Source organism: Cygnus atratus, chromosome Z (genome assembly GCF_013377495.2).
Source record: "Cygnus atratus isolate AKBS03 ecotype Queensland, Australia chromosome Z, CAtr_DNAZoo_HiC_assembly, whole genome shotgun sequence".
Lineage (NCBI taxonomy): Eukaryota > Metazoa > Chordata > Aves > Anseriformes > Anatidae > Cygnus > Cygnus atratus.
The window spans coordinates 16,393,279-16,465,367 of NC_066396.1; the positions used below are offsets into that span (position 1 = coordinate 16,393,279).

General features: G+C 39.6%; 1 protein-coding gene and 1 long non-coding RNA gene across 2 annotated transcripts; one reads left to right on the plus strand and one right to left on the minus strand.

Moving 5' to 3' along the window:
* Window positions 1-13,044: 13,044 nt before the first annotated feature.
* On the plus strand, window positions 13,045-28,312 carry LOC118257785 (uncharacterized). Its single transcript, XR_004781700.2, has 3 exons — window positions 13,045-13,193; window positions 14,907-14,998; window positions 28,173-28,312. It is a non-coding gene; the product is annotated as an uncharacterized LOC118257785 (long non-coding RNA).
* Window positions 27,238-53,598, minus strand: EMB (embigin). Its single transcript, XM_035566141.2, has 11 exons — window positions 53,315-53,598; window positions 48,335-48,418; window positions 46,082-46,174; window positions 44,636-44,725; window positions 41,535-41,709; window positions 40,206-40,294; window positions 36,731-36,858; window positions 35,262-35,544; window positions 34,470-34,503; window positions 32,478-32,551; window positions 27,238-31,220 (listed from the first exon to the last, which is right to left on the minus strand). The coding sequence occupies exons 1-10, from the start codon at window positions 53,400-53,402 to the stop codon at window positions 32,494-32,496; spliced, it is 1,122 nt and encodes a 373-aa protein (XP_035422034.1). The 5' UTR covers window positions 53,403-53,598; the 3' UTR covers window positions 27,238-31,220; window positions 32,478-32,493.
* Window positions 53,599-72,089: the final 18,491 nt, after the last annotated feature.

The following is a 72,089-nucleotide window of genomic DNA, read 5'->3' on the forward strand; positions in this document are numbered from 1 at the left end:
GCTGCAGAGCAGTGAGGCCATGGGAAGTCACAGCCACCCCACAGTGACATCACAAGGGACAACAGGGCCACTGGGTGAGGAAAGCAAATGCCCTGGAGAGGGGGGGCGGAAAGCCTGCTTCATGGGTTATTTTCCATCTCTGTGTGGCCTTGCAGGGGGTGGTTTAACCTCAGACTGATCAGGTCCTGTGACAGGAGGCTGGTGTTCCTGGGCACAAGGGCCTGGCAGTGGGCACTGGACCTATGCAGGCAGGGAAATCCTGGTGACCTCCTCAGTGCCAGCAAAGCGTTCAGTGCCTCAGTGTCTCCTCAGGCTCGGCTCCTCCAAGGTCTGTCAGAGGATGTCTCGCACCTTGCCACCAGTGGGAAAGCCCTAGAGATCGCAGTATGGTTGAAGTTGAAAGGGGCCTCTGAAGACCCTCTTGTCCCCCTTTGCCCTACCACCCCAACTTGAAGCAGGGACAACCTGCCCTAGACAATGCCCAGGACGATGTCCAGGCAGCTTTTAAAGATGTCCAGGGACAGGGGGGACTCTGCAACCTCTTCAGGCAGCCTATGCAGTGCTAAGTCCCCCCTTCTGTAAAGAAGTGTTTCCTGATGTTTGGGAGGAACCTCCTGTTTTTCACTTTATGTGCATTACCTCTTGCCTGGGCACCACTTGAAAGAGCCTGGCTCAGTATTCTCTACAGCCTCCCTTCAGATATTTATATACATTGAGATCCAGCCTGAGCCTTCTTTCCAGTTTGAACCCAGATCCCTTTCATCAGAGCTGAGATGTGTCAGCCACAGAAATGGTTGAAGGCTGAAGGGAGTCCTTGTGGAATGCAAGGATATTTGTGAACATTATGACAGGATGTTGTTCAGGGGCTTGTGGAAGTGTGCAAAGCTCATCCTGAGATGGCTTAGGGAAGGCCCAAAGGCGGGGGGAATGGGCTGCATACAACTAGGTCTGGGAGGAAACAGAATGCAAAGAGAAGGAAAATCATAAGCTCATAGGAAGATTCAGGTTGGAAAGACCATCAAGAGCTTAACTGTGCAACTTACCTGCTTAAAGCAGCATCAGTGAGGTTGGGCTCAAGGCTTTCTCCAGCCTGGTGTCAAAAACCTCCAAGGAAGCTGCATAGTCTCTGTGGACAATATGCTCCACTCTGGACTGTTCCTGTTCTGAAATTTTTTCCTTTTATATCCAGTGTGAACTTGTCTTGTGTCTGTGTATGCCAGCTGTCTTTCATAATGTGGATGCCCCATCCCTGAAAGTGTCCTAGGCCAGGCTGCATGGGGCTTTGAGCAACCTGGTCTGGTGGGAGGTGTCCTTGTCCATAGCAGGGGGACTGGAACTGGGTGGTCTTTAAGGTCCCTTCCAAACCAAACCATTCTGTGATTCTATGATTTCAAGACTTGCTATATACATTACTCAGGGTCTTATTCAGATGAGTTTTTAATACGTCCAGTGGTGTTTCCTTAGTCTTCTTGCTGTCTTTATTTCTAAGTTTCCTATATCTATGATTTCTTGACTTTTTATGTAATCATTACAACTAAAAAAGGCTATAAATTTACATTGGAGAGAAATATTAATTTTCTAATTATTTGTATGTGATTATAGTTTAATTAACAGCAATGCTTTTACTTGGGCTATTACTTGCATTATCTCAAGGTTAACAATATTTTAGAATCATAGAATCATCATAGAATCATAGAAACACAAGGTTGGAAAGGACCTACAAGGTCATCTAGTCCAACCGTCCTCCTGTCACCAATACTATCCACTGAGCTTCTAAATCATATCTCGTAGCACCTTGTCCAGGCGCTTCTTGAACACTGCGAGGGACAGTGAATCCACCACCTCCCTGGGCAGGCTGTTCCAGCACCTGACCATTCTTTGAGAGAAAAAGTTTTTCCTGATATCTAATCTAAATCTCCCCAGAAGCAACTTGTGGTCATTTCCTCAAGTCCTATCATTAGTTATCTGGGAGAAGAGGCCGACTGCCTCCTCGTCACAGCCTCCCTACAGAAAGTTTTAGAGTTCAGTGAGGTCTCCCCTGAGCCTCCTCTTCTCCAGACTAAACAGTCCCAGCTCCCTCAGCCACTCCTCACAGGACTTGTGTTCCAGTCCCTTCACCAGCTTCGTAGCCCTTCTCCGGACACGCTCCAGGGCCTCGATGTCCTTCTTGTACTGAGGGGCCCAAAGCTGAACAGAGTACTCAAGGTGTGGCCTCACCAGAGCAGAGTACAAGGGGATGATCACCGCTCTGCTCCTGCTGGCCACGCTATTTCTAATACAGGCCAGGATGCCATTGGCCTTCTTGGCCACTGCCGGCTCATGTTCAGCCAGGCATCAATCAACACTCCCAGGTCCCTTTCCTCTGCACAGTTTTCCAGCCACTCTGCCCCAGGCCTATAGCACTGCATGGGGTTATTGTGGCCAAAGTGCAGGACCTGGCACTTGGCCTTGTTAAACCTCATCCCATTTGCCTCAGCCCAGCAGTCCAGCTTATCCAGATCCCTCTGATGGGCCACTCTACCCTCCAGCAGATCAACACTACCTCCCAACTTGGTGTTGTCTTCAATCTTACTGAGGGTACACTCAATCCCCTCATCTAGGTCATCAATAAAGATATTAAACAAGATAGGCCCCAGTACCGACTGGGTACTTTAAACAGAGGTTGTATAGATTTGATCAAAATGTCAGAACTATGAGAATCAAAGGTACATAAAATTTGGAAAGGGTATAAGGAGCAGGCTGAAAAAGCAGGTAGGTTGTTTGAGAACTTGGGAATTTATTTGCATCTTTTACTTTAAGTTGTCTGAGCGTAGGTACTTAAAACAGAACCAAAACCAAAACAAAGATGCCTTGGAGATGTCTAGAAAGTCTGTGAGAATCTGTGCTGATGAATGAGTGACTCTTTAATATTAGATCACAGTTAAATGAGATATTCTCTGATGATAGCATGGATTCTCAAGGAGCTTCTGTCACCATTGGCTTCCGTATGTGGATTCAGAAGGTGGTGGAAATGTTTACAGTACAACCAATTCATACTGGTCTAACACAATGGTAATCAACATCAAGTCCAAAAAAACATTTTTTCTTCAGCTTTTCTATTTCCTAAGAAAGCTTTAAGCTTCTATAGCCTGTAACTAAGTGCTTATGACATAGGGATTTCCTCCATTTATACACTCATAACTAATATTGGTTGATGAGAAGCTCGATGTTTGACAACATGAGCTCGCAATGTGTGCTTGCAGCCCAGAAAGCCAACTGTATCCTGGACTGCATCAAAAGCAGCATGACCAGCAGGACCCCCTACCTGGAGTCCTGCACCCAGCTCTGGGGCCCCCCAGAGGGAGGCCCCAGAGAAGGACAAGAAAGATGTGGACCTATTAGAGTGAGTCCAAAGGAGGGCCATGAGGATGGTCAGAGGGCTGGGGCACCTCTCCTGTGAAGAGAGGCTGAGGGAGTTGGGGCTGTTCAGTCTGGAGAAGAGAAGGCTCCAGGGAGACCTTACAGCGGCCTTCCAGTGCCTAAAGGGGGCCTATGGGAAAGCTGGGGAGGGACTCTTTGTCAGGGAGTGCAGTGATAGGAGAAGAAGTAATGGCTTTAAACTGGAAGAGAGTAGTTTTCAATTAGATATAAGGAAGAAATTCTTTATTCTGAGGGTGGTGAGGCACTGGAACAAGTTGCCCAGAGAAGCTGTGGATGCCCCATCCCTGGAAGTGTTCAAGGCCAGGCTGGATGGGGCTTTGGGCAACGTGGTCTGTTGATGTTTAAGGTCCCTTCCAAACCAAACCATTCTGTGCTTCTATATCCTGCCTGAGGACAGATCTCTGGGTGGTATTTTTAAATACTTGTTTAATCATAAACGAAACCTGAAACACACTCAGCAGACATAACAATAAGAACATGCTGTTTTGAACATCCCAAGGATATTCAAAGTTTTAAAGAGCTATTGTAACTAGCTGAGAGGAGAAGGAGGCGGTGAGGAGAAAGGGAGGGTGAAGAAGTGGGGGAAAGTGTCCACCCTGTCTCCCTCCACAGATTGGCTCCCTGAGGAGAAAAGGTAAAAGGTATAATGATTAATAGTTTCTCAGAGATATTTACTGAAGTATAGAGATGATGGCAATGAGTACAAATACCAGATTAATCTCACAACCTGTAATTTTATCATATCATAAACTGATGTTACACAGTACAGCGAATGATAACCTGAAAGCAGCCCACAGAGATGATAAGCAGCATGACAGAGAACACATACAGTAACTAACATGTTATACAATACAACCCTGAGAACAAGCACCACCCAGAGAGAAAAAAAAAAATCAACATTGTGACCAGCAACTATTAAGTCAAATTAGTGCTTATAACAAATTTGTTTTAACATGCCCTGATCAGATCTGTTGTTACCTCAATAGTGTCTGCCCCGTATCTGGGGCCAAAAAAGGCTGTTCTGGTTTAACCCAGCAGGCAGCTGAGCACCACAAAGTCATTCACTCACTCCCCCACTCAACATTGGGATGGGGGAGAGAATCAGGAAAATAATAAAAAAAAAAAGTAAAATCTCACGGGTTGAGATAAAGACAGTTTAATAGGAAAGAAAAGGAAGGTAAAATAATATTCATAATAACTTAATAATTCAATGTATTCATTCATATAGCTATATAAATAACATATTGAATGTTAATATTTGTTAATAATAGACTAAAATATTATTAATATGTCATATGAAAATATGATTCAGTTTGTACAGCTCATAAATAGGTCATTGAAGCAGTTATTTCTGGTTTTGAGCTCAAGTCTCAAAGCAGTTATAAAACAGATACAGACATATATGACTGTCTAAACAACTGCCCTTGTTGCAGAACTATAAGGAAAAAGAATTTTAAAATTAACCTATGTTTTTTAGTTTTTCAACCTATTTACTTTTGTTTTGCCCACCATTCCCACAAATGATCAAGAAATCTATGAAGTGCATTAGGTCACGCACTTTATTACTACTGATGTAGTTGTTGACATTTCTTCTCAGTTCCTGACTTGGTTTAACATATTTCAGTTTAGGAAAGCAAGGGAAAAGTAGTCAAGGTACATCACTGTATATCAAACTCGTATGAGTCATTCATAACAATTTTAGGCCTTGAAGAGTCCAAAATTGTGTAAAGGCTGATTATCAAAAGGTATTTCTTTCTCAAAAGATCATCACAGTTTGAGACAACCAGACAGACAAATAACCAGAGAAAATACAAAATGTATAGCTTTGTGCTTTAAAACCTTCTTCACTCTGAGAAAGTTGTAAATCTGACCAAAGATCCTCACAGATCAAAGGAGAAAAGAAGCAAAAGGACAAAGATTGGGTAGCACTTCCCCAAGACATGCTGCCAATGTTTCATTACTAAAGTTTTGTCTGATTCAGATGTAGTATCCTGATGCATTTTACTTGAACTGTAATTTGTTCAGCTCTTACAGATCCTGCATAAGCTTTTAGCACCTACTGCATCAAGAAGTTTGAAAATTCAACTTCATAGGGTACTTGGTGCCCCTAATTTTGATACTGGAAAAGACAACAAATAATTGTTTTGTGTTTGCTGCCCTCATGCCATTCATAGTTCAGGTCTCACATACAGGTCTCCAGAAGATCCCTCTAACAGTCACTTCTGGGCTGAAGAACCCTAGTGTAAGCACTTCATTTCTGCTGTTAGAAAGCCAGGAATGGACATACCAGGAACAACTAAGTAGATCTAAGACTCTCCAGCCTGCAGAGAGAGTAAGGTGGAAGTTTGTGAAATCAACAGGGAATGATTGTACATTTTCTTTTCCAATGTACAGGCTAGGGAACATTAAATCAAGCTATTGTGGGCAAGCTGAAAACAAACCAAAGCGGGTGGCCTTTTGCATAATGTTCATTTAAACTAGGGAAATTTACTGCCACAAGCTGCTGTGCATACTGAAAGTTGGAGTTGGTTCAAAAAGCTTGTGAACAAGGGAGAAAGCCTTTGCAAGCTCTTAATGTAGAGTTATAGCACTTGGTCAGTAAGCACCAGACCTGCATGTTTTTGAAGATAATGAGAGCATTTGGAAAAAGTAGTGCATGCTCATTCTGTTCTGATTTAGTTCCATAAGCATACATTATGGACAGCTATCAGAGCATGGATAATACATTAGATGGACCTCTGATATATGCAGCCCTTTTGACCAGCACTATCATGATTTTAGTTTGGCAGAATCTTTGTTTCTTCTGGCTTTATTTTCTGTAAGCTTTTGCCAAAACCAGGAAAACATGAAAACTCAGATTAGCATCATAGTCCTTGATCAGGTACATCTAGGACACAGACTTCCTTCTAAGGACTGAGCATAATTGTTTTGGTCAACTGACTTGGAAAGGCATACTTGTCTAGCTTATGTAGAAGCTGGCAGCACAGTTAATTTGAGGTCTTTTAGCTGAAAAAATCCCTTTAGCAATATGTGCTCCTCTCTCTGCTGGGTCATTTGCTTGTGAAGCATGGAAGCTGACAGTAAAATCTTTGAAATGAAACTGCCCTTTGGAATTACTGCAGCAAACATTGTTCTTTCTTATAATGAAAATTTTCCTCACTAGCAAGTTTCATGTGGCAAATACTGACTACTGTTTGTGATTTTTTCTTCCAAGATTTTAAATTAAATAGGGTGCATTTTAACTAATTTGTAAGTCTAGCAAGAACTAAAACTTGTACAAATCCAAATACAGATGCTGATTTCTGGATATACAGAAGAATCCCTTTTCTTTCTACACATGTAATGTATTATTTCTTAGGTTTTCCTAGATAGTATGTGTGTGAGTCTTTTTTCATCTTTTTCTTTGTACATTTTTTTTTTGCCTAAAATTCAATTTCAGCTGTGTTGCTAATATGTAAAATGACATGCACAAAACATTGTGAAGCCATTAAGTGTATTTTCATATTTGTCTTCTTAAACTGCTGTTTGCATGTTGGTTCCTCTAATACAGATATTAAATATAACTCAGGAGGCTAACAAGGTTAACTATTCTTTCATTATCTATTTTAAATTAGACATCTGATCCTGTATCTAACCATGTATCTAACCATGGCATGCTGAATGTAGTTGTCCAGGCTGGAAAGGAAATAATGTTACTCTCCAAACAGACCCTTTCAGTCCAATGTTTGGATGCTTAAACAAATCAAAACACATTATTTTAAAGGTGCATTTAAGAGTGCATTTTAAAACTTTTTTACATAAATATACTACTAAAATCTTTTGTGTACCTCTTCTGGCAATTTATGCTAGAACAGTTTAAAAGACTTCAATTCTCACGTGCCTCTCAAGTTCATCTGATAGAGATTATTGCACTGAGAAGTCTGTTGTTTAAAAAGTCAAGGACACAGATGTTGCTTTATTTTTCATTCTCTCAGTCTCACTCATTAAAAGAGGAAGTGGTGAATGACTATCAGGACTGAGGACTGACTTAACAGTGCAGCTGACTGAACTTCTAGCTAGTTATTGTCAAAAGGGGTGCTTACCCCAACATGGGCTGTTCTCCTGCTATTTGTCAACTCTCTGACTCCATAGGGAAGGGGTTCCCAAACCTTTTTGATCATGCGCTCCATCAGCAAAAAATGTTTCAGAACACCTGCCCAATATAATTTGTTATTGGTTGTTGTTTATATGCATGTACTACTGTACTAATATACTATGTACATTATAAAACCTGCACAAAAATAGAAGCTAAAAAAGGATAAGTTAAAGATGAAGTAAAGACTACGTTTTATTTTAAAATTTTATGTATTTGTGTTACAAGCTGTGGTGCGCTGTGAGCCCAGACTTTTAGGCTGTCTTCCAATTTTCTTATTTACAAGCTGGCTCTGGGTTAACCCTTCTCGTAACAAAACTATTTCCAAAACAATGACACCCTGTGTTACAATATTGTGGGCTTAGTCCTTGGGGCTTAACAGAAGCATGTACTGCAAATATTCAGGCACTCCAAAAACTGATATTCACATCAAGAATGAGACAGTATATCTTTATGTTTGGAGCTCCCTAAGAAGCAAAGCTGTGTATTACTGATGAAGTTTAAAAGCATAATTTTTTTTTCTTTTTTTCTTTTTTTTTTTTTTTTCTCTGAAGGTAAAGGTTAAGAACTTTATTCCTTGTTAGAGGACTAGAATATATGTTGATGAATGTATGGAGACTCCTTAGACTTGTTTCTACCCTCTTTGTCTGCATCTTCCTGTGCAGAGAAGCAGACAGAAATCCTCTTCTCTCTACTTTGTCAAGTCTTCTGTTTAGCCACAGTGGTCAGGGACAGAGACACCACAGGCTAATGAGCTGGATCAGGCTTCTCCAGAGCTGCTTAATTTGCACTTGCATCATGTCTCAAACACGCAATGGTATTTCTAGGTGTCACTGGTTCTGGTGGCTGTGTTACAAGTGTCAGTGGTTTGAGCCTACCTGGAAGCTTAGACCTACAGAAGAGCTTAGTATCTGCAGCACTGAGTGCTGCGATGCTGGCACTGATGTTCTCCAGCAGAACTGGAGCTCCTGGAAAAACACAATGGTTTTCTGTAGAGTTCTGGAAAGGAATTACATGCCTCAAGAAAATTATAGAGAAAAATCATCACACTAAGTAAAGAACCACTGTGCCCTGTAGGGTATACTAACGCTTTCTGCGAGGAAATATTGAAGACAGTGGTACTTGGAAACTTGCTGATGTTTTCAAAATGCAAAACTAAAGGAATGATCAGTGAGATGAACTCTTACATCCATGTAAACTAACGTAATTTGTTGAATTCAGGCAGAAGGAAATTAGGATAGAGGAAATAGGATAGGCTTTGGAAAATTAGAAATTGGAAATTAGGATAGGCTTTGGAAAATGACATTGCCTGCAAACTAATTCTTCTTCCTGACCTGGAAGAAGACAAATAATATTTTACTGCCCTATATACTTTAAAATGATATAAACTTTCTATGTAGACAAAATTCCAGTTTTGACAGACTGGAAAAGATGATAGCAAAACGGAAATACATATATCTTAAAAACAGACAGACATTCTGATTAGTAAACTTAGAAAGTTTCACTCTGAACCCTTTTTTTTTTTTATGAAGTTATTACTTCTCAGCTGATCTTGCTACTTCAGTTCTGCAGTCAAATAGTAATGTCATTTTCCTGATATTTCAGCTCCCAACCTGTTTGTCCTTTCCAAATTCATTTCTGTTTGGATTGAGAGAGCTATCAATCATACAGCTTAATCAATGTATGCTGTTCTTTGCAGATGTCAGTGCTATCCAAAGTAAGTTTCATGCATATTAATATTGTAATTTTATTTAAGCTTTTGAGCAAATAATGTGATACCTTGTGGGACACTGAGGAGGGAACAGAAGTCATCAAGACTAATACGTGAGAGAAATGTATATTACAGAACAATGCTGAAAGTCTTTTAATCATTGTCCAATTTCTGGTTCCACATGAAGAAACAATGGAATTGTGAAAAACAAACAAACAAACAAAAAAAACCTGAAGCCTGTGAGTAATTTCAGCTTCTCTTCCATAAAGTATAATAAATTTGATGCTTCCCACTTTAATTGCTGATGCATCATATAATCATATAAAATATTAGTTACCATTCCTACATGTTAGGATGGGGAGCCCCTCACAAATATCCTGGTGTAAGATTCAAGTCATTTTTGAAAAGGCAGCTCTGGGGAGGTAGAGAAGTTTTTCAGAACTGCTGGTAAATTGGAGAAGACAGTAGAAATAAGAGTGATTTCATTGGTTAAGTCAGCAGAGAGAGGTGGCTTGCAGGCTGCACGCTAATGTCTATGCTGCCTTCAGGTCTGTCAGCTAAAATTAATGACTTGCTGCAAACTAGAATGGACTGTTTTCTGTGAGCTGCTGGGGACAAAACAGCTTGGCAAGGTCACATTCCGTGAGCACTGTGTTCTCATTAACCTCAGCCCAGCCTAATAATCAGTAAAAAATAAAATTCCAGTGTAGATGTGACAAAAAGGCAGTAATGTCTGATTATATTTGGGATACCAACAAGAGTTAAGGAAGCTTATTCTATAAACAACACATTTAGCTAGATAAGACCTTAGAGGAGCAAAACCATATTTACTGAAATTAAAGGAAGCAATATATGAATATATTCCATACCTGAGAATGAAATATGGTCCTATGATATTCACACTAACATTATGCATTTCTTTTATGAAGCACAGATTCTGTAGGCATTTTAACTTCCTTAATTTTCTACTCTCTAACAATATTAATCATGAAGAAGTGTTTTCTTTATATTAAAGAAGGGCCACAATGTTTTTTTTTTTCATTTTGTTTAGATTCCTTAGGAGATTTTATAATGAAAAAAAAAAAGGGGGGAGGGGAGGGAAAAAAAAAAAGCTGAGACTTTGAATTCTTTGCCAGAAAATAGTGTATTTTGACCTATAGCCGGGGTACTCCGCCCAAACCAAGTCAAAAGCTATGTGCAAAACCACACCACGTTGTGTCTTCATTTTTTCTTTCATAAACTTAAACTTGATGTTGTGTTTCTTCATACAGGAAAAGAATTTTGTTTCTCTCGAGGTAGTGCTAAGAAAACTCATAAAGCTAATTTAAAACAACAGAAGAAAACCACAACACATTTTAGAACTAAAGATAAGGCAGACTATAGAAAAACATGAATAAAGTTTAAGATCATCAAAATTTACTTCAAATGCCACAACGTAAAGAATACAGGAGAAAAGTTAATGATTTCACATGATATACATTGGTATAATGATGTTATGCTAGTTGTCAGCAAACTATGCCATTATGCCTTGCACTGTGCACGCAGTAACTCAATCTACATCCCAATAAGCTTGCAGCCTGCAGTGAAGCAGCCAGCCTCCAGCAGCTATTGGAGCTGCTAGCTGTCCTTGAAAGGAAGAAGTTCTTGAGAGTTTCTCAGGGTTATATATCTTTCTTATTTTACAGTCTCCCTGTGTGCTGTAGATTGGATATTAGGAAAAGGTTCTTCAGTGAGAGAGAGGGTGGTCGGATACTGGAACAGGCTCTCTGGGACAGTGTTCACAGCAGCAAGATGCTGTAGTTCAAGAAGAATTTGGACTGCTTTCAGATACATGGTCTGATTTTTGGGTGGTTCTGTGTGGAGTCAGGAGTTGTACTCAATGATCTGCACTTGGGGCACAACAACTCCACGCGATGCTACAGGCTGGGGGAGGAGTGGCAGGAAAGCTGCCTGGCAGAAAGGGACCTGGGGGTATTGTTCAATAGCTGGCTGAATATGAGCCAGCAGTGGGCTCAGGTGGCCAAGAAGGCCAACAGCATCCTGGCTTGGATCAGAAATAGTGTGGCCAGCAGCACTAGGGAAGTGACTGTCCCCCGTACTTGGCTCTGGGGAGGCCGCACCTTGAGTATTGTGTTCAGTTTTGGGTCCCTCAGTACAAGAAAGATATCGAGGCCCTGAAATGTGTCCAGAGAAGGGCAACAAAGCTGGTGAGGGGTCTGGAGAACAAGTCTTATGGGGAGTGGCTGAGGGAGCTGGAGTTTAGAGCCTAGAGAAAAGGAGGCTCGGGAGACCTTATGGCACTGTATAGTCACCTTAAAGGAGGCTTTAGTGAGGTGGGGATCAGGCTCTTCTCACAAGCACCAAGTGATAAAACAAGGAGAAATGACCTCAAGTTGTGCCAGGGAAGGTTTAGTTTGGATATTAGGAGGAATTTCTTTACTGAGAGATTTTTGTGGCATTGGAGCAGGCTGCCCAGGAAAGTGGTTGAATCACAAACCCTGGAAGTTTTCAAGAAACTTGTAGATGTAGAACTTAGTAGCATGGTTTAATGGTGGACTTTAGTACTAGGTTATAGACTGGGCTAGATGATCTTAGAGGTCTTTTCCAACCTGCATGACTCTATGATTCTATGACCCTTGTAGGTCCCTTCCAACTCAGGATATTCTGTTCTGAGTCAAAATTAATTTTGTTTATGCTAACATTTATCATATTTGACATATTGTACCTTTAGAAACAGATAACCTAAACTAAGTTTGAGGAATTACATATTTCTCTGGAAGAATAATAATAATCTTATATTTATTTTGCCACATGGTAAAGGCAATGCTGTTCTCCTTTTTCACATCTTGTATTTTTTCTATGAAGCATTACTGAAGATATTTAAGATATCTCTCATTTTTTCTTTATGAGCTAGCAAATTTGTCCTTTTCCTTGTCACCTTGGAAAAGAGCAAACATACTCAATGAACTTTGTTGTTGTTCCTAATTTGGAAAACAGCTGTGGGAACAAGTGGAGCCTTGCTAGGAAAAGAGAAATCTACACCTGTTATGACTGATATAAGTTGATGATTCAAGCCTTGCATCTTTGGTCTTCCTTGTTTAAAAGGGCCACTGAAGAAGAGGTAGTCCAGGTTCATCCCAGGGCTAACTTCCTGAAGTGTGCATCTTACTATGATGCTTGACTTGAAGAAGTTGTTCAGGTCAGGCTGTTGTGTATACATAAGGCTACTTTAGAATTTAAATCTTTATTTTAAATCACAATTGTCACTGGAAACATCTGTCTCTGTCTTTTCATGAAGTGCAGGGTGAGCAAGATATAAGAAATCTTAGCTAGGACGCTGAGTTAAGTATGCAGCATTAGGAGAGAGAACTCCTGCACTGGGAATACACTCCTACTACTATACTTAACATACTGCATCTCAGTGACACTGCATTCTTCAGTCACACACTTCCCTGTGATCTGTTATCTGTCAAAAGCAATGGTATCTCCTGTAGTTTACAACAGCAAAAAAAAAAAAACAGAAACTTAAGTAACTTAGTGCTTAAGTAACTTAATTATTTTTTCGGAAAGGAGTCCTATCTAATGTGATGTGTGTGAAGTCTCTGATGTATGTATTAGCAGTCTCTGAACGCTTGCAGAAAAACACCAAATATCTAAAAAAGGTATAGTAATTTAGGGATATTACGTAATTCTCATATCACAAAATGGTGACATCCCTTAAATGTATCAGAAATTAAAATGATGGGCTCCTTATAAATGGTCTTCTTATATTAGCAGGCATGACTAGGGAGTAGATCAGTGGTGACCCACATCTGGGGAGAAACAGCAAGGATTGCCAGAGAACCACCTTTTGCTGAAAGAGAAGAAAAGGAATACATGTAATACCTAAGAAATGGAGAAAACAAATGAACTTGTCTCCCTGGGATTTTGGTGAGTGTTTACCAGTATTTAAAGCATGGTGTGGTCTCAAACACCCACTCAACAAACTCACAGAGGAACAGCTCTGTGCTCTGATGAAATTCATTGTATTGCCTTTCATGCTGTAGGCAATTTGTAGTCCAGTGACAGGATGCCAGAAGCAATGTGTTTATTTCTAATAAGTTTCACATCACTTCACGTATGAATGTCATGTGAGCTTTACTGGTCGGAGGCATGACTGTGCACCACATGCAGGTGCCTGCAGTCCTTGTTTAGGGGTAATCCCGGCACGGGCTCTCAGTAATGACAGCTACTGGGTTAAGCGGAACAAAAGCAGCTCGTCCTTAACGCCAAGTGCTGAAAAAGGCAGTAAGAAGGTGACATCTTCTGGCCAGAGAACAGATTTGCACGGCCCGCAGACACCTCTCCCGCTCGCGTGTCTTAGGGAGAGCAAGGAAGTCGTCATCGTCTCTACCGAAATCTCCATTTGCTTTTAAAAATAAATGTTAGTGGTGATACCTAACTATTTTCCATTGATATCATTGAACCTCCTAATTTGGGCAATCTTAATAGTCTACTACTAGTACTTGGTCACTGATGTTTTTGAGTTGGGTTGCACTAGATAGATGAACTCTAAAAAAGTGAAAAAACACTTTTTTCAACCATTTTTGTTTTTAAAACTTTTAATGAATATTCATTACTTAAGGGAATATAAAGAATAATACATCTGTAGTGATATATGGTAATGGCATCTTCATTATCTTGTCCTAATGCTATATGGCATGCAAATAAGTGCTCATTCTAACTCAGAGACTAAATTTATGCAAAGGAGAGTTTCATATATTATAACACAGATGGCAAATTCCAACACCCAATTTCTTTTAGTGTCTGAAAACTGATGGACAGCTTAGGTTGCTGAGTGGGTGAAATGCTCCAGGATAATTTAGTTCAGAAAACTTTTATATTATTCTTTCTGCATACTGAATTTACTAGAAGTCCTTTGAAAGTCACCATAAAATTTCCATGATTGAAATGTTACCTGTCAGTATAGACATTGATGAATAGAATTGGTGGTGAGAGCTGAGGAAATCGTACAAGAGGTTCTAATTTTGTTTTTGTTTTTGTTTTGTTTCCTGTTGGTTGTCTCAGCTGATGTGCCAATTTAAAGTCATCTGAGACTTTATCAAGATTTGTAAACATTCTCTTAAAAGTTGCCTGGGGCTTAGTAACTTGGATAAATCATTGACTTTCTTTAGAGTACTTGACCTTAAGCTGTGACACCAGAAATGGGAAAAATTAAATAGACTAGCATGTCCCTTTTTCAAAGAGATGGTTGGGGATGTCTGTGATAGGGGCAAGAAAAAAACATCCTCCCCATACTCCTTCTCCCCACTCCTTCTCCCAATCCTGGGAAAAAAAAAAAAAAAAAAAAAAAAAAAAAGCTGTTTTGGTAACAAAATACCAGCCCTTGAGCATGCTCCTAGTTAGGTACATCGGTGCTTTGCCATTGCCCTTAATTTCACCAAGATAACTATATACCTTTCTCCTTGTGGATCTTCAATTATTCACCAACCCTTTGTATGGAAATTACACTTCCACATACAGCTTTTTTTTTTTCTTTTTTTTTTTCTTTGTTTTGTTTTCAAATTACATGTTAATACTTTCTTCCAAAAATCTTTTCTGCTTTATTCTTCTCAGCAACAATTTCTATCTACTGTCTTTCAGGAAAACCAGTGCACCATGTCTTGTGTTAGGCTGCATTTTGGTCTTCGGACTGTGTTTCTGTGATTCCTTCCATCCAGTGTTGATGATGATCAGTAAGTCTTTATAATCCTGTGGTATTTGAGGGGTTCAGTCACAAATTGGGACCTTCACTATCTGGGTGATATGCAAAAATAATACTACAAAAATACAAATCTAGGTAGGGTAGGTTTTGGATGTCATTGCTAAATTTGCTGTTGCTCTTTTCTATCTATATTAGGGAACATTTTGTTAAAGTCCGGACCCTGACTTCAGGGATAGGGACAGATGGATGTGGCTTGTGAAAGTAGTTACCCTTTTCACAGGCTTTCTGGAGGGTCTATAATAGAACTGCAGTGTGCAATTTCATCATCTTTTTCATCGCCATTACTAGCATTAGAGTAGCAAAAAGGGAACAGTATTTTGACTCTGGTTATCAAGTCTTGATAAATGGGTTGTAGGATTTCCTTCCTCATCATTTTTTGTTAAAATGTCCAACAGTTTGAACAACTCCCTGAAAAACATCGTGTCATATCATGTTTCCTGACTGGTTTCACTCTGTCAAGGCAATTTATCAGCTGGCTCATTTGGTCCCTGAAGTTTGGGAGCAAACATTTTGCCATGTGCACTTCTGTCACATTCTGCATTGTGCAAAGTGGATTTCCTTTTGGAGGCTGGGAGTCACATCTTTCTCAGAATGAATAACAGGGGCCAGGCAGGAGAAAAGAAAGATCTGTGTCTCTTTAAAAGTGACTTTTTGTGCCTTTTTGCCTATTGCAGAAATTATTCTTCAATTTATCCAGACCAATAACAATATATTTCTTCTGTGCAAACAAATTTAAGCATAGGGTATATTGGCCAGTGAAATCATTGGAATGACAAATCAAATCAAGAAACATTATGTACTTATTTCTACGTACTTAATTCCTTATGCCTTAAAAGGTGGGGGTAGGAGGTGGGGGTTGTATTCATCATATTTCTTAAATACGTGTTATCATTACTTATATCTCTGGGGTTTTGATTGTTTTGTTTGTTTTGTTTTGTTTTGTTTTGCCATTGCTCTGGGACTGGCTGGGCATCAGTCAGTGGTGGTGAGCAACTGCATTTTGCATCACTTGCCTTGTGTATTCTTTTTGTTGTGGTGGTGGTGGTTGTTTTTTCTTTCTTTCCTCTTCTTTTCTTACCTTTTTGATGTTGTTGGTGTTGGGTGGTTGCTTTTGTTTGTTTGTTTGTTTGTTGTTTGTTTCTTATTAAACTGTTCTTATCTCGGCCCATGAGTTCTGGTAGTTTTCAATTCTCTCCCCCATCCCACTAGGGCGGGGAGTGAGCTAATGACTGTGTGGTGTTTAGCTGCCTGCTAATAACAGCCATAACAGAAGTGTAGCCTTTGGGGGCGTATACCCATAACACAGCCTTTCTAGAAATAAATTTGAAGAAAAGAAACTCAGCACTATTTTAACTATATATTTTGAAATATTTAGTGTACTGTAAAAACAGTAAAGTGAATTACAGCTGAGGAGTTGTACTTGCATTAATAAAAACACTGGCTTGGTAAGGTGTATAAACGATTGCTAGATGATGATGGTGTTTTCACTCTGATAAAGAGCTAAACTCCACCATATCACTTTGCTTTCTGACCCGCCCATGATCCCTTAAAGGATTCCTGGGCAGTTGGGTTTCCCTATTCAAGCCTGTTGCATAATTAACACTACACGCTTACTCCATATAGCATTAGTTGCCTGCTGTGTAGAGAGGATTCTCCCTTTGAACGTCCAGTGTAACACAGGTAGTTGTGGTGCCAGGAGCAGCTGTTCTTCAGTACCGACAATTTCAGAAGTGTCTCAAACCCCCTCATATGCTGTTACTATCTCCTTTTCAGTTGGAGTGTAGCGTAAACTTGATAACCCTGGCTCCAGAACCCCAGAGGTCAACCTTGAGTTTCTCCTGGGGTTTTCTGCCAGAGGCTGCATGCTCCCCAGCTGCAGTGTAAAGCATGTTTTGCACAGCTGTTCCAGTACGGACAGGCCCAAGGACTACCTCATGAGCTATTTCCTGTTTGATTTGTTCGAAGGCCCGTTGTTGCTTGGGGCCCCACTTGAAATAATTCCTCTTTTGAGTCACTCAATATAGAGGACTCACAAGCTGACTAAAGCCTGGCACATGCATTCTCCAGAACGCCATAAGGCCTGAGAAAACTTGTGTTTCTCTCTTGTTAGTTGGTAGGGACATGGTTCTTACCTTATTGATCATATCCATAGGGATGTGGCAATGTCCCTCTTGCCATTTTACTCCCAAGAACTGGATCTCTTGTGCAGTTTCTTTGACCTTACTCTCTTTAATAGCAAAACCAGCTTTCTGTAGAATTTGAATTATTCTCTTCCCTTTCTCAACTACTTCTGCTGTGTCACCCCACACAATGATGTCATCAATGTACTGCAGGTGTTCAAGACTTCCCCCTCTTCCAGTGTGGTCTGGATCAGTCCATGGCAAATGGTAGGGCTGTGTTTCCACCCCTGGGGCAGTCAATTCCAGGTGTACTGGACACCCCTCCAAGTGAAAGCAAACTGTGGCCTGCACGTTGCTGCCAAAGGGATGGGGAAAAATGCATTAGTGATATCAACGGTAGCATACCACTTGGCTGCATTTGACTCTATTTCATATTGAAGTTCTAGCATGTCTGGCACGGAGCTGGTGAGAATTCATTCAGGCCACAATAGTCCAGTGTTAGTCTCCACTCTCCGTTAGATTTTTGCACTGGCCATATGGGACTACTAGAGGGTAAGTGAATCTTGCTGATCACTCCTTTGCTCTCCAGGTGATGAATTAGCTTATGGATGGGAATCAGGGAGTCTCGGTTGGTGCAATATTGCCACCATTGCACCATTGTGGTAGCAATTGACACGTGCTGTTCTTCAACCCTCAGCAACCCCACACACAACAGAAGGATCTTCCAAAAGAATGGGCAAGGTAAACAGCTACTTAATCTCCATACTTACGACAGCTATACCAAAAGCCTACCAATAAATAGCCTTTTGGGTCCTCAAGTACCCTCTCTTGAGGTAGTCTATGCCAAGGATGCATGGAGCCTCCAGGCCAGTCACAATGTGGTACTTTTGACACTCACTTCCAGTTAGGTTTACTTCGTCCTCCAATACAGCTAATTGTTGGGATCCCCCTGTCACTCCAGAAATATAGATGGGTTCTGTCCCTTTCGAGGTTGATGGCATTAGGGTACAATGTGCACCAGTATCCATTAAAGCCATATATGTCTGCGGGTCTGTTGTGCCAGGCCATCAGATCCATACAGCCCAGTAAATCCAGTTACCCCTTTCCTCTGCCTGGCCAGAGGCAGGGCCCCTCTAGTCCTGGCTGGAGTATCCATCACTTAATTCTTGCAAATGTGAAGCAGAGGTCCTTTTATTAGGGTCAGGAGTAACATCAGCCCTTCTACTCCCTTTGGGGAGCTCCCAACAGAAACTGCAGCAGTATTTTTTCTAGGACAACCCCTTTTGGCTGCTGTTTTTCCTTGCAGTCCATGTACCCGAGCTTCTAGGGTTGAGGAAGGTTCACCATCGTGTGGAATAATTGCTGGAGGTGACTTACTGAGACTAAAGGTATGTCCACATCTTAAGAGAAGGTTCAGCACTGAGGAAACTTCCAGGGTGAGATGTGGCAGATATGCCAGGAATCTGTTCCATGATAGTCCCCTTGGCAACATAACCTGTAGCCTTAGATAGTGGCACCACCACGGGAGCTTGGTGTGCTGACTCTGAGAGAAATAGCATAGAGGGTGGAGTGACATGGAGACAATGTGGCCAGGTTCTGTGGTATCACCACAGGGATGGGGAATTTGGTGGTACTTTGGAACTGACAGACTGCATGGACAGCCCTGAGCCAAACTGATAAACTGCATAGCCAGACCTGAGCCAGCACTTTTCTGTTTTTGTCAAAAGCATGTCCTCTGGGTGAACTTCATTCATTATAATCTCATTATAATGCCAAAACACACCTCCATCCCGAAGGCTGCCCACCTCCAAAGTACAACCACCCTTTGCATGCCCTCTGAATTCCTCTAAGCCTGTATCTTTAAAGCAAAAGTGAGAAAATTCTGTACCAATAACAACAAAGGTTTGTATGAGTAGAGTCACTCAAGCTCCACCTGAAAGTAAGAAAACAGTGTAAAAATAGCTCAAGAGAGGAAGAATGTTAGGGAAGATTGCACAGACAAGCGAGGAGGACATCACTGACTTCTGGGATCAGTCAATGGGCTCAACCTCTCTTCTCTCTCCCTCCTTCCTCCCTGCCTGCCCGCCCACCCCATACAGATACCTATTGGGTGAGATTTGGGCCCTTGGTGATACTGAGTGCTTCCCTGGGAAACCTAACATTCTTTATGGAGTTGTTTCCTAAGTTAGCTTATTTGCGGTTGGCTGTATTAGTCATGTTTTTGGTATTTGCACATGTTTTGCAGAGAGTGTTTATCACCAGCAATCCAAAAGAACCTGTACTCCTGTTGCTTCAATAAACTGCACCAGTTATTAATCTACTAGGCTGAAGATGTATCATAAGATTTGTGCATCCATGATCATGGTAGTTCAATATATTGAATGCCAATGGACATACAGTGCTGAACTGTGCGTTGCTCAGAACCTAAGCCAGTCACCCCTGGCCCTTCTGATATCTGAGGACAAGCTGGAATTCAAGGGTGTTTAGTTCCTGCCAAACTTCTATACCCTTTAATGACACACATCCCACTTCCTCATGTCCTTCCTGTGGTCACACACATAAGGATACTCTCTCCCTCAAGCAGGAAAGCACTGACACATAATAGTTGAGATACTGGTCTATATGCCTGAGAAGGAAGATATATGTTCTTCAAGGTGCTGAACTTGTTGGGACAGTTACTCCACAGCCAAAATTCAGGCCCATAGGGAAAGGGAGATTTTATTAATTTTATGAAATTTATGAAATTTTCTTCATATTGCCAGAGCTAGCCAACCAATAAATCCACTGTTGGTTTCTCTCCATCACTCCAGTTCATTGCTGCCAGTGCACTGGAGTACAATGATTCACTCTGTACAAACTTCTGCAAAGTGGACTGCTTGCATCAGATTTCATTTGGCTTTTTGGGTGCCTGGTCATTGTCCAGATCACAATTAGCTGTCTCCAGTATGGTTAATTCCCTTAGGTCCTGAAGACTTCTCTCTGTGGTGGTCCACTCATCTGGGTGACATAGAACATCTTCCTTGAAGGCATATCCTTCTTTCATGCCTGACAGGAGTCAACTCCAGAGGCTTGTGCCTCTTTCCCAACCGCTGTCAACAGCCCTTTCCCTGGAGAGGGATCCCAGCTGCCTGGCTACCAGCCTCAGTATCCCAGTATTAGGGCAGCCAGGTGAGAAAGTGCTCACCTAGGTGAGATCTGAAATCCTTTCATAAATCTCACAGCTCACTCAGGGATAGGGATCAGGTGGTTTCTGGCTTGTTTATGATTTCTGTCCTCCTGTTCTTGTGATGGCCCTGCCCTACAGCAGCCTGCCCCTTCCATTTCTCCCTCCTGGAACCTCTTAGGAGGAGCTTCTTCCCTTACTAGATGAGCTGACTATTTGACTATAGTCACCATCGACTGTTGGCCCTCTGCGTTAACCACAGGATGTGTTACCAGTTTCAGAGACCTCCTCCCCCCCTTGAGGGAGCTGGATAGAGTTAACTACTGTTTGATAGGAGCAGGCCAGGCCCAGGCACAGTGCAGCAAGCTGGGCTGGAGTCCTCTGGCATTACCAGGGTCAGGGTACATGTCTATCAAAAATTATGTCAGCTTTTTAGGATTCTGCACTTGTTCAGGGGTGAATCGCAAAACCATCGGAGGAGAAAACCGTGACAGGTACCTGTCCATATCCTCCCACACACCTTGCCACCCACCACCACACCGTCTCGGGGCAGTTTCCTGGGTGGTATTCTTAACTAATTGTTCAACCTTAGGAAAAAACAGAAACACATTTTGCAGACCTAGCAATAGGAGTACCCAGGGATGTTCAAAATATTCAAAAGCTGTTGTAATTAGCCCATAGGGAAGGGGGAAGGAGGTAGGAGGTACTATTCCTTACATCCTCCAATTGACTCCCAGAGGAGAAAAAGGAGTGAGGGTAACTGTTAATATTCTACAATAAAAGGTTACTGAAATACAGACAGGATAGCAATGTAGGGCCTGGATACCAATTACGCTCAAGGCCAATGCTTTACAGCACAGTGAACTGAAAAACAAACAAACAGAACAAACAAACCAACAAACCACAGCCTTTAACAAGCTCTCAGACCTGATATATAGCAGAAGAGAGAACATGGCGAAGATCACATAAAACGGGATCACAAAGAACAATATTGAGAGCAAACCAGCCACAACATGGCCAGCAACTATTAAATAAATATGATAATTGTAAGCTCTCTCTAAAGTACTTTGGTGATATCTATTGTTATCTCAACCCTTCGAGCCCCATGCTGGGAACCAAAAAGGACTGTGGTGGTTTCATCCAGCTGGGCAGCTGCACTCCACCACCCCGCTCTCTCACTCCGCCTCCTCAAATGGAGACGGGGGAAGAAAGCATGACCGGGAAGAAAAAAGGCTCACGGGTTGAGATAAGGATGATTTAATCAAATGGAAAAGATAGAGAAAAACAAGCAAAGGCCATGTGGAAGCAAAGAGAGACAAAACAGTTATTCTCAGCTTCCTATCAGCAAGTGATGTTTCGCCACATCTTGGGAAGAAGGGCCTCAGTAAGTGTAGTGGTTTTGGGAAGGACAGATGTTTTCTTAATGAGAGACACACAACCCTCCTCTACCCCTCCCTTCTCCCTCCCCTTTCCCAGCTTTAATTGCTTTTTCTACAGCTTTTATTGCTGAGGGTGCCATCTCACACTATGGAATATCCCTTGGTTGGTTTAGGTCAGCTGCCCTGGCGATGTCCCCTCCCCACCTCTTGCCCACCCCCAGCCTGCTGGCTCTGGGGGGTTTGGAGGCAGTCTTGGTGCTGTGCCAGCACCACTCAGCAACAGACACAACACCAGTGTGATACCAGTGCTGTTCTAGCTACAGGTGCAGAGCACAGCACTGTACGGACTGCTGCAGGGAAAGTTAACTCCATCCCAGCCAGACACAGTATAATGTCAGTTTGCATTGGGGAAAATTAAAATTGGGAACATTGTGCCTTAATTTGTCTTGTTCTCAAGAATCTGTTTAGTCATATGTGGTGACATCACCTTGAAAAAACAGGTCAGTATTATGCAGCTGAAGTATAATTATTGTACTAACCCTTAAGAATAACAATAATAATAAGAAGAAACCCATGTACTACCCATAAGAATAACAGAACAACAAAAATTTAGCATGTTTCTGCTAGAAGTCCTTAAAAGATACCAGGAAATGGTGTGAGAACATGGTTGGCACACAGGGATATGCTTCAGGGATGCCCACCACAGCTTGAACCATCCTTGGATTAGGCTTGTTGTGAGACAAAGGCTCTAATCCGTGTTTGATAGACTTTTCTTCTCTGAATTTACATAATTACTTTTTACGCTTGTCTACACTTTGACACTGCTGCAGCCATTAGTTCTCAGTTTAATGACATCTTCTGGGAAAACTACAACCTAACAATATGTATACAAGCTAGCTGTTATTTTTCTCGTATCAACTTCTGTCACCTACCGCTTAAACTGTTTAAAATTTTATTCTTCTATAATTCTGAAAACTGATTTTCACATTTACAGTTTTGTATTATTGGCAAACTTTCTCATCTCACCAAGAACCCTTCTTGCTTTTATGAGTATGTTGAACAACATAGATCTTAGCACTGATCCCTTGGTATGCTCTGAAAGCTCAACATTATTCCTCATCTTTTACTGCTAAAGTCTATAATAGATCTATTGGTCTATATATTGGTCTATAACAGATCTATTACTTTTTCCCTAGTCTTTTCAGGAATTTTTGGTGTGTTTTTGGAAGTGCAAATTCACCAATTATTTTTTTCCACATGCTTACTGATTCCTTCAAATTCCTTCTACAAGTTTGTGCAGTGATACTACTCCCTCTGCTGACTCTTCCTCACTGTATCGTTTGTCTCTGCAGATTTTTTTACTCTACTGATGTATTGACCAATTTACACATCTGTCACCTAAAAGATTTCTTTCCAGATGCTTTCCAAACTGTAGTTAATAAAGAACAGGGTACACTCTGTTCTGGAGGATATATTTTCCCACATCTTCTTATGCTTCTATAAGAGACAGATGCGCTGCCCTGATATCTTTCCTGGCTGTTCATTCTGGCATTCCTGAGCTTGTCTGGGATCAGGAGGCAGAACACTTCTAAAGGACGTTTGTTTTAATTCACGACCAAGGTCAGCTTAAGTCATTCATCTCTCTATAAATTTATCTAATGCCTTCCAGTTCTTTGGCACACCTCTTTGCCTCAGCCTCTTCTCACAGACTCTCCTTCTTGCCACCCTGTCACTTCTGCCTTTTTGCCCGCTTATCATGTCCTGATGTTCACAATCATTTTCCTCCTTTCTTTCAGGTTATGCTCTCCTGCTTGCCTTACCTGTCTGCTGAGACGCTGGCCAGCAGCAGGGTTCAGTCACAACATATTTTATCCGTGCTGTGATAGATAGACATCAGAGTATACTTTGCACACATTTTGGGGAGGACAGGTCACTAGGAGGACAAGAGCAAAGGCACACTGTACAGTTTTCATAGACAGTATCTGTGATCTTGCAAAAGAAAACATAAAATCTCTGGATTCAAAGGAAAGGTCAAATTATCCACTGTTAGTATTTTTTTTTCCTGTCACTCAACATACATAGTACAAGTAGCATCTTAGAAAATAACTTAGGAAGGGCAGAGACAGCTTTTCCCAATGTTCTGTTTTAACTGTTGCTGCATGTAGGGTGTGGCAGAAAAATTATTAGCCTCAATTATTAGCCTCATTGGCTAAGTTTGATATCAATTTCATCAGCTAGTAAACAAAGTCATGTGTCTTCCACAGTAAAATTTTGCAGACAATTGCTGCACAGTAGCTAATAGGAAACTGTTCCTTCTCTTCTCCTTGTCTCTTTAAAGCCAGGATTATCCCCCTTCTCCCTCTTTTCTGGCAATTTTTCCTTGGTATGCTGGTTTTCCTTTGTACGCAGTAAGATACAGTGCCCTAAACTAGCCTGCAGATAACTTTACGTAACACCTATAATTTTGTTAAATGAATAATGACGATGTCATTGACCTTTTATTAGGTTTGATGTACCCCATTATCAACATAAGCTGAAATAGCAGCTAGTACCATTCTTTCTAAAATGTGGGTTAGCAGAAAGTTTGCTGTTCATTCTCTGTGCATACTTTGCTACCTACCATCAACACCAGAAAACAGCCAAAACTCCAAAGGTGTGGAAGTCTGAAGTAAGTTATAGGAAGTGATTAAGAATATTCATTAGCTCACAGATCCACACTGTTAACAACTGTGGCTTAGTAGAAGTGAAAATACCTGAGTAATTTTTAACCATAGTATCTTATTTCCTCATGATGGCATCTGAGGTTGCTGCAGGTACTTGTAGTTCCCTCTGTCTAGCCTGACATAAGAAACACCAATTGGGAAGCTAGTTCCCCCAGGTTAGCCAATCTGACAGAAATACTTTTATTTAATTCTCCAACAGCATACTGCCAAATTACATCAGATATCCTAAGTAATATATGCACATATTTGGATGGAAAGAGGCCAGCAAGAACATTTACATACATTGTACTTTTCTAATTAGCGTATATATCTCTTGGGATTCTTTTTTTTCCGAACATTTTCCTGATTCTTTCTTATCTCTCTGTTTTTTTCATTTCTGTGCTATAAAAGTTTATGGTCACAGACATTAGCATGGGCACTTGCTGAGTGGAAGAACCACACGCCCTGAGACTAGAGAGATCCTAGCAAGTCCTGATTGTGCAACAGTAAAAAAAGAGATTAAGCTACAGTTGTTAAAAATATGTAAAGGCTACTGCTATTGTATTTGCACAGAGGAGATGATTTATTTCCAAATCCATTGTACAATGGTTGAGCTGTCAAATTTTATATGGTATTATTTTATGTATGTTCTTTTAGAACTTAGAAGACACTACGACCATCAACAGCAAAGGATATAAATACTGCTATTTCTCTCTTCTGAAAGAATTCCAATTTTTGCCTCCCCGTGCTATTACTGTATCTCCCTTCTACTTACTGCATTCTAAATTTCTATTGCAGATTTTTCAAAAAGCAATAGAAAAGCATTTGGTAATGCAAGCATATGGCTTAACTCTTTTATTCTATGACAGTAAGTTGTTTTCTCAAATGTCCTGATTATCTTTGTTGCACATCCTATAGCTGCTCAGGATGTGCCTGTTTATTGGTAACAGTTAGCTGTTATTTCTGCCACACAGAATTCCTTGTCCAGAAGTACTAGTCTAGGCAAAAATATCAATGATGAAAGCTAAAGGAGTACTCTCTACCCTCTTCTAAAAGTCTGCCTGCCTATCTTGGTCTCCTGTGCTAGGGAGATACAGCTGTTGATAGCTTAAGAACAACTGACAAAAAGTACACTTGCTGCTGTGCAGTTTATTTTAATTATTTTATCTCAGATGAACTCTGCAGGCAAATAGGGCCATCAGCAAGGTTTAGATGTGTTACTTACCCCTTGGGAGACAAAGCGTTAATACGTACTAAGATGTCATGTTACATCGACATATTACATGACATATAAGCACAGCAGAAAGCAACATAATGAAATATTATTGGCTAGATGGCTGCAGCCAGAGAGTGGTGGTCAATGGCTCTGGGTCCAGGTGGAGTCTGGTGACGAGTGGTGTCCCTCAGGGGTCTGTCCTGGGACCAGTGCTGTTTAATACCTTTATCAATGACATAAACAGTGGGATCGAGTGCACCCTCATCAACTTTGCAGATGACACCAAGCTGAGGGGTGCAGTTAATACAATAGAAGAGATGTCATCCAAAGGAACCTGACAGGCTTGAGAAGTGGGCCCGCATGAACCTAATGAGGTTCAACAAGTTCAAGTGTAAAGTGCTGCACCTGGGTCAGGGCAATCCCAGACATGAGCACAGACTGGAAGAACCCATTGAGAGCAGCCCTGCAGAGAAGGACCTGGGGGCTCTGGTGGACAAAAAGCTCGACATGAGCCAGCAGTGTGTGCTTGCAGCCCAGAAGGCCAACTGCGTCCTGGGCTGCACCAACAGAGGGGTGGGCAGCAGGTGGAGGGAGGGGATTGTGCCCCTCTGCTCTGCCCTTGTGAGGCCCCACCTGGAGTGCTGCGTCCAGGTCTGGTGCCCCCCAGCAGAAAAAGGATGTGGGGCTGTTCAAGTGAGTCCAGAGGAGGGCCACAAAGATGCTCAGACAGCTGAAGCAGCTCTCCTATGAGGACCTCTGGTCTCATTGAGGGGAGACCTCTCTGAAGCCTTTCAAAACTTAGAGGGAGCTTACAAAAAAAGATGGAGAGCAACTTTTTACATGGGCAGATATGACAAGGGGAAGCAGTTTAAAAGAAGGGAGGTTTAGATCAGATGTTCGAAGGAATCTTCTCTATGAGGGTGGTGAAGCACTGGAACAGGTTGTCTGGAGAAGCTGTGGATGCCCCATCCCTGGAGGTGTTCAAGACCCGGTTGGATGTGGCACTGGGCAACTTAATGCAGTGGGTGGCATCCCTGCCCATGGCAGCAAGATTGGAACTAGGTGATCTTTAAGGTCTCTTCCTACCCAAGTGATTCTAGGATGATATGGAAGATCCTTAGGTCTCTTAAAATAGAGAGCAGAATTTAATGTATATTTCAATTGCCAAGCCCATCACCGAGACTTGTCTTCATAGAATAAATAAAACCACTCTAAGTGTGTTTTCATATCTTGTGCTTTATAAAAATAAAAAATAAAAATAAGTAACACTATCTCAGATGCTGAGACTCACCCTGCATAGTTAGACTCCACTTCAGCTGTTACACTATCCTGGAAAAATACCATTTTTTTTCCCCCCATTGACACAGGAAATAGAATAGGTTCTCAACTTACATGTCTAACTAAGAAAGGATTAATTGCAGTATGTGCATTTAGAAAAGAATTACCTGGACATTTTCCTTTGCCAATTTCTACATAGAAGGTTATAGATCTGAGTAAAGGCAGTATGGTGGTCAAGCAGATGAAGAGGTTAGAAGAGCTGTGGGTGTTCCATGTTAAAGGTTATTCATACAGACAAAGAAAGAAAATAAATTCTGATTTCACTTTTCTAAGGCAACACACAAATTCAGTCTTCACTTTTATAGTTTCTTCGTTAAGTTTATTGGAATTATTTCTAAGTACAATATTGCTGTTTCATACTACTTATAACTATTCTCCTTATTGCATATATATTAAACATATAGGAGAAGATATTTCATTTTCTGTATACATCTTACTGCTCAGGCAAAACAAAACAGTCAAGTGAGCACAGAGTATAAAATCAGAGTAAAATAAGGCAAGCATGATAAAAGCAGTAGGCTCAGTAGTCTTTCAATAGAAAAATAGATTTTGCTGTCAAATTTCCTCTGAAACTCTTAATAAACATTGCAAAAGAGAAAAAATTAACTATGGTAAACAAATTCTTTCCTTCAAGGCACTGTTGCAGAACTTTTAATGTCAACTTGAAAATAATTCAGCAAGTCAGCTGATGGAAATACTACCCTACTAATGAAAAAATAATACAGTCTTTATTTTCTTAAATGGAAGGTTGATTGACAAACAAACCAGACAATGTCTTTAAGAAAAAAAAGTCATTATTTTGGCTAAGATGGAACAAATATTAGAAGTTTGAAGTCTTATAAAATTCAACAAAAACAGGCTCAGTCAGTTGTCAACTATAAATTTAGACAATTCAAAGACCACTTTGGTAAAAAGTTGTAAGCCTTTGAACTTTGATTATCTTATTTCATATGTAGTTCAATGCATTTTCTATGTGCATGTTCTGGAAGAGAAAATAATAGGACTGCAGAACTACTTGAAACTTGTGAAGTTTTCCAGGATCAACTTACTTTCTTTTAGAATTAGAAAGTTTATTTCCAATTTTAGTTGCTCAGTCAACAGTTTTAAATACATAAGTCAGAATATAAACCTTGTTTTCTTTGGCTGAAAAACAGTTACACAAGTGCACACAAATGCAGATTTTGGTATCAACATTAATACTGATGGCTTTTTTCCTCTCTTTCTCAGGATTGTACATCAACAGACCTACAGCTAATAGCTTAATTATCCTGGCCCACTATTAGGTAATTCCTAGGTCTCGGTCCTTAGGAACTATTCATATGGTTTTATGCAAGTTCACAATCTAGTAAATTTGTCCAATATTTGTACAACTTAACTAGGAATCTGGTCTTGCAGCTGCTCTGGATGTACAGCAAGTGGAGGGATTTTCAGTGAATAGGTCAAAGCATTAGGAACCATGGCCCTTTAGCATTCTTTTGAAGACTTCAGTGCAATTCTTTTCCTCCACAAATGCTTAATTTTTTTTTGTCGGTATGGAGTTTGCTTACTAGAATTAGAACTGTGGATCCTTACACTTTGATTTAACTGCTGTGTTTGAAGGAAATAACCTAAGAACTGTTTTTGGCTCTGATTTGGTATCTTTTGGCTTGAATGAGATGAAAAAACTCTTTGCCTAGAATTACCTTTTTTTTTATTAATGGCCTTTTTTGTTTTGTTAAATGCTATGTTTGCATAATAAAACAGATATGAAAAACAACTGCAGTAGGAACATCTTGAATATATACAACATGGGTTAACTATTTTTCATGAGATATGTCTTTATAGATCCTTAGAGCTTCTTTCATGGCATCAAAACTAAAAAAGGTAGTTTTGCCTTTAGAGTTATACCAGTTACTTATGCCAATTATTTAATACCTATTTTTTATTATTCCCCTCTGTAGGGGAGTAGACCTAAAAGTTCTGAACCAAGGCAGACATGAAGAATAAGCCTACTCACCAACCCAAAAAATACCAACTCCCTTGGAAACAGAGCAAGCAGAACATGCTGGCAGCAGGTCAAGATCAAACTACAATTTCAGCAGCCAGTTTGACTCTAATACAGTGCTGATAGGAGGAACACACCATAGATCTAAGGTTCAGGTTCTCTGGTTCCTGCCTCCTGCTTGCTGCAGCCCTTGTTTACTAAGGCAAAACACTATTCAAGTAACATGCCTATGGGTGGCCAAGACCTCATACCACAATTTTAGGATCATGTAGGAATGCTAACTGAAGGCAGAAACAAGTTGTTCCAGTTTCTGATTAGAAGTCTCCTGTCCCCTCCCCACCTTATAGTATGCTTTTTTGGACTGTACCTAGCCTCGTTTTAGTTACAAAGAATTCCGCTTTATTCAGAAAGCAATTCATGGACCTATAAGCAAGCTTACTTTTTTTACTACTGCATTTCCTACAGAAGTCCATATTCTATAACAAATGATAAACTTAAAATTATGTTTCGAACTATCAATATACAGAAGTAGTTATTTTTAACCTGCAAACATTTACTTACTGTAGCAAAAAAAGAATACTGTTATATCAATAAGAAATTCATATAAAAACCTGTAAATGCATTGTCTTTTATAGTGCATAGAAACTCCAAGGCAAAATATAATAAACATAGTATCTTATCAAGGGAAATCTTTATCGGTATTCAGCCCTTACAGTCAATCATTTCATGTTTATATACTTCCCATTGTTTTTTATTCAAGCTTTAACCTTTATTTGTTAAAGCTGCTAAATAAATGTGAAAAAGTAGCAACGAAGTACAGATCAGACTACCTTTTGTTCATTTCTAACAAAACAGCCAATGCTAGCCTTTACCTTTTTCTGTCTTCAAAAAGAAATGGCCACTTGAGGCAATGCAATTTATATTTTTTTTTCTTTTCACTTGACTAGGGAGTTTGCAAATGCTGCTTGCTTTTTTCCTTACATTTTTGTTGGGAGAAAAAGTGCTTTTGGAGAGTCCACTTTTTCCTGTCCACGAAAGAAAAGATATTCTATTTTTTCTTTCGGATTAGCAAAAAAAAAAAAAAGGCTAGTAATGCAATCAACTGTTTTTCTATTAGTTGCCTGTTCTTCCATTAGTTGCGCATTTTCAGTTGCTGAATATATAATGTAATTAATTGGTGTATTTATTATGGCAGCTAACTCTTCAACAACAACAGCACAATTTAAGCAGTGCCACAATTCTGTGTGTGAACAGAACTAGTGGTACTCATGCTGCTTTACTGTATTACCCTAGAATTTTTAGTTGTTCAACACCTTTGCTGTTCTCTGGTAAGAGTTTGTCAAGCAACACCATAAGCAAAAACAAGTAGAAATACTAATTGCGCAGTATATGTTAAGAACCACATAGGTGAATTTCTTAAAATTTCTGTGTTCTGTATAAAGTATAGTCAGAACTGGTTCTGCATATCTCATACATCCTGTGGTCTACATTTGTGCAAGTGTAGGGAATTATTTCATTTTTATTTTGGTATGATACTGTACCCCCATTGCTTCTTCCATCTATTCTGAAATAGTGACAAAACACCCAGTCTGCACAGTATTCAAGTGCTTAGCCTATATGGAAATAGTTTGGCACCACAGCCATATGGCAGTACATCTTAAAAGAAATTCTTAAGTACTCAAAACATACCTATATTTCCTTCTGATTTAAATAAAGCTAAGCAAAAGTTATAATGAAGACATTTTCCTGTTCACTGAAAGTTGCGAAACTGTTGATGTTTCATTTAAAGTCATGATAAAGATTTCCCTTTGACTATTTCTTTGGTAAAAATGGTTGTATGTCACATTTGCTTTATATGCTAGTAAAAGGCATTTTCTTTGGTGGAAATACATTTTTGATCTTGCAAGTCCAGCTTTCTAACAAGCCTTCAATATCCACTTTTTGATAATAAGCCCATTCTATATTACCTGTTCATTCAATAAAAGCAAGCATAGTTCTAATTTATGACAAAATTAAACAGATCAGTCACAAAACAATATGAAATCTGACCACATACAAACTGCCTTTTAGTAAATGACAAACATCAATGTTACAGACACCAAGAGTCTATATGCAGTATATTAGAATTCATTATCTGTATAAAATGAGCCATTTCACAGCTATTTTAAAAGCATCATATTTCTCACAAGTGTAGAAGAGTCTATGTAGAAGCATGGTTGATGTTTAAAATGCATAGCTGCATATATCTTCTGTAGCTTTGTGATGATTTCCGCTTCTGTAGGTTTAATCTCCTGAATTAAAAGAATAAACACATTATGACATCAATTCTATTATTTTGCTGTGTAATATTTTTCTATGTTTGTTTGAAATTAAGCTGCATTCCAGTTTATATTTAACAAAGTATTTGAGTGGTCCAGTTCATGAGGGGCTAGGTAAATAATGAAACCCAATTTGGAGATGTGAATCCTTAATGATTCAGTGGGAGTGATATGCCACGACTATGGAAATGTGTGCTTAGATCCCAAATGGTTTAAGTCCATGGGAGCCTAAGTCACAGCAATCAACAAGCACAATAACATGCAAGAAACAGTGGAGACAACATACTCTTGGAAAGCATTTGTTCTTATTTGTTTTCTGATTTGTTATTCTCTTTATACGAGCTTTACCTCACGCTATTCTCATTCTGGTCTTTAAAACAATGGACACGGAAATGTTCTTCCCTGAGGTAGGTGACTTGTGAGAAGGAAAAAGACAGTACCAGCAGTGACACAAATGCAAAGTCACTCAAAGCTCTCATCGTGAGATGATAGATCAGGGTGCCAGATGTAGAGGGAATGATAAAGGGGAAGCAGCTGGAGTGTGTAGGATTGGTCCTCAGCTGACAGATCTTCTGACAAGCATTTCCAGCTGGCCTACGCAGGAGCTTGTAATTAAACTACAAAAAGGACAGAATCTAGGAAGTTCATTATATAGCTTCCACAGGGGCACACATCCTCTGCTTTCTTCTACCACTAGTTCCTTCAGTCACTATCTATTAAGCTCTGTCTTTCCTAAACTCCTATAATCCTTTGTTTCACATCTCTGGTACTGCCACATTCCCCATTTTGAGTTCCACTCTTGCTATTGCATCCTTCCTCTATTAATCCCACTTAACATCTAAAATTCCAGCTTGAAAGATTCATCAACAACCCTTCTGCATCTCAGCACCTACCCTGAAATTCACAGAAATGTTTTATGATCAGGAGGCAAGCAATTAAGGAGGTTAATCAGAGTCCTAGTTTAAGGCCTGCATGGGTGAATGGAACTACTAAACCACAACGACAGCATTCAGCTATAAAGTTTTGGACTCACTATCTTGCTGACATCAAACAATTAATGACAATATATTGTTCCATCTAAATGGGAATTCTGTTACTATGTTGTCCCCACATTAAAAAAAAAAAAACAAAACATTTGGGATGGCACAGTGGATTTCTTTATTATCCTTGTATTATGGTACTCCAGAAAAAAAAGTAAACTTTGGTCTATGGATTTTGTCTTTTACTTACCTTTCTAGGAACCGGATTAAACTTTCCTGTGTCTAGTGCTACTGTTTTCCACACCGTTGCTTTCTTCTGATTTACTGTAAGAAAGAGGATAAATTTCAAAGCTCAACTTCAAAATGCAGGATGAACATAGTCATCCCAAGACTCAGACTGCATCTGACATGTATTTGGGTTATAAGAAAGAATAAGATTATACAAAACTGAAGCAACCGAAATACTTGCAATAAATAAGTAAGTAAAGAGTCTTTCAGCCAAGTAGTGACGGTTCAAGTCAATCACTTTCAAAAACAACCCACCAAGTTCTGGGCAGAAGGGGTATCATTGCAGTGATAGTATTTCCAGAAGTAACTGCTATGCTATCTTTTCATTCAGTTCTTTTAAATTTGTATATAAAGTGAATGACCACATAAATAACACAGAAACAATACACAGGATAACATCCTCAGTACAACTAACTATATTACATTGGTCACAATCAAGACTTAACGCTAGACTTGAATTAACAATTCCCTTGCTGGAAAAAAAAAAATCTATTTCTGAATCGCTATCCTCCTACCTAATACATTGCTGGATGTGACATTTCAATTATAATCTCACGAACCAAGTTTAGATACATATTAGTCATCACTTGATGTAACAGACAAGAAGTGTTCCTTTGGAGCCATTCTCTGTGGTACACAAATTTGTCTTCTAAGCAACCAGTAGTTGAAATAACTTTCAATTATTAGAATCAGACAAGTAGTACGTAGGTTAATAGATTTTCCTTACATGTGGTTATCTTATGAGATAGAGCTCTGAATTAAAGATCAAGGAGCTGATCAAAAACTATGGCATCACAAAACATCCTGCATTTCATCCAACATGAAAACTTACTACTTTAGTGCACTATATTGTGCTACAGTCCTACTGTAATACAGTTTCAGCACATTTATAAGAAGCACGGCTGAGCAACAAAGGCAATTATTCAATTTTCAGCCCAAGACAAATCCCCAAACATTTAGCAGTATAATAGCACACTATATTACCAAGACAAATCCCCACTTCATAGTATAATTGAATTACAGCTTTAAAGCTGTTCAGATAAGGGGAAAAGCACTAAAATGTATTTTCAGCTAACACTGAAAAAAGAATGGGAGAGTGAACACAGTGCACAGAAACAAAGAAGGTCACTGCAGCAGGAAATTCAAAAAAGGGAAAGGCACTATTCAGAGGAAGAAGAACAGCAGATCCATGGTAGTAGGGAAAAAGTCCTTGAGGGAAAGGAAAATGGGAGCAGACTGCAACACATCTAAACAGAAAAAGGAACTGCTGGGCATCTTGGAAGAGAAAAGGAAAATTAACAGGACAAATACAATGTCTGGGCTTCAAGGGACAAGGGAAGGAAGAGAAGTAAAATTTAGGTGAACTACCCTTTAAAAACACAGCATCCCAAGGTAGAGTGAACCACCAACCCTCTAATGTAACAGCAGCAGAAGTGCCTGCAGCTGCCCCTTTGATTCCAGTAAGGCAGTGGATCCAGTGTCCAGGGAGCCCAAGCCCTCTGAACAGTGAAGGGTTGCTCTTGAAAACGGAGCTAACAAGACAGCTGACAACACCAGCTCCCAACACCCAGCCACTACAGCCTTACAGGGTACCTAGAACAATCACGGTTTTGACTGCATGCAAATTAAAGAAACATTAACACTGACAAAACAGAAATATGTCAGAAAAAAATTTCAAAGCCTCTTCTGAAAAAAGTTTCCACTTGCGCGTGTTTTTCCTTTTAGAATGGGTTTAGAATGAGGAGATACAGTTTCCTAACAAAAGAAAATTGAAAGTATCTTCCAAACACCAAAATTAAGCGCTAGTTAGAAAACAGCATTCTGCAATCTGGAATTACGAAGTCTTAAGAAAGGGAATAAACTGTACTTTAGCATTCATTAACCCTTACCAACTGGAACAACAACTAGTATGAAAAAGAAGTATTGAAATGTAATATATAAATTCCTTACTTACAGTTGCTCAATTTGGTCAAATTCTTTTTCAACTTCTGCATAACAGGAAAAGGTAAAACAGAATTATATAACGTCTTACTTGACTGCAGACACTGAAAAAGTTATTCTATTTTTAATTATATCATTAATTCCACGCACAAGCAAAACCAAATCTTGTGAGTTTTTTTTCTTAAGTTTCTAATTGTTCTTCTCTCCAGTGGAAATACTTGCAAATCTGTTAATAAACTTACTTTGATCAAATTCTATTAGTGTGATTTTATATATAACATGATACGCGCATTAATGTATAGACATATAAATATATAGATAAAATATGTGCATACCTATGCATGCAATACCCACATATATAATACATATACATAATTATATATCAAGTCTTGTTTCATCTTGCACATCTAGTTTGGCTTCTCTATGTGCCTTCGGTTCAGCAACCAGGATCACTGAATTTTGTTTTAATATCTACTTTTTACTACTTGCACTTGCTTTCATTTCCAGACATTCTCCAAACAGGTATAACAAAACAAACTAATTTGGAAGCAAGGGGAAAAAATATTAAGGACTGTACCAAATCATTTATGAGGAGCTATTTCATATTGAAAGAAATTCATACTTGAATTCAAGATTCATGGAAAAGATTAAAAATTCAAAAGTACTTTTTCCTAAAACACTACATTATTTTATCAGAAAGCACACAGACGAAGTCACACTGAACTTGTATGTGAAGCAGTACAGGTCATATTCAACGTTCGGCTGTAATGTCAATGGAAAACTAGGAAAGACTAAAAAAGCCTACCTGCACATTTCTCTCTCCTTTTCGAATATATCTCAAAAAGGAAAATAACAGCTACTAATACAACAACTTCAGCTACTATTGCTAGAAAGGGCTTGAGTGGCACCATGAGTGACAGAACTTTAAGCTTCAGTTTTCCTTTACTTTTTCCTAGTTCAAAAGCAGCTTCACACCAGTATACACCATCATCTTTACTGGTGAGCTTCAGTATCTTCAGTTGGGTTACGTTGGGAAATATTCTATTTATTACATACTTGTCCAACAGCAAAGAGTCATTAATGGCAATCTGAAAATAGAAAATTAGAAGTCGTATTAATACAATGAGAAAGTGTTTAATCAAATTACTTGTAACAGTTATAGTATCTCTATAGAGAGAGATGTAAAATTAATTAAGAATATGTGGCATTTATGAGGTATAATTAGTCCACCTTAAATGGAAGAATTTATCTTAGCTGGCCACCATGGGTTCCCTTTACATTTAGTGAACAAACATATGCACTGTTAGGGAGCAAGTTGCCTGACTTGCTTTAGTCAATTAATTTTAAGATCACATTAAAGGTATACTTGACTCTACAGACTCTCCCACTGACAAGCCTTAGGTGTCAGGATCCGATGCCCAGGTTTCACCACAGCACAAATCATATGACTTCAGTCAGACTGAGCTGGGAATGCTGCTTTGCTGGCATAGTCTCGCAAGTCAATGCTTCTCTCCAGCAGTACTGAGACTATTTATTTACTTCCCCACTGTTGATAGAGTTTCCCCCAGAAAAGGATTAAACCAAAGTGCCTGTGCTCCTCAGGCTAATGGGGAACCTGAATGGTGGGAAACTGCTGATCTAGGCTCTCAAGGCAGGAGCTGAAGTGAGAAGATTATTTCAGCTCCTTCAGAATCAAGTTGCACAGCAGTGTCTACCATAGGATGACTTCCTTCAGGTCCATTTTTTAAAAAGGTCTTATTGGCTAGGAAATGGGAACATGCTTGTAAAGACAAGTAGAAAAAGAATGGAGACATTCTTGTTCTCCCTAAAGTTTCCAAAACCTTACATGGCTAAAAAAAAAAATCATCCTGCTATGGTAAGATTCTTTGGTATCAGACAGTAAGATTTGATAAATGTAACCATCATTAATATATTTTTTATTATTATTTATTTTTAAAAGGTACCACAAGACTCACCTGATTTGATTTACTAGTTTACTCTGGACTGTAGGAGTATAGCAGGGACTTTTTGTACAATATTTATTTTCCAAGCCAGAACACAAACACTACATTTCTGTAATAATGAATACTTCTAAATATTGCATAAATGCTTTTTTTTTTTTTTTTTTTTAATTCCCCCTCCCTCAATGTGCAGAGATTTACAATAACTTTGATGGAAATGCAGTCTGTAGTGCCTGAAGTGATTATACTTTCCAGAGTGTCTGTACTTTTTTTTGCCACTTTGTTTTTCTTGGCTGACAGACGGGAATCTTACCTGTTCACTTCCATTGGTCATGTACCAGGTCCAAGAAATGGGAGTATAACCAGGACTTTTACAAACCAGCACAGCTGCATCTCCTTCATAAGTGATTACAGGTTTGTCTTTTACGTCAATTTTCGGTACTAAGAACAGGTAGAAAAAAGTTCATGAAGTGAGGACTATAGGTTTATACTACAAAAAGACAAAATATATTTAGATACATATTCATAGTAGTCTATTCATTTTATCTCCCTTTGAATAACAAACATAGTTATACCATTTACCACATGACGAATGAAAAGTTATTTCAGGCTGATATTCCAAATATAGAATTTCTACAGAGGACTATACAAATACTGTTCTTAGTTTATATATAATCATAAAAGTTGCCAACTTGTATTGAAAACTAAGTGATAATTAGTCCATGGTGATTTCTACCCTTGTCCATTTCGTCTTACCCTCCTTGACAGCTGTGAGCTAGGTTTCATTTTTAGTACACTAGAAAGTTACAAAAGCTTTTCTGCAATTTCACTCAATTTGCAAACTGTCAGACTTCTATTCCAGCTGTAATGCTACCAAGTAATGGCATCAAGCAAGTTCTGCATGCAGATCTTTTTGTGTGTAACTGAAAGGATCTTTTTAGATTGAGGGAGTCTTATAGTTGTAAATATTTTCTTAACTAAAGAAAAAACAATTTTGGGGTATATGCCAGTAAAACGGACTTTTCGTCCAACCTTGCTAAGCACAGAACATGGCCACAAGAAACAAGTCATGAGCTTCCAACTTTGGAGCTATTTGTCCTAGCTATTACAACTGCAAATACCCTGCAGACTTCCAAGAGCAGAAGCCCATAAAGGACTTTTGAATATGTTGAGGCATTGCACAGAGATAGAGCTGAGCAAATATATCATGATAGACTACGGATTTCCCCTTCCCCCTCCTTTCCCTCGTTCTTTTAATGTTTACCAGCATGTTCTCCTTTTATCTCATTTTCATTTGTTAAGTTTCATTGCTCTCTTAAGTACAGATCCAGTACGTCTTTTAAATGCTATTGGTCACACAAGAGAAAACATGCCAGGAATTTGCTTTCAGCAGTTTTGACAGAATGATTTGGCATACTTAAAAGAGTAGTGTCAGAATATCTTCACCTCTGTCACTAAAAGATAACAACTTCACTAACAAGTGCTACCACCTTCTCTGCAATTTATACATGATGCAAAAAAAGCAAGTTGGAAAAAAGCAGAGAACATGCCAAAGCAAATACAAAAACCCTTGTAGCCAGCCCAACAAATTTCCACAGTAGTCAAAAAGACCTTGGCCATGCTGATCAGTCTCAAAGCACAATCGTAGACTTAAACAGCAACACGTGACCACCTCAGATATGATTAAGGACATGAATGTCCATCATGCATTCTGGGATCTGGCTCTCCAACAGAGCAGTTTATTTTGCATGCAGGGATTGTATTCTTTGTCCTCCCAGATTTTTTGTATTCAAATCACCCAGAATGTGGGGACAAAATACTGCTGCTACAGACAAACAAAAAAAACCCACACGGTTGGAGATTAATAGACGGGTGACCCTGTCAGTATTTATATCAGTTTTCCACGCTGTTTTAAAGAATAGGTTTGTTTCACAGCGCATGTACCTGGACAGCTGCTGAAGCAAGCAGAATCCGTGAACAAATGGCAAGTATAAATTACTGAAGACTACAATTTGTTAATCTAGCCATTAATATAGCCTTTGTTTATAGCCATTATTACAACACTTCATACTAGTTTTAAAATACCCATGAAGAGTCACCATGTTTAATAATCTGAACTTCCTATAAGGCTTCTCAAAACATTACAGTTTCCTGCAGACCTGCATAAGAATTTAACTCCTCTCAAAGTCTTCAGGGTTATTCCAAGCCAGGAGGGGAATGGTGACAGAAGAAGCAACACATCCAACAGTGCCTAGCAGCTGAGTGGAAAAGCTATCGGCATTAGTCACAGCAGTGATGACTTGAGCCATTTTGTCTAGGCCAACACATTACCCATCTCTTGCTGTTTGAAAATTATTCTCACTGCATTATTGACTAGAAGATTCAAGGATTTCTTTCCTGTTTCCTACACTCTTGCAGTAATCATGTGACGTGCTGTGCCAGTACTTTTATGGCATCAGAAGTGGCAGCATTCAACTGCTGTGAGGCAATTCTCCCACCTTCTTATAATAAATCAACCAGTCCTATTCACTGTGTTCTGGAAAAGATTACTTCCCTGTTGATGTATTCTTGCCTCTACTGAAATTGTTATCTTACACTTTCAAAAGAATAAGGCTTCTCTTACCTTTTTTAATCTGTACAAACTTTGGTGGCCATTGAACTAAATCTTACCCACGCATCGATAAGGAAAGTATACAATCCTTTTCAGAAAAAAAGAGGTTCAAATAAACTACAACTTTGTCTTTCCACAGAATTGCAAGGTAGTCTCCCCTGGTTGAAAGCTTGAAAGCAAGTAACAACATCAATATGCAAAACCTGAATGTTTGTGAGAGTTTCCCAAAGTCGTATGACCAGATACCATGCTGAACAAAGCCAGCTTGCAGCACTGAGTATTACACAGCCTTGCTGGTTAGATCAGTTGAAGTTAGGGTAGTTATTTAAGAGTCAGAGTTTTTAGGAGCCCGTGTTCAGTCAGCATCTCTACTAGTTCACAGAGTCTCAGGAGCTTTCATAAATCAAATGCTTGCCATGCTCACTGCAAACTCTGGATGGTGTGTAGAGAGAATGGAAGTAAATCCCATCTGAGATGTATGCCCTCAGTAGCTTGTATTTGTTTCATTTCCATGTTTTTTCATTCAACTGGATTTTACCTACAACTATCAAGGGTGAAATTATTCGAGAAGGAAGGTCTAAGTGTTCAGCTCTTCATTCATGCTGTCCAGTGAAGCACACTTACTGGTTATAATATGGGTTGTTCTTACACAATATATAATGAAAGACAAACTGAAGCATTAATTTGGTGTTACAGAAATACAACTGAATTTGTTCAAAAACCTGCCCCCATTCTGCCAATAGTTGCTGCTCACGTAACACTAAATCAAAGGCCAAGTTTTCAAGTCATTGGCTGTGCTTTCTGAAGAACTGATATGAGATACCATCCAGAGAGCCTTTTCCACTCTCACCAACCTCCACCAAAAGTAATGAATATGTACTCCCTCTGGAGGGATTGGGAACGTAGAGGAAAAAGTCAGTTACTCTTTCATGGGAAAAAATTAAAATCAGCTTACATACTTTTGTTTGTTATCAGGTTTTATTAAAAAGGCTTTTAGTTTTTGCTCAAAACTTTTGCTTTCTTTCAAGTCTAGAGAAATTGTGTTTGATAGTCATACTCATTTAGCTTGGCCGTATTAGTGACCACTCATCAAATTAAATTGCAATTTCCATATTATCCAGGAACCATTAATACCAGATTTCAATTGTCAGTTGAAACAAAATGTAACATAACTTGCCTTGTAAATGAAATACCACGCTGAATTTTTCTTCACCCTTCACAGTACAACTGTAACTTCCCAGCTTACTGTTATCTGAGATTGTCAATCTTAAAAAAAAAAAGTTTTACCATGTTGGTTTTGCTTATATTTTCTTTTTTTTTTTTTGTCCTACAGCTGTAAGTTACTGCTAATAAACATTATGAAGAAACCAGCAGAGTTTAGTAGTGGAACAGAGAACAGATACTGCTGAAACATTAAGACCCAGGTTCAGTGCAATGTAAACAAGCACATTTTTAAGAAATCAGAAAAGCACACAGAGAACATAGACACCATTCTTACTCTTGTTACTCACAGGCACTCACACAGGACCAAATGTCTTTAAGTAGTATGATCCACAACTTACTGAGTTAGATGTGGCTTCACCATGAGAAATCTATAGCATATGCTACATAGGACATGAAATAATTTAAATGGTTTGATCTTTCTAAAGCCCATCCATCAATGGGTTAGTTTAGGTCCAACATAGAACAGCTTAAGAGCTGTCATCTAATAGTTTGACAGCAGAGAAAATGCTGGACTAGATTAATTTTACAGAAATTTTTTTGTGTTTGTGTACATGGTAGCAATGTACATGTAGTAGCAGAACAGTGATAGAACATTCTCACCACATTTTCCATTATAGAAATCTTATATGAACATTAGTGATGTTAAGAAAACAAAGCAATACAGAAATCAACTTGAGACTACCTGGCTAAAATTAAACTATTGAACTTAAAAAGAAAAAAAAATGTAAATTGTATGAGTTGAATAACAATTTTCGCATTATTTCTCGAGTTTGTGCAGAACTGTAAAACAGTTCTGAAAACCTTTAAACCAAGCCAAATAATCTCTTCTGTAAATCTTATTCCTTCTTCTCTTTATTCTGATGATTATTAAGTAAAAAATTGGTCACTGATGCCATTTAAACCTCTGCAGAACAACACTGATGAGAGAATGGTAGATAACATGGTAGTAGGAAAAGAAATTGAGACCAGTTAGCAATCTCTGACTGAAATTACTACTTTGCTTACCGAACAGAATTACCAGGCCTCAAAGAACTGGGCCATTATCCTATATTCTTGTCCTGAAGAAACATTATTTATCCAGCACTAGGAGAAGAAACAGGAGATCTTCCTCCAGGCTTGAGGTAACTGCAACCTTCTTTCCTTTTCTCAGCTTCAGTATGCTATTATGAGCACCTATTAATCATTGCATTCAGTTCTTTTCTACTATACACAGGCATATACACAGCCCTAAACAAATACTGTAATAATTCATTAAAGTCAAACTGCAAAGAATGCTACTTACTGGATGCTCCAGCTATTTTCCGTTTTATTGATGTGTCCAATTGTTTCATTTCCCTTCTTCCAAGTCACTTGAAGCACTTTCACAGAGGAATATTTATCATCCAGTTTGCATGAGAGCTCAATTCTAACTGCACTATCCAAAGTGATATTTTTTACCACAGCAGTACCAGATTCACCTAACAGAAGTTGAAAAGTAATATTTATATGAAAAATATCTTATTTCTTTGTTCTAAGGAAGGAAGAGATTCAAATATAGTGCTCAACATTACATGAGATTACAGGTGGATATAGTTATTTCTTGTTATACTTTCCAGTGTGAACAAAATTACAATACCAATCAGCTTTTGACAGCAGTTCTTTTAAAACATAACTAAGTTATTAAACATACCCATAACAAAAACAACATAGTGACTCAATTATACAGGTAGACTTCCTAGAAGGCTCAAATATAGATTCATATTCATATCACTGAAAGACAGATTTATGATTTATTTTTGTTTTGGGTTAAATTATTAAATACTTTGTTCTTACATGAGGTGGGATAGGGATTGGGGTAACAATGTCTGCACAGTCTAAACCTCCTTTTTGACTTGTATCTGACATTTAAAAAAACAAAATTTAACAACTTTGTAATGAATACATGCTTAGAGGATTAAAAGTGTATCGCTATATATGTATAGTTCGTCACGGAATCACAGAATATCCTGAGTTGGAAGGAACCCACAAGGATCACTGAGTCCCAATCCTGGTTCCACACAAGACCACCCAAAAACCAAACCATTTGTCTACGAGCATTGTCCAAACTCATCTTGAACTCTGGCAGGCTCTGTGCCGTGAGCACTGCCGTGGGGAGCCTGTCCCAGTGCCTGACCACCCTCTGGGTGCAGAACCTTTTCCTGACACCCAGCCTGACCCTCCCCTGTCCCAGCTCCATGCCATTCCCTCGGGTCCTGTCGCTGTCCCCAGAGAGCAGAGCTCAGCGCCTGCCCCTCCGCTCCCCTCGTGAGGGAGCTGCAGGCCGCCATGAGGCCTCCCCTCAGCCTGCTCTGCTCTGGGCTGAACAAACCCAGGGACCTCAGCCGCTCCTCATACATCTTCACCTCTAGACCCTTCACCACCTTTGTAGCCCTCCTTTGGGCGCTCTAACAGTATTATGTACTCCTTATTTTGTGGAACACAAAGCTGCACACAGTACTGAAGGTCAGGCCACACCGGTGCAGAGCAGAACAGCACAATCACCTCCCTTGACTGGTTATATTAATGTTATATTAGTAATATCAAAAAGAGCTTGACTTGTCATTATTTATATGCATCTATGTATCAGCCAGTTGCAAATTTTTTCAATGCTGTAAAATTATGGGTATTGTCCTGCTGCCAGTGAAGTTGTTAAAATCCACAACCTTATTATTGCTGAATCTGGCCTTTAATGCTATAGCTGCTCGGCTTGAAACCAAACCATTTTCAAACCTATTTATGGCTGCCTCCTATTAACAAGCCACTGGAATTGTAAATGTCAATTTGAAAACACTGCAATGTAGTAGAAAAAGTAACTTCTTTGGCTTTTAACCAGATGCACGAGCCTGAAGTATGCATAAGCAGAAAGCAGGTTTCAACAGCAAAGTCATCTTCTCCAATCCATATAAAGAAACAGCCTTTTATGAAAGAAAAAAATTCACCTCTGACTTTGTACTCATCAGCACTGACATTTTATTTCATAACTGGACTTTTCTTTCATGCCTTCTAGATACAGCTGAGGTTAGCCTACCTAATACTCTGTGAAAATTCATTCTGGACCTCAACTCAACCATAGGCGCACCCTGTAGTACTTGACAGTCAAAAAAGTGTACTTGGATTTCACACCTTGAGTCCTTTCTCAGAGAAAGGGAGGTTTTAAAGTACACCTCCGACTTGCTAATGAAAATCATACCTAAAGAGCACAAAAGCCTGGCTGAGGTGGAACCACCAGATACTCCCAAAGAATATTTAAACTCTTTTGGGTCTGGCAGAGACATTTTCAGCTTACAGAACAGTGTGCCCAGAACTCCAAGTCCCAGCTGAAAAATTACAGCTCTGTTGAACTGGAGTTAAACTCAAGAGGTACAACACATCCATCTTATACAGCAGAGCCATAATCAGTGCAACTCATTTATTAGATCCATTTATTAAACTCAGTAAGTAAGCCAAGCATAACTCACCTTGGCTGTTTATGATCAAAGTAATTTTGCAAATGGGATTAGTTTCATAGTAGTGAAGTTTTACAGTCAGGCTAATCACAGTGGCTAAAAATAGAAAGGGTACCTTTTGAGATTCATTATTCTAAAATTAAATCCACACTTGAAATGAATGGAACATGAAAACCCTATGCTGTTGAAGATTAGCCATTAGGAAGGCTGCTACCTAGGGCATCTGCACCAAGAATACTTGTACCAGAGCAAGAAACAGACACTATCTTATTAACTACCTCATTTTATATTAGAAGAAAATAATGCTCTAAGAAAATACAGCATAAATGTTATGTGACTATCCTTAAAATACCATACCAGTATTTTGTACAGGAGTTCTAATTGATCTCTTTTTCAATTCTAAGTAATTCCCGTTAGATCAGGTTTTTTTATTTAACCAAAAAAATAGTTATAACTTCTTTGGCAACCAGGAACTTCGCATCTATCTTAGGAGGGGGTTTGTCTCGTCCTTTCTCTATGCTATAACTCTTGCAATGCTGAGAAGCTGGCTAGGACCTGTTGGGTAAGAAACACTGCACCTTACGTTGTCTCTTCAAGTGGATTCACCAGAAGAAAGAAAACGTCACTTGAATTGATTTGTGGGGGTGGAAAATGATAGCTATGCATTGTTTTACTTATAGTGTTAATAAAATACTCAGAGTTTCATTCTCCACTGCAAAATAATTATTAGAACACAATAGTAAATAATGCAACTAATTAATTCATTTTTTCTCTAAATGACCTCATCACTTGCCCATTCACTTGCTGTGAATGGCTTACTTCAATAAAAAGTTACCATCATATATACTCCTAAAATAAACAGAAAATATTGCATGCAATCATAGATATTTGTAACGTAACTGGAAGAGAACATACTCACCAGAAAGGAGTACCTCATATTCCACATAAAAGCCATTAGATGTGTTCAACTTGGTGTCCTGCTTGAACTCCAGCGTGGTAAGATCTGGACCTAGAAGGTTGTGGGGAAAGTGAAGTGGTATGCTATGATGCTATAAAGGTAGTCATGCAGCAATATGGTATTGCATTTGTTTCTTACCGCAATCTTTCAGGAAAAAAAAAAAAAAAAAAAAACCTTTGCCAAAGCTGACTCCTATGGAGATCCTTTCATATAGTTTGTGTTAGTAGCCACAATCTTTAAGTACCAGGGTCATATGACCATTTTTGTAATAATTATGCCATTTTAGAATATGGTTTCTACCTTTTATATAATGCTTTAATTGTGAATTTCAGAATACTCCAAAAAGGGCACAACTATCTATTTCACAGCCTACTTCAGAGAGTCATTTTTATATGCGTCCGTTTCCTAAGAAGACGTGGATCCTAGACCTGTATGGTACTACAGCAAAGTTAAACAGGGCTTGGAAAAGTAATAAACATCAGAAAAACAGAAAGAGAATACAGAAGGACAGAACAGTTATTCCTGATACCACTACAATTTAACAGCCACAAAGCTAGAGGTAAACCATCTTCTCCAGATACTGCTTCACTGAATCTAGAGGCAAGAATGCTCTGGGCTTCAGTGCAACATGGTCAGAGTTCTGCACTACTTCACAAGACTCCTGTTATACTCAAGGGAATTTGCTTCCCCACATAAAGTGCATCAATACATACTATAATCTGCCGTACTAAAAGTGTAGTCCCTTCCTTTTGGGGGCAAAAGTGACATTTAAAAGGGATTAGATGGCTAGCAATATGCCTCTTATAACCCCTTCTGTAGGGCTAAGAGACTACATACTGCTAAGGGACTACATTTACAAATCTACAAAACTTGAGACAGCTGCCAGGTAGGCAACTGTGGGATTAGACTGTTTATGCTTACCACTATACTTCTGCTCTTCACACTTCAAGACCAGAGCAATGAAGTAAATTAATAAAGCTGCAGCTTTAACAGCAGATGCAGACCAGCTAAGGAAACATCACCCTTTCACATCTACATAAATAATTGTTTCATTGGTTCTGTACACAAGTTCCCGGTAAACAGGTTCCTAGTAAACTGAAGTGCACGCTCTGGGAAAATGCAGTGGAAACTACACTTAAAGGAAAGGTCAATTCAATACAATTACAGCGATCTTCCATTTTTTCAGTTTCCAGATCCTTTCCGTACAGCTTTAAACAGAACTTGTACAGTCTTGATTTCATCAAACCTTTTAACTTGGTAATTACCAATAATATAATTCCTCCATAATTACTTGATAAATTAAAACAAAAACGACAACAAAAAAAAACACAGACATGGCAGAACCTTGGGGTAACTGAAATTTAGAAGTAATAAGACATCTGTTTTCTTTTTTTTTTTTTTTTTTACCAGGTGTAGATGCATCAGGTCCAAGCATCATGTGATCTGAAATGCTGCCCCCCCAAGTTTGCCGGTTCACAGTTTGTGCAGTTGTCATGGGCTCTGAAAGGTTTAAAAACAAAGCTGTTAGATATTGACTTTATTATCTTTAAATTTCGGTGACAAAAAAAAATAAAAATCCACATGTTAAATAAAATACACTATGTATTTTAAGCCATGTGTTTTACATACTTACAAAGTAGTTTTATTCTCAGTTTTTGTTTACATAATTTAAGATGAATTATAATTTTAGGTTTAATCTGCCTAATCATACAGTATTGCAGGAGAAAATGATTCCAGGTTTTGTAGAAGGAAAGGGACTTCATTATCTCTCCTGTCTATGCACTGAGAAGGTTCTCAAGTGTTCCCCTTTGGAGTCAGGAAGATAAGAGAAAACTGGGCTACAGCTTCTCTGAGCACTGGGTGGCAGAGTTTATGCAGTAGAAATCTCATCTCTGAAAGCCTAAACATCCTCAAGGTATTTCTTCTGTCCTTTTGCTGCACAAAATAATGATTTTAAAGGTAAGGTTCTAAAAATCAAACACACACACGCCTCTCAGCTATAGCCGTTGCCAGAATCTGGTTGTGCTGAAGGAAGTCCCTGCTAGTGGTTTGCATCTTGTGTGTCTCTGAGCAAATGTAAGCAGAGGTACCACATGCCTTCAAACTGCTTGCCCATTCTGTAAAGCAAGTTTGTTTTGTTTTTTTTTTCCCACCATGTCAGCGTGTCAACTCACAACCTGAGGAATGTTATGCCACAGGCAATTAGCCTTATGCCTGGGTTGTGCCATCTGTGCTTTCACACCTTCCCTCATGCTTCAGCCAGTTTAAAGAAGCAATAAACCTGTATATTAAGGTGGACAATGTGGAAGCACTTAAGGCTAGTTCATTTGGTAGCTGTTGACAGTACAGTGTTATTGTCAATCCTGACTACTAGTCCAAAATTAGCTTTTTTTTAAGCAACCTAATTATGAAACTGTCTCCTAGTACTAGACACTAAGTCCTCTTTCTCTGAACAGGAGTGCAAGCAAGCCTCAATCTCTGTCTAAAGTAGAAACAAACAAGTTCAAAAGTTTACTCCTGAAATAAGACATGAAGGCTGAAGAAGGTCTGGAAATAATTTTCTTTGTGTGTGTGCAAATGCCGTGACAGCATGCCAAGGTTGTTCTCGATCACCCGAGTTTATTGAGCCTACTATATGCATCATCTGGTTCATTTCTGAAATCCTTCAAGGTGATGGATAACAACTACCATACAAACCGGCACTGGTACCTTCCGAATCTATCTCAAAAAAAAAAAAAAAAGACAACTCATAAAATGGCTTGCACACTGATAGATTTCTCATATTGTCTTTCTTCCTCAAACTGCCTATCAAATAAGCATAGTCAGGTAAGGTCACATTATGCAAAATACCTTGGGTACTTTACTTCATGTATAGGTGTGTCTGCATGTGCATGCAGAATTATTAAATCCATTTGATATTGCACTTACTCCAGTTCTCACACACATTTTGCTAAAAAAGCACTGAAGTTGAACATCAGGGAACTAGCACTATCTTCGAAGATAGAAGAGTGGTTAGAATAACTTGTCAGAACTTGCTACGAGTTCACGTATAAATACACCTAGCCCAAGTTTGATTTGTGTTAATCAGCAAGAGCTTTTGTGCACTGCTTAACTCCCGCTGCTCTTATCTGACGTAGGAATAAACAATCATCGGTTTCTTCTCCAGTATGGAACACACTACTCCCAATCACAACCACAATTAGGGTCCCCAAATAAAAGCAAATAAAGGGCAGGGTCAACAGAAGGTTAGGACACATAGATAATTAGATAGATGAAGGTAAAATGATTCTGTGACATTATTGCACATCTCACTAATACAAGAGCAAAGTCTTCACATGAAAAATTGTCAAGTGTTAAGTGCTAGAACAGAACTTCCTGCAATGTTTCTAGTTTGGGAATTGTCACTTCTCTAGGGTCATTGTCTGATTTTATGGCAATTTCACAGAACTGTCAGCTTTTTCCACAGTCCTTGAGATGCTTATGATGCTTACATTTTTGAAGTGGCTTGAAAAGGCCTAGATAATGCATTTGCTTCTTTTTCTTCTGAAGAATGTTACAAAAGAATTAATTAGTCTGAAAGTGTAAACTCTACACACAGTAAGGTAGGATCACTGGGAAAAAAGTATAATAACTCTAGGTATAGTGAAATAAAATAATTACCAGGAGATGATTTAAGTCCAGTTGGCATCCGAGTCAAAGAGTTCTCTTGAGTCTGATTGGCATCCTGTGGTGTCACAGCTAGATCTAAAAAGAAAAAGGCTTTAAAGAAGCTTTATTCTCTCACAACTGAGTAAGAAATATCTAGTTCATGAACAGAATTCAAAGAGAGCCTCCCCACTACCATTGTTTTCTTGGCTTCTGAGCATAAACAGACAAAATGCCAAGAACTTACTTTTAATTAGTTGACTTTCGCTTATTTTAGGCAAGAGAGCTTGAAGAAGCTTTATCTTTTACTTGACCTTTCTAATTACCTGATGGGGAGTTTTGTGTTCAGATCTTTTCCTGTAATCAGCTTTTAGTCAGACCACTCTTCTCAGCTATTCTTCAGAAATTTCAGCAGACTAGTAAGCTTTATAACCAGTACTCAAGACCCATCTTGTCTGTAGGCTTAGCTTATGGCAGCAGATAATACTGATACTAGTTGATTATTTTTAAACAGATTGGCAAATTCAGCAATACCGTAACAAATCCATTACAACCTTGCATACGTGTACCTTGTGACAGAGTAAACCACTACATTACCTTCAACTATCACTTTGATGAGCAAAAGAAAAGCTATCTGCATTACCCTACACCGACTTCACTAAGTAGTGCTAATCACTATTTCCAATTTCCCTAACACCAGCACAAGTCTGATTTGGCTCTTACAATACGTTTTTTGTAAGACTCAGGCAAGACTCCAGAGTTTTGCTTTACATTCCTTACTGGAGAAAGGACAGCTGGGGAAGAGGGAAAAATTTTAAAATTGCTTAGTTTCAGTATGCTGCTGTGTGACTACTCTGTTGTGAATTCAAGGTCCCTGGAAAATTTACAAAAACAGAGATGCTTGCAGCTTACTTTCTGTTCCCACATTTGTATGGTAGAACTAACTAGCTTAAAATAAAGATTATCTTCACATGATTAGATATCTCAGGACATATTCCATTGCCATTGCAGTAGAATGTGCTCTTCCTTATACTCAGAGCATCCTCACATCAGTAGCTTTTAAGTGATTTGGCTAATTGTTACAAAGCTGTGTTTGTAGCCAGGGAAAGAAGGGCACATACACTGTGTTTTGCAGTTTTAAGTACAGACAGAAGGGGTAATAATCTCTACTAAATATTCAAGAGAGTATCAAGCATGGAATGAAAAGTGAAGAGCTACATCAGTTTGAACACATTCAGACTTGTAGAGAGCCATGTGATTTCAGCAGCAGGTGAAGTTCCATACTGCTAGTTTCCTACACCTGAACAATGCTACTAACACTCCTATGCCATTTCAATACTACAATCACAGACAGCCTACAGGCTTTCCCAGTGGCACCTTCAGCATACAACCACTGTAAACTGCATCAGAATCATGCCTGGCCTGCACTATCTGCTCTCTCAATCTGCCCATCATACTTCAACCAGTTTGGATCAAGATTATAGTAAGGTAGTTGAAGAGTATAATTTAAAATGAAGCATTTGTGGTTCTTCACAACTGGCATTTTATTTTTCATAGTTAATTAGTGCACTGGTCCCACCGCCAAAAGTGCCCCTCTGCCCTTCACCCAAAGCACTTAACAAATAAAGGAATCTGTTCAGACTGAGTACCTGCTGCGTTATGACCCAGCTGTGTGAAAGCCAAGTCTTATTCTCTGCTTGAACAGAGGCGATGAGAGGGAGGGGTATTATGTTCCTGATATTAAGGCTAAGGTTGAAGGTCCATGAATTTTATATCTCTGCAGCATCTTGACGCATTCTGAGGGAGTCATGGTGTCATGGATCACCTGATTCTGTGTCAGCTTAGTAGACATAGCACCTGCACAGTAATTAAAATCCCCCAAGATGATAAATTTAGAAGGCGTCAGTGCCCAGCTCTACAGCACCTCTGTTATCACTCTGCAACAAAGCCAAATAACCTGCAACATGGTTTGCATACTAACAGGATTCTCATCTTGGCTGTCCTCCTTGATTAACATACCAAGTGAAAGCAGTCGAGGAGTGTTATTTCTGGTCACCATTGATTCTACATCTGTCCATACATAAAACTGCATGGCATAGAGGTACCACTGCACCTCACCCTTTCATAAGCATCCCGCTGAATAGCATAGGTTATTGAGATGACCCACTACTGCATGACCAGTGTGATCAAGGGAGGCAGTGATGTAAGCATATCCAGTGGAATAACTTCTCAAACTATTGACTCAGGGCTGAAATGACTTAGCCTATAATTGATTTGCATTAGCTTTAATCAATAATGAGGACTGCTCAGTTCTTCTTGCCCTACACAGAAAGGGCAGGTGAATATGAGGACACCAATATATTTTTCCACTGTCCCTGCTGTAGCCAATATTTGGGAGATAAAGCATGATGTATACCATACTTGTAATCACCAGAGAAATTTCAGGCTTTTTAATCTATTTGCTCACTTTGAGTTCTACAAACAGCTTGGCCCACTTAAATGTCTTCACTAAAATGCAGCAGAGAAAAATGGTTAAATAGGGGAAGAATAAGATACAATTTGGTATAATTTAGCATCCTTAATTTAATGTTTATTATCAATGAATTTAATACTCATTATTTCCTGTGGAAATGCATTCAGCAGTTTCCAAGACTGGCAGCTGGAACCTCCTAGTGGCACTAGAAAGGAAAAAGCTGCAGTCTGAGCTCTCATGAAACACTGGAGAATCCAAACAAAGGGCTTCCAAATGCCCCATGAAAAGCCCTGCCTTCAGGGCAAACCAGAAAACAAGAATACGGAAGCAGAGTCTAAGAAAACAGGTGTATCCACCACTCACAGAGCTCCTTGGTACCTTTAGGGGCGGAAGCTAGCAGATGAGATGTGGGGGGTTTGCTTTTCCTAAGGGAATCTGGCAGCATGTGCTCCAACTAACCCAGGCCACTGAAACAGCATCCAAGTGAAGCAGCAAGCTCTGAAGAACTCTACGTCTTGACACTTAGCTATTAGAGACTACCCTAAACTCAGTACAGAATAAAAGTGATGGTTAAAATTTTTCAAAGCAATTAAATTTATCAGGACTGAAGACAAAAGTAACAGAATAATAAAAACTCCACTCAAGTTACTTATCTCAAAATAACATCTAGGAGGCCTTTTGGCATCAGCCTGACCAGCTGCAGGGGGATATCTCACCAAACTTGCTGCAACTCAGTCCTTGTGCATGTGGTACTCTCTCCATTTGCTTTTGCTGCAAACATTTATTTTGACTGAAGACTGCTGAAGCTGCACATCTCCAGAACATACTGTTTTCTGGACTTCACCAAAAGGCAGTGTTAGTACACCTGCTTCCAAAGTTGCAAGAACTTCACTTTGGAGCACCTGTGCAGATAGTCCCTATGCTTGAAAGAATAAAGCACTATTTCCCTGTACTTCAGACAATATGCAAATCATAGTATGAAGCCTTTCTACTTATTGAAGTTGCGTCTCTTAAGTGCTTTCATATTTATATAAAGTCTGAGAAACAATAGCCTCACTTTATACATACAGAGGGTAAAACAGGATAAAGTCACTGTTTCATTTCTGATGTCTGCTCAAAACCAGATATGATATCTACTACTTTAGAAAGATGGTAGATTTGCAGAAATTACCTACTAGAGTGTTTTTGTTTTGTTTTTGCCAGAAGAGGATCTCATTTCACTGATGGCTTTATGTAAGTTTAGAATTGTTTCAGTCACCATTAGGTACAGGTTCTGGTAGTAAAAGTCATCAAAAAATAAGTGTCATCTGGCCAGGTTGCCATACCATGGCTCACAGGTTCCTACAAATATTATGCCATGTACAGTCACAAAACTTTTTGATAACTGAGAACCTGTCAAAAAAGGTCTTCTAATTTATGTGTGTACATAAATACACGTATTTTACACAAGCTTTGAGAACTGCAAGCCGTTTTCTGTCCTTCAGTGTTTTCTCGTGAAACTACTACAAATTTTAAGATTATCACCATGGAGGAATCTGCATAGATCTCCTCTCAGTGTTGGAGTGATTAACAGAGGAACCAAGAAATGTATAACTACTTACTCATATACTACATATGGAAAATGCAGCTAAAGCACTAATGATGTTCACGTAACATGCAGAACTGCCAGCCTTGGCAAGATGTGCTCCAACAACTGCATCCTCTATGGCAAATACCAGAAATCTGGTATTTCCATCCATTACCCTTCTGTGGCACTCTGCCAGGCTTTATAAAACAGTGATCAATAATAGAAATCCACTAATTTTAGAAGTAAGCTCATGTTTCCTTAGAAGTGGCTGGCCTGCTCTTGGACTACTGAAAAACACCAGGGAAAGCACACATCCCAGCACATTCAGGTTCTTTTTTGTGAATATTTTAAAAGCAGCATTTAAAAGTGCTACAGAAGAATCCTCCAAGAGACATTTTTCAGACTCTGACAGGCATACTAATGTTTGACTAAATTAGCTTACCTGCTTCAGACTCAGAGGGACTCAGGGGGTTTCAGGACTTTAATGCCCTATTTGTTAAAAATATGGCAGCCACCAAGCGCTATGCCTCAACCTCCCTGCCCTAGCCTCGTGAACTAATAAATCCTCCCATCTGCGAGGCAGAAGGCAGGCAGGGTGAAGGATCTGGAGCCACCAGACACAGCCGAGCACCAGACCATCACCAGTTCCTGCGGGCGACCCCACTTGCCAGCAGGCCCGGGCACTCTCCCCAAGTCGGTTTCTGAGGGGCTGGGTAAGGCAAACCGGAGTGCCGGGAGAAAGCTTCGACGCCCGAGGGGGGCTGATGGAAGGACGAACCTCATCGCCGGGCCGAGAGGCGCCTCCTAGGCACGCCACCGGCTCAGCCCGGCGGCAGCAGGATCCCGGAGGGATGCTCCGCGGGCCGTGGGACTGGGTGCGAGGCGGCGCTCCCGAACCCCTTCACCCAACCCACCCCGAGCCCGGCGCCGGCCGGCGAGAGGAGGGAGCGCTTACCTGCGGGGCTCCCTCCCGGGAGGCTGAGGGGAAGGCAGAGCAGAAGCAGCAGCCGCCCCGGGCGGCTCCCGGAGAAGCGTGCAGGCATGGTGGGCGCCCCGCCGCCGGGATCCTCCGGCCACCCGGCCTCCCTCCGCGCTCCGCTCGGCGCCGCGCCCCGCCGCAGCCGCTGGCCCAGCCCCGCGCTACCGCCCTGCTGGGGAAGCCTGAAGCGGGCCGCAGAGCCTCTGAGGGGGTGGGGAGAGCCGGCTGCCGCAGCTGCGACAGGAGCCTAAATAAAAAAAAATAAAATAAAATAAAATAAAAATATAAAAAAAAAAAGCCCACAACGCCACGAGCACGGCAAACGTCAGGCGGCGGCTGGCGGTTCCACCAGTCGCCGCCGCGCCCCGCGGTCAGGACACGCCGCCAGCGGGGCGTCAGCGGCCCCGCTCGGACTTTATGTGGAGCTGCGAGGGCGGGGGTGGGAGCGGGGGACAGCCGGAGGGGGCTGCCGGCCCACCGCGGCCTCGGCGGCGGCCTGAGGAGCTGCCCGAGCCCTCTCGGTGGCTGGCCGGCGTCGTGGTGTTGGCCGAAAGGGGGCTGCTGCCGCCGGACCACCTCTGCCTGAACGAATTTGTGAGGCAGCTGGCTGCAGTAAGGTTTCCTGAGAGAAAATTACCTAGCGAACAGCACGGCCTTTCTCTGCCCTTTGACTGCTGATCTCCTGGAAAGCCCAGCTTTGAGGGTCAGTGGCTCTAAGGCAGCTGGGTTATACTGTATCAGAGTGCAGGCTTTTCAAGGGTCTTTGCTGAATCTCCTGGCTTGGACAGCAACACCTGAAAACACTATTTTGAACAAACATTTTTCAGGACTTGACTGCCTGGAGCATCTAAAATCAAAATTTAATTGCTCAGGATACCATAATGTATACGTAGTTGTGTGCACATATATATAAATGCACTTACATATAGAAATATATATATATATGGTTTTTACTCGATAAATAATTCAGTTTGGATATTACAGTATAAAATCTGGCAGCTGGCATGCTTTGAAGGACAGTCTCCCAGATGGGTTACTTGCTTCTTCCTTTTTATCAAAATAAGGCTGCTTCAGCTGATGTAGAAGCTGAATTGTGCTTAAGGTTTGTATCAATAATGCAAAAAGGTCCCTGCATTTAAGCTTTTACATCATCTTAGCATCATGGCAGATAATATGCTGGCAGAGCCGTAGAAATTTATGCAGAGTGTAAGTAAATCAGATCTTCCACTTGTTGATTTTCCAGCATTGCACATCTTTGTGCTCCCATCCATGTCCTCCAAGACCAGTACAGTGTACTTCAGATTAAAACTTTCCATCATGAACCCCCCTAAGAAATATGACTAATGGCAAAAGACTGGGAACAGAATTGCTTCCTTAAGCCCTTACTATGTGTCAGAGGAAGACTTGATATGCCTGCTGGCTGTTCAGGACCGCAAACAGATAGTAGCCTTTTCTGCTGTTGAAAGCATGAATGTCTTTAATACACTTGGAGCACAGGAACAAGGGTTTCCATGCTCCATCTCTAATGTTGTTTAGCTCATGTACAAAAAGTAGGGAGTCATATATATATATATATGTATACAGTCTGTGCACAATGATACCTGCCCAGCTGTAGATCCACTACTTTTGAAACTTGGCTACAACCTACAGTGGAGTTGTGTTTCCCACAATACTAATCTGCTCTTCGATTGAGCCCATTGAATTGTGAGCCTGCTACAACTGCATGTAACAATGGGATTTGGAGAGGGAATCCAGTTCAGATAAGGCTGTTCAGGAATGGCAGAAGATGTTCAGCTTTTAACGGGAAAAAAAATGTCTGGAGCTTGAAACCTGTTTTGTATGAACCAGTTAGACCTGAAGAGACATACCTCTTAGACAAGGGAAAAAAAAAAAAAAAAAAAAAAAGGCTGTAGTGGCTGTCTTACTCTTTTAAGGTATGACAGAGCTGGTCTGTGGTTCCAAATAGCTCTTCTTCCTCCTGAAATGGGTGGTGGGACAGGCAGGTGTGAAGCATCCTTCCTTGTAAGAGAGATAAGAAAACCTGATGTTCACCTGAATCAGCAGTTAGGTATGCAGCACCTTTTTGTGAGGCAGATTTTATCTACCAAAAAATCGTGTGGCTAGATTAGTGCTGGACAAGTCTACATAGAGGTCTGTGGCTAAGCTCTGCCTGCAAGCAGGAATGGGGCTGCTAGGACAGTCAGACCTAGGATCTAGCTTCGTCAGGGATTGCCCAATGGAAACACAGAGGTTATTTGTCTTGAGTGACTGTACATTTAGGATGGGCTTCTGCCTTTCTCACCAAGTTATCATAGAGCATCAAAGCAATCCAAGGGCATGCTGAATATCTGTGCAGGATTCCTTCTCAAGTCTTCCTCGTGGCTTGTTGTTTGGTAATAGTACATCCCACCCTTACCTGATGCTGCAATGGGAAAGAAAAAAAAACAGTTATTAAACAACTCCTTAGTGAGCTGTTATTTTTTGACACTCGCAGTATGAGATACAGAAGCCACAAAGCAACGGAAGAGGGAGAAAGCAAACAGGAAGCTGAATTTAGAGGAACTGTTCAAGTAAAGAATCTAACAGCCTTTTAAGAGTTTCACTCCTGTAAAATTTTTTTTACCATAATAATATGCTAGGACTTCATTATTCCCCAAGTACTAATGCTGGATTGCTAGATCACAGAAAGTGTTGGAGTAAGAGTTTTCAGAAATTACAAGGTTTGTGATAGCAAATTATGAATAAACTAAATATTGGGGGCATTCAAAAATAAAAAACATCAGCTCTCATATTTGCCTGTATTTTGAAACACCGACAAATGAGTAATTAGGAGTTTAAAGAAAAGTATCTCTATTTAAACTTTAAATAATAAGACTAACCTGTGCTATCTATAAATACCCAGAGTATTTTCTTCTTCTTTCTCTAGCTATCTCTCTTCTCTCCCTTCTAGATAGAAATTTTGACTTGCTCACATGGTAATTAGTTGGCAAATATGACAAAGTTCTGTATTGGAACAAGGATTTATACATTGACCTGTACTCTGGTTTACAATTAAACATTTATATTGATAAAACCTCTAGTAGAGGGGAAACTGCTGGTTTGTTCATCTGGAAGTTCTCCGATGAAAGTTTTCATGGCAGAAGGAAAGTAAATGGAGCTCTGAAAATTGCTGTGATGTATTGATTATTAGCTGAAGAAAAATCCAGATGATAATTCATTACACTTCACTTCCTACAGCATCTTTTTTATAACAACTAACCACATGTTCTCAAAGCCTATTTATTGGTGTTCGTTTATTTCTGCTAATATCTAAAACAGCAAAGTAACCAAGAGACAAACCTGATCCAGCTGTTTCCTTTGCTGAAGACATGCTTCGTAAAGTCAGCTCACGATGTGGAAAGGTAACTAAGCATGAGCCTGACTCAGTGCCCGACCACCCTCTCAGTGAAACACCTTTACCTAACACCCAGCCTGACCCTCCCCTGTCCCAGCTCCATGCCATTCCCTCGGGTCCTGTCGCTGTCCCCAGAGAGCAGAGCTCAGCGCCTGCCCCTCCGCTCCCCTCGTGAGGGAGCTTCAGGCTGCCAGGAGGCCTCCCCTCAGCCTGCTCTGCTCTGGGCTGAACAAACCAAGGGACCTCAGCTGCTCCTTATACATCTTCCCCTCCAGACCCTTCACCATCTTTGTTGCCCTCCTTTTGACACTCTCTAACAGTTTTCTATCTTATATCGTGGCATCCAAACCTACACCCAGTTCTGGAGGTGAGGCTGCACCAGCACAGAGCAGAGCAGGACAAATCCCTTCCCTTGCCTGGCTAGCAGTATCGTGCCTGATGCACCCCAGGGTACAGTTGGCCTTTCTGGCTGCCAGGGCACATTGCTGGCTCATGTTCAGCTTGCTGTCAACCAGAAGCCCCAGATCCCTTTGCATAGGGCTGCTCTCCAGCCTCTTGTTCCCAACTCTGTAGGTATATCCAGGGCTGCCCCCTCCCAGGTGCAGAATCTGGCACTTGCTGTTGTTAAACTTCACATGGTTGGTGATTGCCCAGCTCTCTGATTTGTCAAGATCTCTCTGCAAGGCCTCTCTACCCTCGAAGGAGTCAAAAGCTCCTCCCAATTTAGTGTCATCCACAAACTTTCTTGGTATACCTTTTAGGCCTCCATCCAAGTCATTTATGAAAACATTAAAGGGAACTGGCCCTATAACTTAAAACGGGAGGTAATGTTTGTTTATAGATATTTTTTTTATTTTTTTTTAAGTGGAAAAGTATGAAAATCAACAGTGGCAAAGCCAGGAGATAGGTTTGCAAGTCCAGGAGATATGCACTCTGAAAATAATGTGCTGGTGTAGATGCTATCCTACATCATAAAGTAAAAATACAGAATGCGTGTTTCTGAAAGCCAAAGCTAGTCCAAGCTATTGAATGCAAGTACAAGACAACAAAACTCAATTTTATTGTCTTCCCCAAACATTTATCTTTGGCTTGCTCTCTCTGAAGGATTTAACTGAACTGACCTCTTGGCTGGATTTTAAATTACCGGCTGCTTATGCAATCTGCATGCCCTGCAGTTGCCTACTCTGCAATGTCTGGATACTCCTGAATGGCTGAGTCCTGGTATCTCCTGTTACCTCCTAGCAGGCAATTTGCAAGATTACGCATATAATCCCTATTGAGAATTCTGTCATTTATGAAATGCTTGCTAGGATCTGAGCTGTCATAAAACAAAAATTTGGGTTGTTCTTAAATTTTAGTTTGCTATCACTAGTGTTATAGAGATTGGCAATGCATGATATGACATTTTTGTTATTGTAAGGGGGTTGATATTGTGCAGGGTTGCACATTAGGTGGTGTGGGTCACCTCAAATGGCTTCATTCAAGTGGCAAAGGTACTATAATCAGACACTGGCAAATAAAAGTCAGCCAAGTAGATTGGTTAGCAGTTCTTTTTGTTCCCCTCCCCCCCAGTAGCCCAAATAAGACATAAAACACAGTTTAGGTTGAAATCTTTTGTAGAGACAACTAAAAGCTTTTCTACAATCTGTTAATGTAGAAGTAAAGCTCAGTGTGATACCAATGTATGCCACCTGATCTGTTACGGTTTAACACAGAAGGCAGCTAAACACACACAGCCACTTGCTCACTCCCCTTTCCCTAGTGGGAAGAGAGAATTGAAAAGGAAAGTGCAAGAACTCGTGGTTTGAGATAAGGACAGCCTAATAAGAAAAAATAATAATAACAGCAACAAAAACCACAAAGCAAGCGATGCACAATGCAATTGCTCACCATCAGTGACTGATGCCCAGCCAGCCCCTCTTGGCCCTCCTGGCCACTTCACCCCCGTTTTATTGTTCAGTATGATGCCACATGGTGTGTGGGCATCCTGGCCAGCCTGGGCCAGCTGTCTTGGTTCTGTCCCCTCCCAGCTCCTGGTGCTTCCCCAGCCCCTCGTTGGCAGGGCAGCACGAGGAGCTGAAATGTCCTTGGCTCTGTGCGAGCACTGCTCTACAACTAAAACATCGGTGTGTTATCAGCATTATTCTCATCCTAAATCCAAAGCACAGCACCACACCAGCTACTGGGAAGAAAATTATCCCAGACAAAACCAGGACACTATCACAAGGTTTGTTTTGCAGGTTGTTGCTTCAAAATGTGCAGAAAATATTCAAAATGTCTCAAGCAAGACCAGCTTTTGAGGGAAGTAGTATCTTTCATTACAGTAATGTACCTGGAAAAAGTAAGCCAGCCTCTGATCTGAATACAATTTGGAAAAAGTTATTATGCATAACTTTAACTATGCTGAAAGCATGCAGTGTCAACTGCTGCTTTAATAACATGAAAAAGATTGCCTCTGATAATTCTTTCTTTTTTCATGAATTCTGCATTTTCCAACCATTCAGACTCTTTAAAAATAGTTTCTCTTTTGTAGCAAAGATAAAAATCACAAGAGGTCCTGTGGACAATGAACTACACAGGAAAGTCTCCTCTGTTGTTCTGCTGTACTTGCTCAGTTATTATTAGTAGCGGTCAGTGGGAGCAGTAAATAGTCTGGTGAAGCTGAGGTCTTGTTTACATCATTGAAATTAGGCTTTGTGTGGTTCCTGCTCTGGGGGAAGTAATCTGTGTGCTACAGGAGATAATGCTCTTCTGGCTTTTTCTGTGTTTTTGGTGACCGCTTGTTGACTTTGCCTAATTCAACTGACCTGTTTTATGGCTTTACTGCACTGCATTTTTTTTCAAGTAGTCCACACAAACCTAGCTTCTTTGAATTTCTCTCTTTTCTTTTTTTCTTTTCTTTCTCTTTTTCTTTTCTTTTCTTTTCTTTTCTTTTCTTTTCTTTTCTTTTCTTTTCTTTTCTTTTCTTTTCTTTTCTTTTCTTTTCTTTTCTTTTCTTTTCTTTTCTTTTTTTTTTCCCTTCCCTTCCCTTCCCTTCCCTTCCCTTCCCTTCCCTTCCCTTCCCTTCCCTTCCCTTCCCTTCCCTTCCCTTCCCTTCCCTTCCCTGTTTCTTCTCTGCTCTGCTCTTTTTTTTCTTTTTTTTCTTTTTTCTGTTCTCTTTTTTTTTTTTTTTTACCAAATGTGTTTGCAACACTGAAGATCAGACCAGAAGGACAGCATAAAATAAGTAACAAGCAATGTGGCCTAAGGCTTATTGGTTGTATCCATACAATCAATGGAGAGAAGTCATTTAAGTTAAACAGCACACTATAAATTTATTAGTCATCTTCAATAAACTTTAAAAAATCTACCTCTAATAGCATCCTTTCACTTTCGAGGCTGTTTTCCATTTAATCTGTAAGTGTTATTTTAGAAAGAGAAAAGAGGACTTCAGCAAAAAAAAAGATAATCAGAAAGCTATGTAACTAAAACTAAGGCATTTGTAATTTCAAAATCCCAAGTTTCAAAACAGTTTGTGTTAGTTTTTTTTTTTTTATGCTTAGTGTATAGTGAAACTACATTTTCAAGCTCTTCTTTATAAGAATGTGGCATAGAAAATTAACTGAAAGTTAATGTTTTTCTGTAATCATAGAACTGCAGAAGTGGGAGCTTTATGGAAGGGAGAAGAAGAAGAAAACAAAAGGATTGCCAAAGTTGTAATAAAATCTTCATCTCTTTTACTGACTGCAGAGTTGTCATAGCCAAAAATGAAGAACTATGCTATGATTTCATCGCTTCATAACATCACTGAACACAGGTAAAATGTCCCATCCTTATCAGCACAGAGGCTGAGACTGCAGTCTGTATGCATTACAAACATCTAACAGTAGGGACTCTGATTGTCTATGTTCACTCTCCTAAAACTTATGCATCCATATACATGTTGGCAGAATCATTCCGCATCAGACAATGCAAACCTATGTACCTTGGAATCTGCACGCTGCAGGAATTTACCTACATCTCTTGTACCATACACTATTTCTAATAAAGAGAAAATTCAGTTTCTTGGTTTATCACAGTGGTAATTCTCATTGCTTTTAATTCACCCACATGTAACGTTTATGTAACAGGTACAGAACTATTTAAATATTCTCTAAAATGATGTGTACTCAGAATCGAATAGGTTGATACTTTAATAACATAAAAATAAGCATGTTGATCCAAAGGCAGGTGGTGTCTTTTTTCTTTGTGTGGGAAAGAAAACACCATTCTAAAGCAAAACAATTTGCAAATGTTTCTAGTTCTTCACATGTAGGAGGCCTTCTTTCAGAAATAGATTGTTTTTCAGTCTGCAAATATTTTGGTTGGATTAGCGGAAACTGCATGTAGCAAACAGAGTTTAGACAAAGGAAGGAAAGCTACCAGAACTCTTACAAGGAACTTATTTGTCTGCAGTAAGGAGGAGGATCAAGAGTCAAGTTTTGCATGTCTAGAATTTGGGCAGTATATATTTGTACATAACCACTTTCCCTTGTTGGCTTTTACAGGCTGACTGTACATCAAATTCCTTCAGCTTCTCTCATGCCTACAGTGCTATACTTTTTACTCCTGCTCTGGCAATATTTTCATCCAGTGCTGTAAACTGCCCCATGGAAAAGTGTCCAGTGGGGATCTGTGAGAGAGGAATCACAGGGCTGTTGTACAGTTATCTTACCTATCCATGTCATCCTTTTAATACTTAAATTTTATTTGACACTGGTGAAAATGAAGTTAAAGTGCCTTTTTCAGCTGAGCTTATGTCATACCAGAAGTGTTCAAAGATGAACTTCTGAAGGTGACTTTTTAACAGCAGATTTGATCTGGGAGGTGCTTCCACAAAGGATTCATCAGGGTTATACTATAACTTGTGCAATGTTACAAATATTTCTAGGGAAAAAATACATATATAAGTGAAAAATGCTTCAAACACATTAGTGTGTATGTTGTGAATTTCAAAGAAAAAAAGGAATGTTAATAGGTAGATTTTACTTTCATGTCTGATTCTGCAGCTGTTAATACATTCTGAAATGTTTCTGTACTCAGTAAGCTGGGGGAGGATTACGCAAAGATGACTTATCAGGTTTACTTTACAACAATTAAAAATATTAAAGATTCCTTATAAAGAGAAGAATATGTAGGACATAGCAGCAGTGAAAAATCTACAAAGGCAATATGAATTTCTTCAGAGATAGCTGATATAAACTTATCCTAGCTGAATTGTCAAGTTTATTTCAGGCTTTGCAAAAAAGCATCTTTTCATTCTTTATTGTTCCAGTTTCCATTGCTTCAGCTTGTTTCACCTTCTCTTGGTTATGATTGTCACTGGAACCAATACTATAGTCTATTGTATAATTTCAGTTTACAGTGTAAAACTTCTTTTTTTTTTTTTGTAATTATTGCATATTGATTAATTCAGCAGCAAGTTAGTATTGCTAAGAGAGCTTTTTAGAAGAAAAAAAACCCAGTTGTTTGGTTTTTAAATAACTCAGAAAAGCAGTAAGTAACAAATTACATCTGATATTTGTAAGACTTTAGAAGGCATCTTGCTAGGGGTTGCATAATTGTTTACCGGAAAATAAGGTTTCAGAGAATAACATAAAGCAGTCTGATGTGAGGATGTTGGGTCATTCTGACTGCGCAGATGACATATATTCCTCTGGCTGACTTCTTACATTACTGGAAACAAGTCTGTCAGAGGAAATTGTGTTCTATGTATGCGGACCCCATTCACATGCTTGACAACATTTGTTTATCCTCATGCCAGCCATGTGGGTATAGTTAACTCCAGAGAGACACTAAGCAGCTCACCTGAGATAACCCAGGAAAAGTGTTACACTTGACTGTTCTTTCCTAGCTTCTTCTGCTTTGTGTTAGGTTCTTTTTGATTCCTTGGGATAAAGCTGGGTGGGTAGAAAAGGCTATTCAGGGTGTAATGAAAAGTCAGGGACATTCCCTACTGGCCTATTTTATTCCTCCTCTTTCGTTTAGGAGAGAGCAAGCCATGACCATTGTACAGCCGGCTTGTTTGGACTTGGCTAGGGAAGAATTTGATTTGCCCACTCTAACACAGGGGCAACTGGCACAGGTTGCAAGGTGACCATGTAAGTCTGCAGAAAGTGTTAATGTGATGATTTTTAAGTAAGCAAAAGTTTGAATGCTTTTATACGTTGGCATTATGTTGGAAATCAGATTCCAAGTACAGCTGACCTGAAAAACTGCTGTTGTGCAGCAGTTTTATTATTAGTTTTATTTATTAACAGGTTTATTATCCTCTAGGATTTCTGCAAGGAATTTGAACGTTTGTAGATCTTCAGGACTTGATAGTTACAGATCTTGTGAACTTAGAGCTACCATGGTATATCAACTAGGAAAAGGCTATTTTTGAACCTGAAGCTTCTAACAGAGATGTCATTTCTGGGTTTTACAGATAGATACTGTCCAGCCTTATTATAAAAGTGGCATGCTCACTACTACATTGGACTGTCCTGGGATATTCAGAAGTAAAATTTCAGTTACAGTTTCTTTCTGGTACAGACTTAAACCTTCCTGAATGCTTCATAAAATTATCTAAAGCTTCTCACGAAGTTGCAAACTCAAAGCCTATTAATTCAAAATTACTTCAAAGCTTTATTTTTCTCTTTTCTTTCTGCCTGAAATCTGTGACTAGCATAGTTGGAAAATACATGATCCTCTTTTCATATGCCTTTTTTAGTCACTGTTCTACTTAACCTTCCTAAGGAAAAAACAGATTCTTGTATGAGTATGGACAAACGTCCTGCATCATCTACTATATCCCACTTTATCAGTGAAGCGTATCTCATCACTATTTCTAGAGCTTCTCTCAAGGACCATCCCTGAACACTGGAAGAGAAAACAGTTCTAAGGGAGCTCTCATTACAGTAGTGTATTTTCAGCAGTTTTGTGCTACAAAACTTGCTCTGCCCACCAAAACTCCACAAGTCACATCTTTCCTTCTTAGTAGGAAAAAATAAAATAAAATAAAATAAAATGGATTCATGTGCATTTATTACTTTTTTAGCAGTTTCCCCCTTATGCTACATATTCATTCTTGACGATGTTTGCACTCTTTACCAGACCTTCATGCTTTGTGATGTCTCAGGTAGAAGTACTGCAGGTGTTACTATGGGAGAAACAGAGATCCTTGCAAGGAAATTCCATCTGTAGATGGTCTTGGACTATGGAACATAATATGTTCCATACAGCATGTTATTTAATCTCATGAATGAACAGACTGAGTGATGGGCTTTCAATTAGTTAATTTCACTCTCTTTTTTGAAAACTGCAAAAATTAGTCTATTTTCAAGTATTCTTTGGTGTTAAGACGATGTCAGAATAAAGGGGACGTTGTTACTGTCTACATTTTCTTAAAACATACATTGCATAACATTGTATAACACATGGGAAAAAAAAAGAAAAAAACACACACACACACTTTGAGCTTTTCAAAAGAAGAACTTTTCAAAAGAGAACAGGATCTTGTAATGGCAACCTGAAGGCAACTGAAGCCGGATACATCATGGTTCCCAATTCTTTGTCTGTATGCCAAGTATGCAGCTTATCTGATTCACGGTATGACTGTCCACATTTAGTCCTAAACAGGCATCCTCTGTAGCTCAAAAAAAAATTAAACGTCTGGGCTTTCTAAAAGGAAGAAGAATACAAAAGGGACATATCTGACAAAAGGACTGGATTTCTCTGGGAACTGACCAAATATTTCTCCAGAAGATTTCTACTGAGAACAGCACTGCTATCAAGTAGCATTTTTATTTCTCTTATTCAGATAATGCCTTTGTGCAGCATTTGCTACTTTTCCACTCCTGCAGCAGAAGCTAGAGAATAATGTTTATTGTCTGCATATTTGTTTCTTGCTTTCTAGACGTTATGTACGTATGGTGGCTTTTGCCCTTTTTTTTCCTTTTTTTTTCTTTTTTTTTCTTCTTTTTTTTTTTTTTTTTTGGTGTGTGCATGAGTATAATTTCAATGAAGAAGTAAAATCCCTAGCTCTATTTCTTACTGGAAAAGATGAGATCAAGAAATGTGAATATCATCCCCTTAATGCTAAAACATTCTAAGTTTATATAGTATTTTTATCATTATTGCACTTCTTTCTGCATAGACGTAGAGGGAAAATGCTGTGTGTACAATGCTAACAGATCTTGAACTGCAGTAACAAAAAACAGCTGATAGGAAACTGCATTAGGTTCTTCACAGTGTCTCTGAGGCAGCAGTTACACTGGCAGTAGGCACTGACCAGAGAACAGGCTTGGGATCAAACTAAACAGTAGCGTGTGATTCACTGTCAAATTAGAAACAGTCAAATCTCGCCCAAAGTCCATGTACTTCTGGCACAGATGAACTTGGACTTGAGTGCAGGTTTGGGCCTGTATCTGGAAGGCAGTGTAGACATATCCAAAACAAACCACGTTTATATAAAACCCAGCTAACTAGGAATATGCAAATCAGGCCTAGAGAAAAACAAGAAAACTTTATCCAATGCAAAATTATTTTTTGTATGATAATGACCAGTCATTAGTTTCCTTTCAAAGATAACAGTAGTCTGCCCTGGGGCACAACTCTGCCGGGAAGAAAACCTCCTCTTTATAATTCTGCTTTATTATCCCTAGGCGATGTCACTGCTGATATTAACATACTGACTTGCAAAGAGGTTGGATGGGTGGTGGCAGATACTTTATTATACTTTATTTTGGGGAAAGAAGGTGGTCTCTGCTCAACTGGGAACTAAATTGACTTTCATCACAGTGAATCTTCCATTAAACATATTTTTAAATTGGAGTCTGCTTTACAACTCAGTAAGCTCTGTTAAACTAACAAGAGGGAAAAGTACAGATATCTGCAACAATTAACTGGTGGGTTAAACATGTCTATAGTATAAATGAGTGATACATACTAATCAAAAGACTTCACTTTAATGACAACAGAGAGTAACATCCATCTCTAATTTATACAGAATCTATCCTCTGTGAGTTTTCACCAATTTTTGTTACAAATATTTATCATCACTCTGACATAAAATTAGAAAAGAAAATAGTACAGGCTTGACCTCTTTGCACTACCTGTGGCATATTATGCCTTAATGCTCTCTGGTTAGAGTAGTGCATGTCTGGACCTGAGTTCTGCCTAACGAGCTGGAGGGATATCCTATTCCTGGCACGCCATCTAGTTTCCTCTGCAATTATGACTAGAAATCCTCTCCGAGTAGAGCCAGCCCTCATCTCCCTGATATTCCGTGTAAACTGGGATCTTCTGAATCCCAGCTCTAAGCAACAGAGGCACAGCTTGCAGCAAGTAGCCTGGATGCCCTGAATGCCCTGCAGACTGGCCATGTTTGGACAAAAGCTGTGAGGAGTCCAAGCTCTCGTAGCTGGTCTAGAAACCTTATTCCATTTTAAAGCCATCTTCATCCAAAAACAGATGAACAGTGAGTTTTCTCTTCCTTTTAGTTAGGACATCTCTAAAAATGAATACTCCAGTTGTTTTTAAAAATGCTAAAATTATCTTCATGTAGAGTGGAAGAATGTTCTGGTGTTAAAAGCTTAGAAATACAACAAGACTTCATGGTGCATTATATTGAGCACTGAATACTTTTATGACAGTAACAGCATTGCTGAGACTGGCTGTTTTTGCACTGCTGACCTGCAAGATTAAAGGAGAGGTGATAATTCTCTGGAGATACCTAACCTACTGTCTAGTTCAAAAAAATTCATTGCTTCTTGATAGAAGATTCTGCATGTTTGGTTGTTTTAGGAGATATTTTTTTGTTGTTGTGAGTGGAGGGGACAGGAGTCAGGTGAGACTGACTGTGGTAAATAACAGTCATAGCATAAATGTTTCTAATAACTGAATTATACTGATAATATGGAACTTCTGAAGTGTCAGTTTTCTCTGTCTTGCATTATATTGTTCTGCTGAGTATTGCATAAAACTGTTGAAGCTATAATACAGTGTATGAGACATTTTAAAAATGAATACTTTCTTGAACAGGTAGTTTTAAAGGAGGTATGGAGAGTTTACAGTCGAAACAGAGGCGAAAGGCTGGAATAAGAAAGGAGCTGTGTGTGTTTTTATAGGGGTCTTTTACTCCTAGATCTGACTGCAGTTTCAGTATCTTCCACAATGAGCTCTAATAAAGAAACAGAAGTGGCAGTTAAGCTTGCAGAGAATTATATAGAAGGAACAAAAAAATCATGGTTATGAAGAACTAGTACAACCATGAAGAAACAAAATAAGCATTGTTAAACAGTGTTTTCAACAGAAGGTTGAAAAATAGAAACATTTTCAATTGTCAGCCCTCACAATTTGCTCAGTCAAGAGACAAGAACATTGTAAGGATTCGGGATAGCATCTTAGAGTGTCTCATTTCTTCTTGATTGAAAGCTGTATTATGAATATAGGTCATATGACTAGATAAAGTGTAAATGTTCTAACATGATCTGTGTGATCTTTTGGCTGTTATTTCAGATAGTGCTTAAATCACCCAAAGTTTTTCAAGCATTATTTCTCTCTTAAAATAGAAAGTTGGATTGTGATTTTGCTAGATCTGTTTTACATGCTTAGAAATCTGCGAGGATACTAAACAGTGAATGCTGGCAAAGAGTGCTTTATGTAGCAATTAATACAAAATGAAGAGATGGCCTTAGAAATGATTCTTTGGCTTTTCCTCGTGAATATTAAAATGTGTTGTTTCAAATATTTGAATGGTACAGTTAATACTAGTACATCTGCCTAAATGCTACTGATGACATCCCTGTAATCTGGTAATTACCAAAGTAAAACCAAAGTAGCTCTAGTTGATAATTCCAGAGTTTTAGTGATGGTGATAAACAAAAATTTCAGCACAGGGGCTTTGGAGAACTTTTCTTTCTTTTAAGAAAAAAAGAAATGGGAAGGTGTGGGTCAGGTTCTTAACGGTTGCTTGGCACTGCACCTTAAATGTCTTTAAGTGCTAGGTGCTTCATGTTGCAGAAAGCATCTAGTGAAACCGGTGGGAAACCTAAGGAAACCTCTTTTGGGAAACAATGGTTGTTGTCTGCCTCCCTATTTCTTTGCCTGCCTATCCTTGCTTGTAAAGTCTGCACTTTTTTTTTTTACTTTTTCTTTTTTTTTTTTTTTTTCCTTGCTACACCTACCCAAACCTTCTCTTTTCCCTTCATGGTGAGAAAAGTTGTGACTTGAGAAGGTACTACCCCAGAGTAAGACGTGAGTCCATTTTTCCTGTCTTTGCTGGCACTAAATTCTCTCGCTGTTTATAATTCAAATGTGGTTCTAGATTTCATCTCAATGTTTTATTTTCTCGGAGCAAGGAAATTCATGTACACCTGCACATGAAAATCTGTTCAACTACCTTTATGCTGCTTTTAAAACTGCCTATTCAGTACTACAGTACTCACTATGTTTTTATGCATGTAGTCTGTCATCATTTGTATCTTCTCAGGGCTCCCACAGCCCCACCTCACCAAGGGCTGTCATTTCTTTTCCCTATCCCCCAGGCTTGTCCTGACATTCTGAAGAGCTTTGTGTTTTTAACAGACTCTCATCTGTCCCAGGTCCAAGAATGAAGACAATGCTCTTATTTTGTAGCTATTTGGTGTTCTCTGTGAATTTTTTCATTGTTTTGGTAGCTGTCCTTGTACAGACACTTCAGAATATATTAATTTCCTGAAAGAAGCAAGTCTGTCTTTGTCTCTTATACAGCACTAAAAGTACATAACCAGATACTGCAAGCCTGTTCTCAAGGCAAGAGTTACTGATATCAACATCCTGACTACATTGCCCTTACTGCATCTATAGCTAGAGCAGATATAGGGACCTATCTGTCCCAGGGGCTGACCCTGACCTGAGTTGGCTGATGAAAGAGAAATTGTGAAATGACACTCCCTCAACACTCACAGCAGGATAAAATTCTCTTGCCAAGAGGGCACTAAAAGGAGACTTGCTCTTTCCCTGCGGAAGACTCCAGCCCATCCCTCTGTCCCTAACCCTGGCACACCCCCTAACACTCTGTCACAGCTTGTACATTTGCCACAACGTAATTAAAGATTAATTAGGCAGAAGAGACGGACTGAAAGGGAGCAAGAATTGTGGCCATGTGGTCAGAGCACCTGCTAGGGAGTGACTGGAGATAATTTAAATCCCATGTGCTTTGTTCAGGATCTGTTCTTGAAAAAGAGCATTGGGAATCCAATCTTTCATTTAATTTTGTATTCCAAATTTTCATTTCAGAGTGAAAATCTTACCCAGCAGGTGTCAAGTCATGTTTGTCCTGCACTGAAAATACTTGCCAGTCCTGTGATCAGAAGGAGAAGCGGCCCCAGCAGATGGGGAAAGTGCTAGTCCCCACCCCGAGGTGTGCATGGCACCCTCAGTAACCCCAGCAGCAGTGAGCACAAATTTGAAAATGAACATTTCTTCATTGCTGCGAAAGCAGAGGAGCGGCAGAGTATGAAGTGGTAGAGGCAGTGCCCTCCTCTTCCCTTTCCGTGCAAGGCCCGTCATGTCCTGCAGGGCAGAGCCCCTCACAGACTGTCTGGCAGGGCTGCCTGGAGGGCCTGGGCTAGTGGTGCTGCTGGTGGGCTCTGTGACCAGAATCTGCCTTTTTCATGTACATCTTCATTTCTTGTTTTGAGTAGGTGGCCAGCCTGGGTGGAGACCATGACTCAGGCAGAGTCCATGAAGACCTGCAGGCTCAGGCTGGGGCGAGACCACCAGGGTAGGCAGCTCCGGCCTCCACGCAAGGAGACAATGCTGCCATTTGTGTGTTAGGCCCTGCTCCAGTCATTACATGAGAATTTCGTCTAATGACAGTTTAATTAATAACAGGCCTTGGAGCAAAGACCAGGAAGAGGCTCTTGTGAACTTAAATCCCTTTTACATAACTGCTGGCCCCTGAAATCCAGTTAACAAACAGGGACCACACGGCAGCCTCGCTGGCAGGGCTGGCAGGGCATCCCCTGGGCATGGGATGCAGTGCAGAGCAGACGTGGCACAGCGGCTCTTCCTGCAGCTCACGACAGTGTCCGACCCACTGATCATTAACTTGGCTCCTGGGACGGACTGACGGCGGGGCTGTTCCCTGTCTGTCCTGCATGGAGCGAGTGTCATGGGACTGACTCTCCTGAAGAAGGGAGCTGGTTCTTAGCAGCACTAAAAGAAACCCTGAAACACTTGCATGGATTACAGTGGAGTCTGTCCAGGGTTGCTCAGCATGTCAGTCCTGTCAAAACTAATGCAAGATGCGCAGCAGCAGCCCTTCTGAGACATACTCTCTGGCACACCATGGCATTTGGATGTTTCCAAGGTAAGGTGCCAGCTAAACAATGTTAGTAGATATTTTATCTCTAATGCCTACGTGCAGAACCTGTCTCTTCCTTGGATCCATACCAGGTTCATATTAGCTATCATTCAATTATTACGTATCTCCTAAGCATTGTTTTCTCTAAAGGACTCATGTAGTAATCTATTCAAAACAATAATCTTTCGTGGCCTTGAGAGAGTCAAACACTTTGTTATTGTCATTGTAAATATCCTCAAAACTATAGCGTTTTTACATAGTTCAGTTTTTAAATGACTTTTTTTTCTCTCATTCAGGGATGTCTAGATTTGATATCAGTCCAGGATTTTGGTATTTCATTTTATCTAAAGAAAAAATGGCAAAGGAGAAACATGGTAGTTTTTATTCCTTTAATTATGATTTTGTTACTTTAAATAGTGAATTAAAAATTAAAAAGTGAATTTTTACCCCTGACATATAACTGTCTGAAGTAAAATAATCCTACCTATAATTTTAATATTTTAGCAATTCTTGGAGTAAAAATACACCTGTATGTACAGTTTTGCTCACCCATTACTCTTAAATGCCAGTAGCAACTGCATATGTTGTACATGTCAGCATTTTGCTTATATTTTTATGCACGTAATTTGACATCACTTTGTACCTCTTTAGGGCTTGGCAATGATTTCTGCAGTAGTCTCTTCCAGTTGCAGCGTCCCTTTCGAAAAGTGTTTTTCCTTCCTGAAGTTTCATGGCAAAAGGCATAAGAAGGTGTAGAGGGAGAAGTGTTATTAAGTAAAGCAAAATGGCATTTCACTTTCAGAGAATATAGTGAAGCTTTGACACAATGTTAATTGTCCAATAACCCACAGCATGTTTGCATTATGTTGAAAAACTGCCAGACTTTTCCAGGAGGAAGTATTTTCATGTAATTTATGAAGGTATCAGTAAAATAACATTCAAATAAATAGAATCATTCCAAACTGGGAGAATTTGGAGAGGTCAATAATTATCTCATATCAGGACTTTGGCTGGGTGATGCTTTTGAAGATGTCTAATCCTTTTTATGACCATATTTAGAATTGTCATATAACTCAGAGACCCTAAGTAATTCCAAGTACTGAAACATCAAGATACTGAGAAGAGCTGGGCTGAGTCATGTCCCCCTAGCATAGTTTCAAGACATCAGTTTCACCAGGGAAAAAAAAAATCTTTTGGAGAAGGAATAAAGTATGTGCTACTGTCACAGAGTCAATAACTTTGGTAAGCTAATTACTTGCCATAAGCAGCTGTATTTTTAGAGATGAACAGAATGATATTAGATCTGAGATTCCAATTTCCTGAACAGGCATCAGAGAATATTAATATAACCACAGAGGCAAAATTAGTATCTTCAATGTAAAACAATAAACAAGCAAGCTACCCCTTGTTTGTATGCTTTCTCTTTTCTGAACGGATTTTTCTCTTGCACTCTTTCCCATTTTTTCCTTTGACACATTCATTTTTTATTCATTCTATAAGACTATATTGCTAAATTGTATGCAACAGACACTATCAACCTTATATAAAATACAGAAGCAGTTGCCAGTAATAAATCTTGCATGTGCTTCTAAAGTGGATAAAGTGTTTGTATCTTTTGTTAGGTCCTCCCTGCAGCATTATTAAGTGGAACAGTTATTACAAGACAGTGCAACACAGTCTATATATATGGATGGCTGTTTATTAACCACAAGATGATAGTTTAACAGAAACACCTCCTAGTTGGTTTTGCTTAAACTGCAAGTGATCATGTTTCCTCAGAAACCCAGGAGTGATTTTTTTCTCAAAATGAAAAATACATAGTAATGATCTAATTTAGAAATCTCCCATATTATAAGAATATAAAGTAGTATTTGCTTAGAATGCATATCATGAATTTAATGAATCTGAAACTGTATTTGGAAAAAAAGAGTTATCACAGGTGTTTACTTACATTGAGATATTTAACCATTTGGGGAAGGTAATATACAAATATTTTACCAGTGAAATAC

Excerpts from the sequence above, each read along its gene's own strand:
- EMB (XM_035566141.2), bottom strand. The coding sequence starts at position 53,402 with ATGCCTGCACGCTTCTCCGGGAGCCGCCCGGGGCGGCTGCTGCTTCTG. Across the intron at positions 35,545-36,730 it reads TGACCAATGGAAGTGAACAG|ATTGCCATTAATGACTCTTT; the intron begins GTAAGATTCCCG and ends TTCTATTTTCAG. Across the intron at positions 32,552-34,469 it reads TTTGACCAAATTGAGCAACT|TAAATCAGAAGAAAGCAACG; the intron begins GTAAGTAAGGAA and ends TCTTTCTTACAG.